Here is a 70,894-nt window from a genome sequence, read left to right as displayed (position 1 = left end):
GTTTTTAAAAATAACCCGCAAAAGGCAAAGTCCACGAAGTAGTCAGCTTTATTTTATTTTTTTTACAATTATTATATATGCTTTAAGGCTGTAAAACCCTTCACCACACACTTTATACACTTTTCTTAGACAGGCATTAACATTTTCTCATATTTCTCTCTTGTTTACACACTGTCAAAGTTCAAACTTTTGTATATTATATCCCCCTTCCTCAATGATCGCTTTAAATTTGTTGTTCTTGTGCCTCTGCTCCAGCGGTATCTGCAGAGGTGGCCTCTCCGTGCAGAGAAACACTTTTAAGTCCAAAGCGTTTCTGAAATTTGTCAGTGCAGAACGTTTCATCGACATTGTGGGTTTTGTCAGGAAGAAAACTTGCAAACATACTGCACTTCAGAGTCACTGCGGTCCAACATTTATGTAAATGTAAAACTAATATATTGTTTTCACCAGTCTCTTGAGGCTGTGGTTTGGTGGGTTATAGTTAGATTTAATATGATTTAATATGCATTTTCTCGCTGTCTTCCTTGCTTAAATAGACCAACACGCTATAGCTTTATTCAATAACTTAACTCATCTCATGTGCGCCCTGTGCACCTTCACTTTTGTGATATTTTTATCGGTGCGCTGTGCCACAACAATAAGTTGGAACAAATATTATGTTTTGTTTTTTTTTGTTTTTTTTTTGTGATCAAATTTTTATTAAAGTATCAGTCTCAGGTGCAAATATACAGATTAGAATCTGATTACCTTTTTCCCCCTTCTTTTTTCCCACCCACCACCCCGATGGGCATATAGACGAAAAAATAAAAAATAAAAATAATAATAAATAAAAAGATAAATTAGTTAATAAAATTAATAATAATAATAATAATGACAAATTAAATACAAAATAAACATCCATCCATCCATACATTTTCTTCCGCTTATCCGGGGCCGGGTCGCGGGGGCAGCAGTCTAAGCAGGGACTCCCAGACTTCCCTCACCCCGGACACGTCCTCCAGCTCCTCCGGTGGGACCCCAAGGCGTTCCCAGGCCAGCCGAGAGACATAGTCCCTCCAGCGTGTCCTGGGTCTTCCCCGGGGCCTCCTCCCGGTGGGACATGCCCAGAACACCTCCCTAGGGAGGCGTCCAGGAGGCATCCTGAGCAGATGCCCGAGCCACCTCAGCTGGTTCCTCTCAACGTGTAGGAGCAGCGGCTCTACTCCGAGCTCCTCCCGTGTGACCGAGCTCCTCACCCTATCTCTAAGGGTGCGCCCGGCCACTCTGCGGAGGAAGCCCATTTCAGCCGCTTGTATCCACGATCTTGTCCTTTCGGTCATTACCCAGAGCTCATGACCATAGGTGAGGGTAGGAACATAGATTGACCGGTAAATCGAGAGCTTCGCCTTCCGGCTCAGCTCCTTCTTTACCACAACGGACCGATACAGCGACCGCATCACTGCAGACGCTGCACCGATCCGCCTGTCAATCTCCCGCTCCATCCTTCCCTCACTCGTGAACAAGACCCCGAGATACTTGAACTCCTCCACTTGGGGCAGAGACTCACCACCCACCCGGAGAGAGCAAACCACCTTTTTCCAGTCGAGAACCATGGCCTCGGATTTGGAGGAGCTGATTCTCATCCCAGCCGCTTCACACTCGGCTGCAAACCGCCCCAGTGCCTGCTGCAGGTCCTGGCTCGATGAAGCCATCAGGACAACATCATCTGCAAACAGCAGAGATGAAATCCTGTGGTTCCCAAACCAGACCCCCTCCGGCCCCTGGCTGCGCCTAGAAATTTTGTCCATAAATATAATGAACAGAACCGGTGACAAAGGGCAGCCCTGGCGGAGTCCAACATGCACTGGGAACAGGTCTGACTTACTGCCGGCAATGCGAACACAGCTCCTGCTCCGGTCATACAGGGACCGGACAGCCCTTAGCAAAGAGCCCCGGACCCCATACTCCCAGAGCACCCCCCAAAGGACACCACGAGGGACACGGTCGAATGCCTTCTCCAGATCCACAAAACACATGTGGACTGGTTGGGCATACTCCCATGAGCCCTCGAGGACCCGATGGAGAGTATAGAGCTGGTCCAGTGTTCCACGACCAGGACGAAAACCACACTGCTCCTCCTGAATCCGAGGTTCGACTATCGGTCGGATTCTCCTCTGCAGTACCCTGGAATAGACCTTACCGGGAAGGCTGAGGAGTGTGATTCCCCTGTAATTGGAACACACCCTCCGGTCCCCCTTCTTATACAGAGGGACCACCACCCCGGTCTGCCATTCCACAGGTACTGTCCCCGACCGCCACGCGATGTTGCAGAGACGTGTCAGCCAAGACAGCCCCACAACATCCAGAGACTTGAGGTACTCAGGACGGATCTCGTCCACCCCCGGAGCCTTGCCACCGAGGAGCTTGCCAACCACCTCAGTGACTTCAGCCAGGGTGATGGACGAGTCCGCCTCTGGGTCCCCAGTTTCTGCTTCCTCCTCGGAAGACGTGACAGTGGGATTGAGGAGATCCTCAAAGTATTCCTTCCACCGCCCGATAACATCCCCAGTCGAAGTCAGCAGCTCTCCACCCGCACTGTAAACAGTGTTGGTGAAGCACTGCTTCCCCCTCCTGAGGCGTCGGACGGTTTGCCAGAATCTCTTTGAGGCCGTCCGATAGTCCTCCTCCATGGCCTCCCCGAACTCCTCCCAACCCTGAGTTTTTGCCTCTGTGACTGCCCGAGCCGCGGCACGCTTGGCCCGCCGGTACTCATCAGCTGCCTCAGGAGTCCCACGAGCCAACAAGGCTCGATAGGACTCCTTCTTCAGCTTGACGGCATCCCTTACTTCCGGTGTCCACCACCGGGTTCGGGGATTGCCGCCGCGACAAGCACCACAGACCTTACGACCACAGCTACGAGCAGCCGCATCGACAATAGAGGTGGAGAACATGGCCCACTCGGAGTCCATGTCTCCAACCTCCCCCGGGATCAGGGAGAAGCTCTCCCGGAGGTGGGAGTTGAAGACCCCCCTGACGGAGGGCTCCGCCAGACGTTCCCAGCAGACCCTCACAATGCGCTTGGGCCTGCCAGGTCTGTCCGGCTTCCTCCTCCGCCAGCGGATCCAACTCACCACCAGGTGGTGATCAGTTGACAGCTCAGCCCCTCTCTTCACCCGAGTGTCCAAGACACGCGGTCGGAGGTCAGATGACACGACAACAAAGTCGATCATCGACCTCCGACCTAGAGTGTCCTGGTGCCATGTGCACCGATGGACACCCTTGTGCTCGAACATGGTGTTTGTTATGGACAAGCTGTGACTAGCACAGAAGTCCAATAACAAAACACCGCTCGGGTTCAGATCGGGGAGGCCGTTCCTCCCGATCACGCCCCTCCAAGTGTCACTGTCGTTACCCACATGGGCGTTGAAGTCCCCCGGGAGAACAACGGAGTCCCCGGTTGGTGCACTGTCTAGTACCCCTCCCAGGGACTCCAAGAAGGCCGGGTCCTCTGCACTGCTGTTTGGCCCGTAGGTCGACACAACAGTGAGAGACCTGTCCCCGACCCGAAGGCGCAGGGACGCGACCCTCTCGTTCACCGGAGTGAACCCTAACACGCAGCGGCTGAGCTGTGGGGCAATGAGCAAGCCCACACCAGCTCGCCGCCGCTCCCCGTGGGCAATGCCAGAGAAATGGAGAGTCCAACCCCTCTCAAGAAGTTGGGTTCCAGAGCCCAAGCTGTGCGTGGAGGTGAGGCCGACTATATCTAGCTAGTAACGCTCAACCTCCCGCACAAGCTCAGGCTCCTTCCCCCCCCAGCGAGGTGACATTCCACGTCCCCAGAGCTAGTCTCCATGTCCGGAGATCTGGTCGTCGAGGTCCCCGCCTTCGACTGCCGCCCGGATCTCTCCGCACCCGCCCCTCATGGCTCCTCCCGCAGGTGGTGGGTCCACGGGAGGACGTCCCCACGTCGTTCCCGACCGGGCCCCGTGGGGAAAGGCCCGGCCACCAGGCGCTCGCTGCCGAGCACCCACCCCAGGCCTGGCTCCAGGGTGGGGCCCCGGTAACGCCAGTCTGGGCGACGTAACTGGCCTCGTTGTTTCTCTGTTCATGGGGGCTTCTGAACCGCTCTTAGTCAGACCCGTCTCCGAGGACCTGTTTGCCATGGGTGACCCTACCAGGGGCATGAAGCCCCCGATAACATAGCTCCCAGGATCATTCGGGTGCTCAAACCCCTCCACCACGTTAAGGTGGCGGTTCGGGGAGGGGCAAAATAAACATATAAAAACCAATACAATGTAGTAGTAGTAATAATAATAATAATAATAATAATAATAATAATAATAATAATGACAAATTAAATACAAAATAAACATATAAAAAACAATACAATGTAGTAATAATAATAATAATAATAATAATAGTAATAAAAATAAAAAGTTTAATAATAAAAATAAGAACAATCCCGTCCAGGTTTGAATTCTTTCCATACAGTAACAGTAGATTTCCTCCATCAAAAGACATCGGCAGAAATTGGATTATACATATTCATTATGTACTATATATATAAAAAAGACTTAAGTATACAGAAATTGAGTATCTTTCATGAATATACAGTTAGAGCAGTACAGTTTGACATAAACATCCACATAGTGCAGAAAAAAAAACAAAAAAAAAAAACACGATATATTCAGATTTTGATTTTGGCTAGTAAGTTGGACCAGCAAAAATGTTTTTGGCCTTTGCTCTGTGCATTCGAGCAGCAGAACACTCCAGCTGAATTATTTCTCGGTAAGACAACAGCCACCCTTTTACAGTCAGAGGTTGAAGTGACTTCCAGCGACATGTTTTTTTTTTTTTGGCAGCTGTGAGGCCTGCTAGTAATGCACACCGGTCGTTGATTGTCAAGTTAAGTTTGGAAGAATCATTTAGCAAAATAAGCCTTTGAGTGCAAGGGATAGTTACGCCTTTTATTTTAGACCGTGTTCTTGAGACATTTTCCCAGAAGTGTTTCACTTCCGGGCACTTCCAGACCATGTGAAGGAAAGTGCCAATAGTTTTGCCAGCGCAGAAATCACATTAGGGTCTGTCTTTTATTTTCATTTGGTGTAATCTTCTGGGGTATAAGTAAGCTCGATGAATTATTTTATAATGAATCATCTGGTGATTGGGATTCCTCGATGAAAGAGAGATATTGGACTAGATGTGATTCCAATCCCACTCTGAGTGATCCCTCAGTTCAGTTTTCCAAAGCTGCTCGATCGGTAAATTTTTCTGGAAGCTCTTGACAAGTCATTTATACAGGTCAGAAATCATACCAGAGCTTTGTGTTTTAGCCAAAATAGTGTGGAGGGGATGATTTTCCAGCATGCACCCCCAAGGAACCTCATGACAATTTTTTTGTGGTTGATTCATGTTTTAAAAGTAAAAAGTAAATTGGGTCCTGAACCCTGGGGCAGATCACAGAAATTTCAATTAGCCTAAACCAATGGAGACTGAAATTATAGATTTACAGATACATGGTATAAAATCGTATGCATAAATTATGACAAAAGTGCAATGTTAAAAATCAAGACAACAAAAGAGAGACAAGCCCAGTCAGGTCCCATCTCGTGTGCTTGATGGGTTTTTCTAGAGAGAATTTGGCAAAATTTGTTGTTCTGTGATGCCTCAGTCCACCAGCAGATGGCCCCATCAGTCTACAGAATGAAGTCATGCTGGAGGAGGATTTATCAGAGATAAATAAAAGATCATAGACCGAAGTTTCCGCAGACACACAACCCGACACTTTGTATTTGGTATCTGTAGAAAAGGTTTCTTTCACTGTGCTGAGCGAAAGTACAGATCTACAACTTCGAAAAAAACATATTATGTTATTTTCTTATCTATGTTCTAATGTTGTTTCCTCCTCAAAAACAGAGCTGGAGTTGTGTATTTTTTCACATGTTTAACACACAAACCCTGAAAACCTGTTTCACCTTGTGATGTCATGTGGTAATACAGGAAGTGCTCCACTGTGTTTTTAAACTCATACACCTTCACTAGAATTATTTGGATGATTTCAGCCCTCAAATTTCCAATCTCTACTGAACAAGTAGTATATACACAAGTTTGGGGTCTTTGTAAAGGTAACACCTTATAGTTTTACCCACAGGTGTCAGAATCACGGAAAGTATGTCTGCTGAGCATTTGTACACTTTGGAACGCGCATAAAAAATATTTTTTCTCATCCTTGCCTAATTTTTTTTGTTAAAATGAAGGTGCAATAGGTAGCTAGGGATAAAAATGCACTATATTTTAACTGAAAATATTGTTGACGTCTCACATTTCAAATTTGAGGACATTATCTATAAAAAAATAAATAAATAAATAAAAAATAAAAAGATTTTTACATTCCTTTTATTATTAGTAAATCCAGGCATTTTATGGCGGATCTTCAAATCTATCCAAATGGAGACATTTGGAGAATGTTTGGGAAAAAATGCAATAACGTTTGAATGCATCAGCCCCCAGACATCAATGAGAGCTCTACTGAAAGCTTACACTTAGCTGCTGTATTACTATGTACACTTATATAGCATATGAAAACACAATATTAAATGTATATTTGTATATAAAATATGGTAAAAAAAAAAAAAAAAAAAAAGTGGTATGTGTCAAAATAAATATATATTTACAAAATCCACACACTGGAAAATAATAAACAAACATACACACTTCAAAATGTAAACAAACACACACTGCAAACTGAAAACACACTGTATATGATTATGGCTGGTCTTTTGTGTGCCAGTCATTGTTGCTGGAAGCACGGGGGTATATTGCAGGTTAAACATTTCACTGGAGTTTTGGCATGTCACTTCTTGCACTTCAACCTGCTCTGTGTGTCTTGTCACTGCCCGGGTTGATGTACACGAGACTGTTAGGTTTGGGCACTTTTGTCCTGTGGCCCTCCATTATCTAGTTTTGTGTTTAATTCCTAAGAAGTGTTCCTAAGTTTTTCCTGTATATTTTTGTTGGTTTATGTTAATGAGAATCTTTAATCAGATTATTTTGAGATATTATTTTTGGTATAGATTTTTGTGTTTTCCAGGTTTGGGCGTCATTTTTCCCGTCCCACAGGCTTTAAATAGCGTGAGCCCGGCGTGCTCACTCTCTGCTCTCCACTCCGCTCGCCGCCGGTCTCCGCTCCCCTGCGCCAGAGCGCCCACGCACTCCCCGCGCTCTGGGTTCGGCTGCTCCCTGCTGACGCCTTCATGCCTGATTGTATAGCTTTTGGTTAGCTTTGCTTTTTTTGGCCTGGTGGGTCCGGACATTCTGTTTTCGTTGTTTATTTTCCGTAGGGAAAGTTTAGGGGGTTGTGTTTTGATAGGGTAGGGACAGCGGTGCGCTGGCAGCTCCTACGGCTCTGTATAGAGTTGGCCTGTCCAGCGCACCGTCCTTATTTTACGTTGGCCGGCTCACCATGGTCCCTTTCTTTTGTTACTTTGGTTCCTTTTGGGTTGGGCACGGGGTTTTGGGCAAGGGTTTTTATCAGTTTTTCAACTTTGACACCGAATTGAAACAATCTAACAATAAATATATGTTTGAACCCTTAACCTTGCTTCCTGTGTCCTTCCACAAATATGTTTGATCCTTTGGGGTCGTAACAGAGATAATGATACTTCTCCCTGCTTCCTTCTTCCTGCTGTGGCTCTGGTGGCTCCTGCCTCTGCCAGCTCCAAGACAAGAGTTTCTCTAAAGGCCTTTTGGTGATGATTTATTGTCTGGGACTCCTGTAACCCACAACCCCCACCTTATTAGCCAACATGGGTGTCAATCACAAGCTAACACATTTGTTTAGCACTGAGGAACAAGGTTGGTGCTGTGTGAAGTCCAAATCCACATTTTTGACATTTCTGTAAAAACGGCTTTCCTGTCAGCACTGTGATGATGGCAGGTGAAAACACTGCATATTCAGAAAGAGGAGAGCCGTAGCTTTTGTTTGTGTGGGTGACGCAGAAATATAAGTGGGGCGGGCCTTTGCCTTTACTTTACAACTCTACATGATCTATACTATAATATTGTTTCCTCCAAAAACAGACTCAGTGTTGTTTTTTTTGTTTCATTCACACGTTTGAGTCATGTAGTGCTAGTTGTTGTCCAGGGCTGAAATCATATAAATGATTCTAGTGAAAGTTTAAAAACAAAATGGAGCACTTCTGGTATTACTGCATGACATCACAAGGTGGAACAGAGTGTTTTCTGTTTGAGAGCAGAACTCTAAATATGCAGAATGTGTGTTTTGTTTCATGAGTGAATGAAACAAAACACAACTCCAGGCATGTTTTTGAAAGAAACATTATAGCATGGATCAGAAAATAGCAATAATATAGACCCTTTAAGGTATAATTCTATCCTGCTCTGACATGGGTCAAATTGTCACTATCGATTTAATTGTCTTTCATGGTTAATAAATGTATAAATTATAATAATAAATCATAAATTTAATAACCCCGAACCGCCACCTTAACGTGGTGGAGGGGTTTGAGCACCCGAATGATCCTGGGAGCTATGTTGTCGGGGGCTTCATGCCCCTGGTAGGGTCACCCATGGCAAACAGGTCCTGGGAGACGGGTCTGACTAAGAGCGGTTCAGAAGCCCATCATGAAGAGAAATCCAACGAGGCCGTTTACGTCGCCCGGACTGGCGTTACCGGGGCCCCACCCTGGAGCCAGGCCTGGGGTGGGTGCTCGGCAGCGAGCGCCTGGTGGCCGGGCCTTTCCCCATGGGGCCCGGTCGGGCCCAGCCCGAAGAAACGACGTGGGGCCGTCCTCCCGTGGACCCACCACCTGCGGGAGGAGCCATGAGGGGCGGGTGCGGAGAGATCCGGGTAGCAGTCGAAGGCGGGGACCTCGACGACCGGATCTCCGGACATGGAGACTAGCTCTGGGGACATGGAATGTCACCTCGCTGGGGGGGAAGGAGCCTGAGCTTGTGCGGGAGGTTGAGCGTTACCGGCTAGATATAGTCGGCCTCACCTCCACGCACAGCTTGGGCTCTGGAACCCATCTTCTTGAGAGGGGTTGGACTCTCCATTTCTCTGGCGTTGCCCGCGGGGAGCGGCGGCGAGCTGGTGTGGGCTTGCTCATTGCCCCACAGCTCAGCCGTTGCGTGTTGGGGTTCACTCCGGTGAACGAGAGGGTCGCGTCCCTGCGCCTTCGGGTCGGGGACAGGTCTCTCACTGTTGTGTCGGCCTACGGGCCAAACAGCAGTGCAGAGTACCCGGCCTTCTTGGAGTCCCTGGGAGGGGTACTAGACAGTGCACCAACCGGGGACTCCGTTGTTCTCCTGGGGGACTTCAACGCCCATGTGGGTAACGACAGTGACACTTGGAGGGGCGTGATTGGGAGGAACGGCCTCCCCGATCTGAACCCGAGCGGTGTTTTGTTATTGGACTTCTGTGCTAGCCACAGCTTGTCCATAACAAACACCATGTTCGAGCACAAGGGTGTCCATCGGTGCACGTGGCACCAGGACACTCTAGGTCGGAGGTCGATGATCGACTTTGTTGTCGTGTCATCTGACCTCCGACCGCGTGTCTTGGACACTCGGGTGAAGAGAGGGGCTGAGCTGTCAACTGATCACCACCTGGTGGTGAGTTGGATCCGCTGGCGGAGGAGGAAGCCGGACAGACCTGGCAGGCCCAAGCGTATTGTGAGGGTCTGCTGGGAACGTCTGGCGGAGCCCTCCGTCAGGGGGGTCTTCAACTCCCACCTCCGGGAGAGCTTCTCCCTGATCCCGGGGGAGGTTGGAGACATGGACTCCGAGTGGGCCATGTTCTCCACCTCTATTGTTGATGCGGCTGCTCGTAGCTGTGGTCGTAAGGTCTGTGGTGCTTGTCGCGGCGGCAATCCCCGAACCCGGTGGTGGACACCGGAAGTAAGGGATGCCGTCAAGCTGAAGAAGGAGTCCTATCGAGCCTTGTTGGCTCGTGGGACTCCTGAGGCAGCTGATGAGTACCGGCGGGCCAAGCGTGCCGCGGCTCGGGCAGTCACAGAGGCAAAAACTCGGGGTTGGGAGGAGTTCGGGGAGGCCATGGAGGATGACTATCGGACGGCCTCAAAGAGATTCTGGCAAACCGTCCGACGCCTCAGGAGGGGAAAGCAGTGCTTCACCAACACTGTTTACAATGCGGGTGGAGAGCTGCTGACCTCGACTGGGGATGTTGTCGGGCGGTGGAAGGAATACTTTGAGGATCTCCTCAATCCCACTGTCACGTCTTCCGAGGAGGAAGCAGAAACTGGGGACCCAGAGGCGGACTCGTCCATCACCCTGGCTGAAGTCACTGAGGTGGTTGGCAAGCTCCTCGGTGGCAAGGCTCCGGGGGTGGATGAGATCCGTCCTGAGTACCTCAAGTCTCTGGATGTTGTGGGACTGTCTTGGCTGACACGTCTCTGCAACATCGCGTGGCGGTCGGGGACAGTACCTGTGGAATGGCAGACCGGGGTGGTGGTCCCTCTGTATAAGAAGGGGGACCGGAGGGTGTGTTCCAATTACAGGGGAATCACACTCCTCAGCCTTCCCGGTAAGGTCTATTCCAGGGTACTGGAGAGGAGAATCCGACCGATAGTCGAACCTCGGATTCAGGAGGAGCAGTGTGGTTTTCGTCCTGGTCGTGGAACACTGGACCAGCTCTATACTCTCCATCGGGTCCTCGAGGGCTCATGGGAGTATGCCCAACCAGTCCACATGTGTTTTGTGGATCTGGAGAAGGCATTCGACCGTGTCCCTCGTGGTGTCCTTTGGGGGTGCTCTGGGAGTATGGGGTCCGGCGCTCTTTGCTAAGGGCTGTCCGGTCCCTGTATGACCGGAGCAGGAGCTGTGTTCGCATTGCCGGCAGTAAGTCAGACCTGTTCCCAGTGCATGTTGGACTCCGCCAGGGCTGCCCTTTGTCACCGGTTCTGTTCATTATATTTATGGACAGAATTTCTAGGCGCAGCCAGGGGCCGGAGGGGGCCTGGTTTGGGAACCACAGGATTTCATCTCTGCTGTTTGCAGATGATGTTGTCCTGATGGCTTCTTCAAGCCAGGACCTGCAGCAGGCACTGGGGCGGTTTGCAGCCGAGTGTGAAGCGGCTGGGATGAGAATCAGCTCCTCCAAATCCGAGGCCATGGTTCTCGACCGGAAAAAGGTGGTTTGCTCTCTCCGGGTGGGTGGTGAGTCTCTGCCCCAAGTGGAGGAGTTCAAGTATCTCGGGGTCTTGTTCACGAGTGAGGGAAGGATGGAGCGTGAGATTGACAGGCGGATCGGTGCAGCGTCTGCAGTGATGCGGTCGCTGTATCGGTCCGTTGTGGTAAAAAAGGAGCTGAGCCGGAAGGCGAAGCTCTCGATTTACCGGTCAATCTACGTTCCTACCCTCACCTATGGTCATGAGCTTTGGGTAATGACCGAAAGGACAAGATCGCGGATACAAGCGGCTGAAATGGGCTTCCTCCGCAGAGTGGCCGGGCGCACCCTTAGGGATAGGGTGAGGAGCTCGGTCACACGGGAGGAGCTCGGAGTAGAGCCGCTGCTCCTACACGTTGAGAGGAACCAGCTGAGGTGGCTCGGGCATCTGCTCAGGATGCCTCCTGGACGCCTCCCTAGGGAGGTGTTCTGGGCATGTCCCACCGGGAGGAGGCCCCGGGGAAGACCCAGGACACGCTGGAGGGACTATGTCTCTCGGCTGGCCTGGGAACGCCTTGGGGTCCCACCGGAGGAGCTGGAGGACGTGTCCGGGGTGAGGGAAGTCTGGGAGTCCCTGCTTAGACTGCTGCCCCCGCGACCCGGCCCCGGATAAGCGGAAGAAAATGGATGGATGGATGGATGGAAATTTAATAACTTTATAAATAATAAATTTGGCATGTCACCTGCATGATTCCATGGAAATATAAAGGTAAAATCATATACTCTGGAATACTCTCCATTTATATGGATATATTTTATGCCTTACTGTGAAGATTATTGCCAAAGGAAGATTTCCATGGAAACAGGCAGGAGAAGCCCCTCCAGGCCAAATATGAGTCATGTTTGTAGAGATACAAGCCTGGTCAGAGTAAGGGGTGTATGTTTAAGTATTTCAGTGCTAAAAAGTTACACACTGTTGCTTTAACTATTGACTCTGCTCTTATTACTTGGCTCTGAATGTCCTTATAATCCTTTTTTGTACATATTGAGGTCCTGACTGAACATTTCTAATGCTTCTTCCAGTTACACCGATTACACTTTGCTACTCCAACATTTCCCTGCTTTTCCTTTTGAAGAGTGCCCGTGTTATTTCCCAAAGCCCTGCAGGGGCCCTGGCTTGGGAACCATCATAAAATGAAATTTAAAGAACACTGGGCCTTCTGTTATCTACGTCTGCACAAGTGGCATACAAATCAGGCCAGCGTCACTCACCACCACTCTCTGCAAAGGGCTAATTGCTAATTGGGTACAGTGTTGTGCAAAATGGTTGAGAAATGCTGAGGAGAATGAAATTGTGGAGGTGTTCTATATTTGAGCGATATTCCGGTGATGTGCCAAGAGCAGGGGGCTGTTGAAAAGACAGGAGACAGTTTACATTAAGATTAGGCAGCTTTGGTTTAATTTAGTGTGGCTTCAAAACAATGTCACGGTGTAAGAAGGTGCACCAGATAAGACCAGTAGCCCGAGGTAAAAACAAGCAGAAAAACATATCAACCCTATGAAAAGAGATGACTACATTAGGCATAGAATTTAGTAGGCTACTGCAACATGGAGACTCAAAATAGGAATATCTTTGGAGTTTGGCCAGAGCAAGCCAACTAGCAGTGTGTAATTTACAGAGGTGGGTAGTACTCTACTACTTTTTATATTTCCTTGAGTAACTCTTAAAGAAATTGTACTTTACAGAGTATTTTTCTAGCCAAATTCTACTTTACTTGAGTAAAACTTTTGGTTACACTTCCCACTATGATTAAGTCTACAAGTGACAAAAGCTTTATGTTGACAATATGAAATGATTTGAACATTTGTTTCTTGCACCTTTCCTTCAGATATGATGTTGTTTTTCCCAGGTTTTGTGTCCATCCTTTTGAAAATACCAGATTTTGTGCATTATTTGATGTCTTCTCCTTCAAATTACATAAACTAACATATGTTACGTCCCAACAGTTACTCTGTAACAAGCCCATATTATGTTATTTTCTGATCTGTTATTATGTTGTTTCCTCATCACAAACAGACCTGAAGTTGCGTTTTGATTCATTCTTATCTAACACACAAACCCTGCATATTTAGGCTGAGTTCTTCTCTCAAACAAAACATTCTCTTTCACCTTGTGATGTCATGTGGTAAAAGTGGAATGTGCTCCTCTGTGTTTTTAAACTCTATACACCTTCAGTAGAGATGGGCAAATCATTCAAATGATTCTAATGAATGGTAGGTAAAAGGTAGCTGTTAATTTGAAAACTACCACTTCATAATATCACAAGGTGGAACAGAGCATTTTAAGTTTTTTGAGATGTAGACAGACTAATAATCCAGGATTACTCAAACATGTGTGAATGAAACAAACAGGTATGTTTTTGATGAGGTAAGAACATTCTAACATAGCTAAATGCTCACAAGAGTCAGTTTAGCATAATATAAGAAGTAGTTTTCCCAAATACATTTTTACTGTTACTTGAGTAATTTCTTGGATCACTACTTTGAACTTCTACTAGAGCAATATTATTTTGAAGTAACGTTAACCTTAAGTAATTTATTTTTGCTACTCTACCCACCTCTGTATTTTGCATATTAAAAATGATAAAATGTGATACATTCAAATGTCTTTAATGTTGCTTTGTTAATAAATATGTTTAGGCTCAAACATATGTGAGATCAGAATGAGATAATGAGAGTGCATTAAACCAGCAGCAGAGAGCAGGTTGAGCTCTATAACCAGGTCATGTGGGCCCAGAGGACCACCTCTGCTCTCACTGTGATGGAAAGTATAATAGAAATCCAAAAATAACTATTTTATCTGTGCCTTTATCAGGGAAGAGACAAAGACTAGTTAGTAATCCTAAAATCTAGGTAAGAGGATCATGGTGCCAATATGCAAATGAACCTAAATAAGTTATGAAAACAGCTGGGTAACTGCGTTGAGTCTCTCTCTACTTTAGTAATGTAATTGTTGGCAAAAATAAAGCACAAGTATCACACTAGTGTAGATGCTTTTTTCTGACAAATGAATAGTTTATGCAAGAGCTGCATAGTTAAACTGCTGCCCTCATCTGACCTCCAGAATGTGTCTGTACTCTGTGTGCAAACAGGGCTCCAGGACGGGGTTCATTGAGCCATAAGCTAATGCTAATGAGGCTAATAACTGCACAGACACAGACTGAGCGGACTTCTCCATCACTACGGGCTGACACAGGGCTCTGAAAAGAAAGGTGAGTTTGCTGCAGTCCTGATCGTGCACGCGCAGATGCACCGGTCCAATACGCAGTCCATACTGCAGTCACAGTCTGGGAGCGCGTTCCAAATCATCCGCCCCATTTGTGCGCGCTCCCTACAACTTCAAAACGCATGAAAGTGAAGGTCACTATACACAAAAGCGCTCGCGCTGCGGTCCAATATAGCGCATGCGCAGTGCCGGAGGACTGCTTCACAGACCGCAGTGTGTAATGCCTGGCAGCGGACACATACGGGACATGAGCTACTCTTCAAGCCGCGAGTACGAGATGGGGGATGAAATCCTGGACGGGGAAGTCCAGCAGAGTCACCTCGGCTGCAGGTCCGAAGACGTGCACCTGGGGCACCTGCGGAGCGAGGAAGAGGAGGAGGACGAAGAGGAGCCACTGCGTCTGAGCCGGTTGAGTGAAAACACACGACTGGCCACGCGGTACGCGGTGCGCATCTTCAGAGAGTTCTTGAGCGACAAGGCGCACAGCCCGGACTTTGAGACTTTGGACAAAGAGGCTCTGTGCGCGCTGCTGCGCTCCTTTTACGCAGAGGCGCGCTCCAAAAGCGGACAGTTGTACAGTAAATCCTCTTTGATCAGTATCCGCAGCTCTCTGAACCGGTACCTGAACGAACCACCTTATTGTCGCACTCTGGACCTTACCAAGGACCCGGAGCTGCGCAGCGCCAATTTGGCCCTGGCGGCGGTGCTAAGACGGCTGGAGGAGCAGGGCGCGGGTCCTGTGGTCCAGAAACAAGCCATCACCAGAGCTGATCTACGCAAGCTCTACGAGTCTCCGGTGTTCCACGCCGACACACCGTTTGGACTACTTAACAAAGTGTGGTTCGAGACGTGTATGTACTTCTGCACGCGCGGGCGCGAGAACCAGCGCGAGTTGGAAGAGGACTCGTTCGGTCTTGCTGTTGACGATGACGGCAGGAGGTTCGTGTACTTGAAGGCTCTGGGGCAGTACCACAAGTCTCGCAGCGGCGCATGGGGCAAGCGGAAGGATATGGAGGAGGATACCCGCCCGCGTATGTACGAGACGGGCACAGCACTCTGTCCGTACGCCAGCTTTGTCCAATATGTGTCGAAGCGGAACCCGCTGTGTAACGCGTTCTTCCAGCGCCCACGGGACCACTGCTGCTCCAGCGATGCCACATGGTTCGAGAACAAGGCCATCGGCAAAAACCTGCTGGGCACGCGCATGCAGATGCTGTCACGCGCCGCAAAACTCTCCAAAACCTACACCAACCACTGCATCGGCGCCGTCTCTATAGCAACGCTCAACAGCATCGTGGGCGCAAGGACGCTTTGTGTTACCAAGGCAACAGTGAACGGCCACGTGCAGCCTCAGCTGCAGCTTGTGGTGCCATCCCTGCAGTCCGACATGTCTCCAGTGCGAAAAAGGCTGTGCGTGAGACCATGTAGTGAGACGCTCAGTGAAATCAAGGAGTCCACGAGAGTCACGGAGGCGCATGAGCAGCTCACGGTCCACTTCACAAGTCCAACTGACTATAAGACCCCACAGGTAGGATACAGCCTAGGCCTTCCTCAGTGGAAGGGTAGTGCCTCCAGACTACCATCAAACCTTAAATTGGTTGACTCATGGCTCTGTAAGCCTCTGGCTTATGAGAACACAGTCATGTTCATTGAGGCAGCAGATTCTTGACAATAACCCACTGCCTGTCCGTTACACTGCTGTGTGCTGCCTCAGGATTGTGTGTCCTCATTCAAACTGCCTCTGTTGCCATTGGTAACAGCCTGACCTGTTGAGACTGTAGTATTTTGCTGCTGATGAAAACAGCTGATCACAGCTGATGCAACCCATTCCTGTGTGTAGATCATGTTTCATAAAAGTCTTATGTTTGCAGTACTCTGCACTGGGTTATGGTCTTCTGTCACTGTAATCGTACTCCCAAAAATGCTTTTGAATACAGTGATGTGGAGCAGGGGAGCAGAGCTGACAAGAGCCCCGTGCTGGTGTGAGTGTGTGTGTGTACCATCATCACTCAAAGGGCCTTTTTAAGATTTCAGCAAGAAAGTATCTAAGAATCCTGCTATACTTTTAGAATCACAAAACATGCAAATCAACAATAATTAACGTTAATAATCAATCAAGCAACATTATTGTTTTACCTGTTCAATAGATCTCATTGCAGTTTCTGTTCTAGGACAACCTGAACAGTAGTGGCCCTCCACTGCCCCCTGCCTCTCCTGTCTCCTATCTGGGACCAGCTGGGATCCCTACAGAAGCCAAACTTTCCAAAACCACTGCCCCAGTGCACATAGATGTAGGGGGGCACATGTACACTAGCAGCTTGGCCACACTCACCAAGTACCCAGACTCAAGGTAATACTTTGCTAGAATGTTCCATGGTATGGCATTAAACCAATTAATCTCCATAATAAGCAAGTCATAGCAAGTTACATTTAGGCCCATATGGAGTAAGAATGTATGTTTCTCAAATATTTGTAACAATTTAAACTGTATTTGAATACATGTAAGATGGATCAATTAAATCCCATCCTGTGGAGCATTTTGTAGGCAGACCGTTCCACAAGAAAAGTTAAACGACTTTAAAAAGTCGTTATTGAGTGGTTGGTCTGCAAGTGCAAATGTGTATTTCGAATACTGACTTATACCACAATAAACATGCACACAACTACAGTGTTCAAGTATTTGAACACCCTGTGATTTTGCAAGTTCTCCCACTTAGAAATCATGGAGGGGTCTGAAATTTTCATCTTAGGTGCATGTCCCCTGTGAGAGACATAATGTAAAAAAAAAATCTGGAAATCACATTGTATGATTTTTTTAAATAATTTATTTTTATGTTACTGCTGCAAATAAGTATCTGAGCACCTGTCTATCAGCTAGAATTCTGACCCTCAAAGACCTGTCAGTCCACCTTTAAAAAGTCCACCTCCACAAGACAAGACAAGAAGCATATCAAGGTTCTGGAGTGGCCTAGCCAGTCTCCAGACCTAAACCCAATAGAAAATCTTTGGAGGGAGCTCAAACTTTTTTTTTCTTTGTGTTTCTCAATGAAACCTGACTGATCTAGAGAAGATCTGTGTGGAGGAGTGGGCCAAAATCCCTCCTGCGGTGTGTGCAAACCTGGTGAAAAACTACAGGAAACGTTTCACCTTTGTAATTGCAAACAAAGGCTACTGTACCAAATATTAACACTGGTTTTCTCAGGTGCTCAAATACTTATTTGCAGCAGTAACATACAAATAAATTATTTTAAAAATCATACAATGTGATTTCCAGATTTTTTTTTAGATTATGTCTCTCACAGTGGACATTAACCTAAGATGAAAATTTCAGACCCCTCCATGATTTCTAAGTGGGAGAACTTGCAAAATCACAGGGTGTTCAAATACTTATTTGCCTCACTGTATGTAGCATGTCCGATTAATTCAATTTGTGTTTGTGTTACCTTTAGACCAGCATATAACAAATTCAACAGTCATTTTTAAAATGTGTAATGAAACCTTTTTGTTCTCCATATTTGGTGTTAGGATCGGGCGCCTCTTCGATGGGACAGAGCCCATTGTCTTGGACAGTTTAAAACAGCATTACTTCATAGATCGAGATGGTCCCATGTTTCGTTACATCCTAAACTTTCTGCGCACCTCCAAACTACTACTCCCTGAGGACTTCAAAGTGAGTTTCAGTCTATCAGCAGGTACTTCCATTCAACAATGTTAATCTTGTCCAGTTATTTTGATCCCAGTTACCTTAAATACCTGACCTGCCTTTTGCCTTTAACTTTAGATATTAGTGGATTGGACAGATATTTCATAAATGAAAAAAGTTGCCCCACGCCAAACATGCACTTAAATTACTTGAGCTTATTCCACTTCCACTATTTAACTGGCACTGCTGCATTGCCCACAAGAGTCGCAGTCCTGTGCCCTGCTCATGAATGCACCTTTGAGAGTCGCATCTTCATCTGCACACCCAAGCCTCAACTCCTATTACACTCAAACTGGATTGTTTAGTAGGGGTGGGTGATTTATTCTACCAAGAATTTCTCTCATAGATTTCTCTCATAGATTACAGCCCTAGCAATACAGCTTTAAATGTATTAATGTCTGAGCTTATCATCTGTCCATGTCCTCAGGAGTTCTCCGTGCTGTATGAGGAAGCGTGCTTCTTCGAGCTGGCTCCTCTGCAGGCCGAGTTAGAGGTGTGGAGGGCTCAGAGACAGGACGCACCACTGTGGGTGGACTGTGCTTTAGTCCATATGAGTCCTGGTCTGGGGGAGAGGGTCAGTGTGAGTGCTCAGAGGGACGTTCTACATGAGGTGTTCCCAGAGGTGCAGGATGTTCTGAAAAGGGCACTCAACGACACCTCGAACCACAGTGCAACACATGTTGCAAGGTTTCCACTCAGTACCTATTGTCAACTCACCTCTGTGCAGGTACAGTGAAAAGTATGTTTTCGTCAACACCAAACCATGTCATTATCTGAGTTATCAGGTTATTGAAATGTCTTGCAAACAGTTGCATCTGATGTGAGCAATCTGATTTCTCTGATTGTTCAAACCTGTGTAGGATTTGATAAGGAATGAAAAACAAATATAGAGAGTAGAGAATGTTAAATATATTGAGTTATTTTAATATTCACTCTACTTTGTCTTCCAGAGGTTTTAGTGCACGTAAACACACCAAAATCTGAAAATCTAGTTATTGGGTTATATAGTGATAGCCTTTCAAGGAAGTTACAGAATATTGAATACCTGCATTAAGATGTATTTTTCTGCTCTGTTACATAGGACTATCAGAGTACTGTTTTTTTTTTTGCATCATTTACAGAGATGGATTGATTTTAGGAAAGCAACAGTATTCTGAATATAACCAAAGAGTAACTGTACCAAAATAGTTAATCAACATAGGAATTCTGTATTCAGTTTCTTACCAACACTGTCTGGTTGTGACATGTACTCCTATAGTATAAAAACACCAAAAATATTTACAGCCAAACGTGGATCTCATTAGCTGTCATACACAACTTCTATACCATATAAACTGTTTAAGGAAATGTTACACTATGTATAAATACAAATAATGTGTTTTGTAATAAAAGGTAAAAAGATGCACTGCTTTTGGTCCTGTTTTTGATAACATTAAAGACAATCATTGTATTTTATCAGAAGCCTGTAATAGTTACCTTAACATGGCTTACTGTGAGCTTAACATTATTTGCCAACTACTCTCAAGGGAAATTAGAGTGAAGGGGACACAGCAGTCCTTCAGGCATGGGCCAAACTAATGCAATTTACAGATAAATGAGTGAGAGACCACAGGGACCTAAACTTAAATGCACTGGTGCCTGCCTTAGCTTGATAAATGTACTGGCGTCAACTCTTCAGTGGTCAGTGATGCCTGAACAAAATATGAGTGAGTTTAGCCAATTGTTTGCTTTGATCCTTGTTATGCACTTATACTGTTCATTTAATTGATTTACAAGTGGCAAAACGATCACAATAACAGAATTTGCACATATCTAAAACATTTAAAAAGACACAATTGCATAAGACAGGTTTTCATGTTTTTCTACTTATTATTTTAGTGGGATAGAACCTGTGATAAACATAAAATCATAGTTTTAGACCAGTTAAGTGGCAGTTGGTGGAAAAATACAAAAAAATAGTTGTGAGTTCTAAAACATTAAAAACTATTCAAAATGCAGGGACATTTTATGAGAAAAGAACACATTTTTACAATTTAAACATATCCATTTTTATTAGCCTAATCAGAACTATTGTGTAATTTAGACATGTTTTTACCCTTGTTAGCGATATAGTTGCTTGGTAACAGAATTGGAGGAATTGCCTCTGGATTACCTCTGGAAGTAAAAAGATAAACTTCACCAGAATAAAAAATAATAATAAAATAAAATAGAAGATTTTACTTAAAAAATGCCTAGATTTGTCTAATAACTGTTTTTAGTGAAAAAGTATTCTAACTTGTCTCATGCACTTTAAGTTCACTGTGGAGAGGCTTCCTCTGCTAAAGCCCTGTATGGCTCAAACAAAAACACCTAAAGGGAAAGAGCAAAAAATCATGGTTAGTCTCAAAATTCCAATAGCTAACCTGTCCCAAATCCATAACCCTATCCAAAACACCTGTTCTTAAACTTAATTTTAACCTCAACCATAACCCGTTTGCTAACTTAAATTCTAGCCCTCTTCCTAAACTTCATCACTTCAGATAACAAATCATCGCAGACCATCCCTCCCAAGCTTACTATCTAGCAATAACCAACATCTGTGTTATGTTGACATGGGGTGCCACAAGGCACAATGGACCACTATAATTTGTGTTTCATGCATCTTGTTACAGGTTCTGGAAAGCTTTCAGCAGAGAGGTTTCAGGATCTGCGGTTCGTGTGGTGGAGGAGTCGATTCGTCCCAGTTCAGTGAATACGTCCTGCGCAGAGATGGTCATGAGAGTGTCCACATCATCACAGTCAAACAGGAGCCTGACTGACAATACCACAAAGGCAGAGAGGGATTTGGACAGAGGACCAAGGCTTTTACAGGGATCCAAACAAAAAGTCATGCTTCCTACTTCCATAATATACCCAGTGTATATTATTCATCACATTGATGCAATTTCTCACAAGCCACATTGGGAAAAGGGCACATAAATCTTTTGTATTTTATGGATTAATCAATGTCAGCACTAGACAATCTCAAGCACGTAATTTAGCAAGTCCTACATTTGTTTGTTGTCCTACAGTTGTGCAATGGCAATACACTCTGTGTGTTCCATGAAACAGGTTAGTTCATGCTCAGTTTGTTAATCCAGAAAAGAGAAATCACCATGGTAACTCACTCTGTGAACCTAATCTGGTTCAGAGCAGTTTTTATTCTTCTAACCCTGAGTGCTCCTGAAGGAGAGCTCTGATTGGACAGTCACAAATGGACCAGGTGCACTTAATTACGCTTAACATGTATTTCATGATAATTTCCACTTTCCACTTATTTTACTCAAATACTTCATGTACTAGTTTGTTGGGAAGTGTGTTGTAAATCATTAGATTCATGCATCACTATATGCAATTTAATTGTACACTTTTAAAATTTGATTTATGTGTGGTACATTTAAAAACCCAATGAACTACACTGCTCTCAACAGCTCAGATTAGTTAAAATGGTAATTAGCTAATTTAATTTTAAATCTGAAATGAAATATTAAAATAGTATTTTTTATGCAAGTAGGCTGCAACTAAATTATCTGGGCCTTGAATAATCGTATTTGTATTTTCATACTGAAGAAATAGTATAAATTGATTAAACGATGTGCTCCTCATTTTTTGATATTTAAACCTGACTGATCTGTCCAAAGCAGTGGCCACAGTCACATGACTTCCTCTAAGATTGTTTACCATTGCCATGGTGAATCCTCATGCGTCAACTTGGAGTTTACCATCTCTGGGTTTTAAAACTGCTCCAAACCTCTTTAGTGAAACAAAACTGAGTTGTCTATTTCAGGGGAGATTAACCCTGAGTTAGTTCTTAAATCCAAGGAACCTTGTTATAGTTTTGTTGTTTCAAGGTGAAATATTAACAATACCATAAAGGTGTAAAAAGATTGTTAGGACAGAATTGTACAAACTCAGTATTGCATGTACATTTTTATATGGTCAGCAATGTTTTTAACTCTTCACAGCATTTTCTTTGAAAAAGTAGAAAAAAAAATGCAGTTTGTCTAGTAAACAGAAAGGCAACTCACTTGTACATTTTGCACATGAGTTGGATCACAATTAATAAAACATAGTATAAAGTACAGTTGTGGGTTTTGAGTTAAACTATGCTTTTTAATGGGAAAACAAGATAACTCAAAGAGAACACAGCACACCTCCATTTCTGAAGTGACTTACAATAACTAAATGATTTTTTCTACATTATAGTGACAGTAATAACAAATAATAATTTAATATAATTCAAATGATATACATTGAAACAGACTGAAAGAACAATTGAATATATTGATAGTTTGTAACAAGCCTTAAAGCTACCCCACATCGGGGTAGTTTGGGTGTTCACTGGATGGCTCTGTAGAGAGTGAGAGAGTGCCTGAGGAAGCGGTCTTGCTCCATACACTGCAGCAGATCTCTCAGGATGATCCGGGTCACTCTTGGATTGCCGGAACGGGGGAGAACACAAACCTGGCACATACAAAGAATAGACTGGGCTAAATCTCTTGCAAAGGTTCCATATGCTTTATATAGGATAGAATGCATCAGACATGACGTTGAGTGGAGGGAAAGACATTCAGCAACGGCTGGAAAAGGGAGAAGGCATACGTTATGTCTAACTTGTCGAAAAATATTTAAGGATGAGGATGCAAGGTCCTTAAAATGTTGCCGATAACGGAGTTGAAACCCATGAATGGTTGGCTGGGTCTTTCAGGGGTTTATAACCAAGATGCCCTTGCTCTTGCACTCTCCCACATGCTGTGACTTGTACAAGCAATTGTCCTGACCAAATACACAAGGATACAGTAGAGAAGGTGTACTGTTGTTTTATCATGTTAAAATTTGAGAGACATAGTGAGGAGGAGGATGCCTTGTGGTCCAAAAGACCTCTGGGTAACATTCTAAATTCAGAGGAAAAGTTGATTTTCTGTTTAAATCTATAGCCTGGTACAATTAGACTAAATTGCAGACAAAATCAACCAGGCCAACAGTATATTTGTTGAAGTGAGACTGGTATCAACAGTTAGGTGTTAATACTACAACCCCAGTTCCAATGAAGTTGGGACGCTTATCAGATTGAACATTAAATATCATGTGTTTGTAGTTTATTCAGTTCAATATAGGTTGTAAAGGATTTGCAAATCATTATATTCTGTGTTTTTGTTTTTTTAAGTTTTACACAGCATTCCAACTTCATTGGAATTGGGGTGTAGATTCAGTACAGTGGGCAAGCGTCTTAAATGATCCAAAAGAAGCAAAGACAGTGAGAATGTTTATTAAGGGGTTTAATAATGGCTATGTTGGATTTGTATAGATTGAGGACCAACCAAACAAAAATCATATCAAAATACACTAGTTGTGTTTAGATCAGTTTTCTTATATGATATGGACTGTCTGTTTTCATGGACCTCAATACAGACCTGTCCATCCAGCTCCAATGGCCTTTTCTTCCGGGGCCCAATAGCAGCCAGAGCCGCGAGGTTGGCTTCCCTGTGCTGCAGCGCTGCCTGCTCCAAATGCTGCAACTGAGAACACCAAAAAAACATTTAATTTACATTCAATATTAACTTAATTCCACTGTAAGAAGTGGCTACAGCAGATCCCAGGAAAAACCATCAGACACCTCAATCAAGAAAAGCTCTGTACTAGGAACAGCAAAGATACTGAGCAGAACCTTCAAGCTGGCAGAGGACCCGAGCTGGCAGAGAACCCGTGCTTAGAATAAAAAAGGATGAGACCACCCGCTGAGGATGAGGTTGTTTTTTTTTTTTGCTTTGAATGAGTGGAGTACAGTGTACATTTGAGAAGGCGCCTGTGAACCATGCTTCTATAAATAGAACAAAGTCTGTGCTTTCATCTGTTTCACACCTCTGTCTCACCTCAGGCTCCACAAACACACTTACACACACAGGTTTACAAGCAATTAACATTGGTAAAAATAGATTCTGAACTGCAAGCCAAAAACACATATGTGACAATTTCAATTTGCACTAGACTAATCAAGTACATCTACTGTTTCTCTAGAAAAATGCGTTAAAAAAGCTGTTACTTCTTTGGCTCTTTGCTTTAGCAGCAGCATCTCTGGGTCTGCCATATGTGCACGGCTCTGTAGAGAAACACATGTTGAGCACTGTTAAAACATTTTTTTTGTTTTTTATCGGCACAAATTATTTATGCATTTAATTAGTTTGAGTTCATAAAAGAAACATCCGTTTACTTTTTAATTGGAAAACAATGTCGACACTAGAAATTCAAGGAACAATCAGAAGGAAAAGGTATTTCTTTGTGATATTTGTGATAAAACTGTATCATGTGAGAGGTATATTGTTATATCCTTAATGTATTTATATACATAAGCTCTGAAATGCTCACTCGGGCCAACCGCAGCAGCCTCTCTCTCTCCTCATCATCTTTCCTTTTCTTTCTCAAAGTCTCCATGTCCTCCAGAAATTTCAGCTGTGAGCGAACGTCATTTACTTCGGAATGTAACGAGTTGTCCTGTTAAGACATTCAAACAGAAAAAAAGAAAATAAATCTGTCCTTAGTCTAAAAAAAACATCTTTTTTGAAATATGTCTGGTAGTAACAGTACCTTGATGAGGTTCTTGCGGTGTTGGGCCATCACAGAGAGTTTCTCCAGCAAAGTGCGTAGAAACTCTTGAGCAGCGTGAGACACCAGCGCTACTACCTCTGAACTTACCTCTGTGACTTCCAAAGGCTGACCTGGGATAAGACACATAATTAGAATGATTAATGAGAATAAAAAGTAATGCATAAGCCAAGCCTATCCTATGTGAATAAGTTCTGTCATGTTGTGTGTCGTTTTGGCTCCTCAAACTAGGGTCACCCTTTTTTTTTTTTTTGGAAACTGATGCCTAGTGTGAGTTTAGGCTAACAAGGGAGCTAATTCAGGTCTAAGTTGAACCAGGATGAAAAACAAGAAAAATCCATTATTACTTACCCAGATTAATATAATAAGATAATTACAATAACAAAATTTAAACTTTATTCATTATAAACTAGGATAAGACAAAACCAGGACTTCCATTTACCACTAATAAAAATCATTCATTGATTGCAATGCAATATGGTAATGGTAAGTAATGGGAGTAGATAGGCTCTGGACTGTTACCCATTTGTAAGACTCTGCCAAGCAGAGCATTTGGGGCGAGAAAGGGCTGGTCTTGGCAGGACTGCACCACAGCTCCGACTTGAGTAGTGAGGATCTGAGCATTTTCCTCTCTGAGATTCACTCCAGCCATAGAGGCCACGTCGTTTATGTCATCATCTTCTCTGGAAAAATAAATTATTATTAATTACCACGCCATTCAAACTTAGATAATATTGCTTACTTATAGGATCCTGAGGTGCCCTTGGACATTTGACAAGGCTGCTCATATGACTGTCTCATTGAAAGGGTACCTGAGGGGTAAAGCATCCGGGAAATGTATTAAACCCCTTTTCCATTTTTAATAATTAAAGCTCTTTTGTTCGACTTTATGCAACACTTAAATTTTGCCCGTTAGGACGTTTTAAAACACACATCTCTCTTTAAACCAGCACATCATCTATGAATGTGGTTTCTTACTTACTAAGGTTAAATTTAAGCTAAAGTTTATTGTCCCCATAGGGAAATTTCTCCTCTGCATTTGACCCATGCTTTTTATACCATGAATTCTTAAAGCTCAAAGTAGCTACTCATTTTAAACCAGTTAATAAATAGTACTGATTGTGTTTGGTTTGGATTAAAAAAAAGGTCCATCTTGTCTATGATCATGAACCATCTTTGTAAAAGTCACAGTGCTCTGTTATAAATAAGCTAAAAATGCATGAAATAAATCTTAGCAAAAGTTGAAATTGAGCAATATGATTTTTTTTTTGCATTTTACCCAGTCTAAATAAGAAATTTCCAGCTACAAATGTGCCACCTGTGAAGTTCCTTGCAGACTGTAGCCCTGCCGGTTTGGGTGGAATTTTGTTTCTGGATTGAGAAAACCATCCAGACGTCAAAGGACCAGGCCTGGGAGGAGGCATCAACTAAGTGTCCAAACAGACGGGTGATGAAAATGTATTATTCTGTTCTCTTTAATCACTATTCCTCATTTAATCTCACTTCTGTAATGTGCACCTGCTTTGCTGGGTCAATGGTAGGTTTGGGGGAACTGGAGGTTTTTGTTGCGGCTTGTTGAATAAAAAGCTCTGGGTCAGGAGTCAGGATTCTTACAGCAGGGAGACTTTTCTGGCAAGAAGAAAAAAAATAATATGTTACAATACAGTGTATATGTTAGTAAATGAGTGAAATAATAATGATAATATAAAGAATAATTATCAAGCGGGTCAACTCACCCTGTTGGATAGAAATTAACAGTAAATGGCTGATAACATTTTGCATCTCTGCCATTCATTTTCTCAATATTACAGACTAACTGATATTTGGATTAAGAGCTTGGAGAACATTTTAAACAAGGCATGGCACTAGATAATAGTATACAAATTGTACATTGAAACTCTGGTTACCTTCAGAAAAGGCACAAGGCAGGGCTGTGGCGTGGACTTCAACTCATGATACAGCTGTTCCGTGAACTGATCTGCTTCCAACTTTCCTTTCTAGAAAAAGAGACATTTTTTGTAGTGTGATAGCGTAAGTAAAATATTTGAGATAATTACATTTGTATTATATTTAGGGAAAAATACCAGCAGACTTTTGACCAGTCCTCTGATGTTTTCTGCCATGTTTGCTGATCTGGAGTCACTAGAAGCCAGTTTGATGAGAGTCACTAGAAAGTTCTTACACTTCTTTACGCTTTCCAGTGTTTCCTGAAAAAAATAAAACAATACTAAAAACGATAAATAAAACATACAAGCTATAAATTTATCACCTGACTAAAAGTAGGTGTAGCCTCCTTCTTTGGTTCTGGGATTGAAGTCAGGATTCGAGGCTGGTTCAGGGACTGGATCTTAGCGGGTTTGGGAGGTACACTGACAATCTGGTACAATTAAATGTTTGATTTATCTGGCCGTTTGGACTAAGACACGTTTATTTATGTAAATTGATAATAGTGTGGTTGTACCTTTACGGTCTTCTGCACAGGAGGTGTCTGGAAGTTGGGTGGAGCAGTCATTTGAATCACAGTCACCTTGTCATTCACCTTGTCATTCATCTTGCCCATTGGAGGAGTTGGCTGCATGCAAAGAAAATGTTGTTTTGTACTCTAAAAAAAAGCCCCTGGTGTCGATTGTGAATTTAATTCCCAAAAAATTTATGGCCAACTAATTATTTTATTGGCAATGTATGGATTTATATGCACAACAGCAGAAAGGAGAATGCATGGAGTGAGTTAGCTGCAGCTTTGGAGTGCCTGTACAGTTTAATCTGCCTTTTGTTAGCCGCCCCTTTTTGTTGACTAATGGGCATGACATTAGTAGACCAGAGATATTCAGATAAAATACTAATACCTTTCAGCTCATGTCATGCATGTTGTGTGATATCAATTATTGAAATTATCAATACTTTTGTGATATATTCTGCAGCCCTCCTTGATTGATACACTAAATTAAAGCTGGGGCTCCCAGTGCATCTTGTGGTAAGTTTGGTAGTTTGAGAGCCCAGTGAAGGCCCTTGCTATATATAGAAGAGGTGCTGGAGCCTTGCTGATGACCTACCGAAGGAGTGAGGAGCCTGGGTGTGGAGGCTCCAGTGCTGGGACGTGTAGCCTGCTGTGCCTGAGCCAGAGCCTGCTGCGACACCAATATCAACTGCCCACTTTCACTTCGTATCAGCATCATACCTGCATACACAATTAAACATCAAACCACAAAATTCAACATCATGTTTAAAGAGCATATGACAGGCTTTCATGTTTTTCTAATTATTACTTGGTTTGGCAGGATAGTGCCTGTGAAAACTATTTATCATAATTTTACATGATTTAAGTGGCAGTTGTTGGAAAAAATGTTAAGAAAAGTACAATAATACAAGAAGTAGCAGAAGAAGTAGAATACCTCTACCTATGTCATCAACACTGAAAATTTCAGTCAAAATAAAGACAAACTATGAGCAAGACATAATTTTCTGACAGATTAAAGATTGATTTAGCAAAATTAAAGGTGTTGTCATCCATTTGTATTAGTCTAATTATAACTATTGTGGAATTTCTGGCAAGTGGTGAACCTTGTTAACATTATGGTTGTTAGGTGACAGAAATGGAATTGCCAAATTGTCAAATCTGCTTCCCCTGTCCAACCAGGAAATAAAATAAACTTCATCAGAATGTAAAAACTAGACATAAATAGGCAATATTTTTCTAAAATTATAAATATAATTGTATTAGCTATGCTTTAGTGAAAAAGTACTCTAACCTGTCATGTGTACTTATAAGGGTTATTGTTTTATTTATGGGATTCGCTATTCATAGATAAAGATAAAACAAGAAGAAGAAATGTTCCATTTATCAAGTCTAAAACAGATTGGCCAACTATGGAAGTCCCTGTTAAGATAATATAAAACCAATGGAAATAACAAAAAAATAACTTCGTGTTCATCCAAAAGAATGCTGAAACTACACTGTGAAAAAATTATTTGCCAGTATTTACCCAGCAGTTAATGGAGTTGTTTACAATTTCAGTTGTATTGGTTCATGCATGTTTGTTGATGTTTTGCCTGTTTACAGCAAACATTATTTATCCAAAATATTTGAAGTAAGAGAAATAATCCTGGCCACTATCACATATCACAGGAGGTCATCATTTGCCTGACCTGGAGGGATTTGGAAGTTGGCCGGGAGCTGTGTGGTGGTGGTTTGGGCCATTCGAGGAGCCATAGTCACAGAGGCAGTAGCAGTTCTGGGGACAGTTATCACCAGTGTCCGTCCTGGAGCAGGGGAAGGACTGATCTGGACTCCTGAGGTTAGACTCTTAGTCACTTGCTGTTAAGAACGTCAGAATTAAGACTAATTACAAATGAATCATGATTATAGATGTCAAAGTAGCAACCAGATTATCTGATGTAGTCTCAGAAAAGGGAAATATTTTATCTAATAAAGCTTGTCATCAAATGGTAGGTAGTCTCTAAGTTCCATTATAGAAAAAAATATTTAAAAACTCACATTTTGAGTAAATATATAGTAGTAGTACCATCAAAAAACTATGGGAAATTCAACATAAAAACAACTTTACTAAAATGGGTGGTAAAATCTATATCAGGATTGAGATGTTATCAATATTTATGTACATATATCTTTATACTGGCTTAAACGAAAGCCTTATGATGCTTTTAAAGTTCTCATTTCACTTTGATTGGTTAGAAGTGGTTGGTTTAGAGTGTGGCCTTTCTACCTCTTGTGTGACAGTGTTACTCACTGCTCCGGGGGTATCCATCTTTGCCACCACCATGACAGGAGCGGTGGTGGGACTGGGCTGTATGGGTACAGAGGAGGGGGGCTTCAGGGCAAGGCTAGGCACAGGAACCACTTTGACTGGGACAGGAGCAGCACATAGAGTCGGGACAATCTTCACAGCAGAGTCTGTTTCTGCAGAGCCCAGTTTTGAACCCACTGGTTTATTTGTGGCCATTGTTGTTTCTGAACATATAAAATACTTTGAGATTTAAAACTAAAATCTAAATCTAAAGACAATGAAAGTAATATTAGGTAATTGTATGTGTAGTGCAAACTCAAGTGGAAGTTGGTGTTGGACCTCTACCAGAAATCATACTGGTAGTGGAACAAGACAGATGCACATTTTCATTAAAAACTTTCTTTAATAAAATCTTATAATTAAAACTCTATAGAATTCCAAAAAGGCAAAATCATTTGATTAATTAATAATAGCTGATAAGGAATACCATATAATATACTGTCTGACTCAAGACCAGTCAAATGTGACTCTACTAGTTAAAAGTAGATGAGGGAAAGGTTTCTGAAATAATCAGACCTTAAACGCATTTAAAACCTTCTTCCTCATTACAAGCTTGGCTTGTTTGCTCTGACTGCAGGTTTGTCTGCTCTCTGACGGCAGGTTTGTCTGCTCTCTGACGGCAGGTTTGTCTGCATGCCATGTGCCATGTGTTTGATTGAACTGCGCTGTCCCTTTTCAAATAAACTTATCCAATATAATGCGCGTGCCCCAACTATGGGATCTTCATGTTGCTTTATTTCTATAATTATTATTTCTTTGTCACTCGCTGAAATGCTGAATTATTTTTTTAAGAAAAGTGTGTATCAGTGCATTAGCCTGATAATTAGTCCCAGTCTGGGAGTAGTTGTGATATTTAGCTAGCAAATACTCGCGGCTAGCTCATTTTTCACGTTTAGCCTACTGTACTCATGCTGTTTACAGAGGTTCTATGAAAAGTCTCGTACTCAGTAGTAACATTATATTAAGACAACACTAAAACACTAAATAAAAGACCTTTTAAAAATACCTGTTCCAAGCTAAAGTTCTCCCAGCTCCAGGGATTCATTGTCGAGCGATCGCTGCCATCTGCTGGAGAGAGGAACATTTCATAAAGTTTGTTGCAACAAACTCAACTAGATATTGAAGATAATAATATTTCGATATAGAATGATAATGTAACTAATTTCATAACTATAAAGTGCAAATGACAGTTAGGCTACTCATTTCACAAAATTAACATAGTTCACAATTATATTTAAACTTTTACTAACATTCTTGCCTAATTGTTTTAAAGTTTTTGAATTGGACATAGGCAGATGACATACGTAGAGGTAATTCCAAACAAAAGCCAAATCCTGTCAAAATTACACAATAGTAATGATTAAATTAATAAAACCTATATTATTTTGTTAAACTGATGTTTTAAATGTCAGAAAATGCCTTCCATGCACATAAAATATTCCCTGTGTTTTGGATGAAATTTCCCATTTTGATGAAATAGGTAGGTTATTCTGTTTCACCTATATAGTTTATGAACTCACCACTGCACTACTTGCTGTATTTTAAAATTTTTCTTTTATACTTTTTTCCCCAGAAATTGCAACTCTACTCATGTAAAACCATGAGTAATATTTGGCACAGGCTCCGCTCTACCCCACCAAACCAAGTCATGATTTGAAAAACAGGACAATCTGTCACAGGCACCTTAAGAAGCTAAGAAAAAGTTAAATTAAAGAAACAAACGACAAAATGCTGTACATAAATGAGTTTTATTACATAGGCTATTACTGCCCAGTCTGTTTGGGATTACACTCTTTTTATTTAAACAGAGCATGAACTATAACAGGTTAACACAACAATAGACGAAGCAAATCACAACACATCTTGGAATTAATTAAGTTAGTAGAGCAAAAAATAGCTATACTTTTCTTTACAAATCTGCTCTGTCCCTAGGCCTGTCACGATAACACATTTTGAAGTACAATATATTGCTGAATAAAATATAGATAAGAAACGATAATATTCAAACTAACCAAAAAACTATTCTAAATGTACAAACAGGTGCAATAGATAAATAGCACAAAATCTATAGATCTATAATGAGTGAAAGAACTTATTTATTCAACCCTCTACAGCTAAAATCTTATCAAAGTGCAGAAATAAATGACAAAATATTGCCTGAAATGCAAAGAAAGTGTGCACACGATAAATATTGAGCCCCAAAAAATATTATTACGGCTAACATATTGAGTGATAATGTAATTATTGTGACAGGCCTATCTGTCCCACACCTCACTGTGAATGTTATTCTTTGATTGACAGGCTTGATTTAACCAGACCATGACTTTGTGTGTGTGTGTGTGTGGGGGGGGGGGGGGGGGGGGGATTAAGTACTAAAACAAAATCAGGATATAACAAACTTTTGATTTTATATCATATTAATATACTCAAAAATAAATTCATTTATTTTACAAATACATCTATCTTCTCCCAGACAACAACTGCAAGACCAACTCCTCATCCTCAGCCAGTGAAAGCCCAGTGTCCAGAACTGTGTCCTCCTCTTCGGCTTGTTGCTTCACTTTAAGCCTCTTTGTTGACACGGACTTCTCCTCTTCCTCACTTTCACTTTCACTATTTAGATGCCTTTTTTCTGCTTTAGTCATGTCCTCTTCCTCCTCATCCTCCCCTTCTCCACTTTCAGAATTATCCAACTTATCTGGATCTGGTAGTGTACTAGGATCAAACTCATTGTCGCTCTCATTAGCCAAATACGCTACCACCTCATCCTCTTCCTCATCTTCTAGCTCGCTTTTCTTGCTAGCTTTTCCCCTAGCTGCTTTAGCTTTTAGCCTTCTTTCCCTATGCTTCTCCTTCACCTTCCTCCTGTACTCTTCTTTGTCAAACTCCTGATCTTCCATTTTCAGTCTCTCTTTGGCCTTTTCCACGTTAATTCCAGATGCGTCATCGTCGTCGTCATCATTTCCTGCCACAGCTCTCAGTACTGGAGGCCATAACTGCACAGCCTCTCCTTCCTCGCTGAACGTAACTTTAGTATTAACCTGAAAATTTCTCTTGAGTACCTTTTTGGCCTCTTTATACTTGGTTTCTTTGCTTTGTTTCTTCTTTTCTTTCACTTCCTTATGGTATTCTTCCTCTTGCCTTTCTTTTAAATTAAAAACATCTTTGCATTTTAATGTTAGCAAGTCCAAGTCTCTCAAATCATCATCACCGTCAACTTCCCCTAAAGCAATTTTGTTATTAGCCAAGTCTGCGTCGCTTTCTTCATTGTCTGTGGAACTTTCGGACTCAGATTTGGCATTTTCTTCAACATCTCCTTTGAGTTGCTGCTTAAACCTCCTCAGTTCCTCATCCTCTTCCTCATCCGATCGCTGGACTTGGGTTTCTTTGCTTTGTCCCAGAGTTTTGTTGAGGAACCGGACCCTTGGAGCCACAGCGAGGCCGAGGGACAGGGCATACTCATGGAGCTGGAGTTTACTGACATCAAACACTTGCTTATTTTTCATGAGGTAGACGGAGCGCAAGTACGACACAAAGCACCTCTGAGCGCGCTCCTTCATCTCCTTCTCCTGGGCCAAGAAGGACTCCAGCTTCTGCTCCACGCTCTGGAGCTTTTCTGGGTTCACCTAAAGATGGAAAAATATGTAATAAACTACAGACTTGGCTATAGATTGCAACTTGGCTGAAAATGGCTAGAAGTTTAGTATCATTACATTATCTTGAAACTCTTCTGTTATATAAGCAGCATAGAAACACTTTTCTGTCATATTAGATATAGACTTATGCAAACTGTGTTTATTTTCCATGTGAAATACAGATTATGTATTTTTACTTCCTGCAGTATCAATTCACTCTCAGAACTTTTTTTTAAAGAATTTACCTTGTGACCTAACCTTGTTAACCAATTTGGATTCTTGCAATATTTGTGAGTTCACAAAGTCACAAGAATCCATCTTGACATCTCCCACTAAGCAGTTCAAATTCATCCAGCAGCCTTCAGACCATTCACAGAGCAGCACTGAGGTTTGTGTGGAAGCCTAAGGCAATGTGCCCAAGTGAACCAAAACAAACATGGTGATGCGGACAGACACACTTAAGCCTATTTTGGCAAAAATATAGACTATTTTGTTTGTAAAAATGTGCAGAAGCTAAGCACTTGCATTTGTGGACAAGGAAAATGTCTCTGTTTTTCTCTCAACTGGATATAACAAAAGTCAGTCAATCAGATTCAGCATCGTTCCAGATTGATATATGTGCAGGACTTAATTCAGAGATACACATATCAATCTGCCATGTGTCAGGCTAGCTACTTTTTGAAACATTTGTGACCATGGAAACGTCTGACACTGTTACCAATATAAAAATGAACATGAGAGTTGAATTTGCCTTCTTTCACAAATAGTCAAGAATATAAGTGTGAAAATACACTTAGTATCTTGTGTCACCAGAATCAGGTTTACTCACCTGGATCTTGTTGATGGGAACCTTCTTGTCCTGCAGCAGCTGGACCATGCTCTTTTCCTCTGAGGGCAGAAGCAGGAGCAGAGCCTCTCCTCCGTCCTTGTATCTGGCAGTTCGTCCCACCCTGTGTATGTAAGTGTCTGCATCTTCTGGACAGTTAAACTGAAGGACCCAGTTCACAGCAGGGAAATCCAGACCTCGAGCCGCAATGTCAGTGGCAAACAGCACTGCATGTTGTTTTTTCACAAAGTCGTTATACACCTCCACCCGTTTCATCTGCTGCTGTTTGCCATGAAGAGCCAGGACAGGAATACCAGGTCTGAGGCGACAAAACGCTCTGAAACAAGACAGCATTATGGTTAGTAAATTAGGGTAATTTAAAAATGTATTTTATGCATATATATTAAATGTCCCGTAGTGTAACTTAAATTAATGTTTGCATCTTGGAAAGAACACAAAGATACTATGTACAACTATAACGGAATGACTAGAGTAAAAAAATGTATATCATGGCATTTTGGATAATCCAAATATCAGATAGTAATTCTTCAATCTACCAGAATTGTGCCTGTAAATGTCTTGATTGAAGTTAAAGTATTACACAAATTACCCACATAAGTACACACGTCACTTTGTACGTGTTGTCTCTATACTAAAATGTTAAACTCAATGTCAAAATAAATAACTCAGTACTAATTTTTTCTTTTTATTTGTAGTTTCTTTAATCACGTGGTATGTAAAACAAAGCAAGAATAAAGTATTTAAAAAATGTCCAATTTAGTTCCATTTATGTCATTTTTTCAGTATTGATACTTGTGTAGGGCTGTAGTCTACTAAAAACTAAAAAATATTTTAGTCGACTAAAAAAATGTCCTGTCAATCGATTAGTAGACTAAAAAGAGGGTGTGGCAAAAAATCCAGATTAATCATGATTCACTTCCAACTCACTCACTACATCCTTAAAATCGGTATTAATATTTTGTTCGACTATGACAGCATCGACCAATTAATTGACTTAACATCAAAAGAACTACAGCCCCACAAATGTGTAGTCTTAGTGTATGTGTAGTAGTAATCTAGTTTTGATATAGATTAGTTACCTGATTAGTTATGTCATCTATTTGCAGCTTTTTTAAAGTTTTCTTATTATAAACTCAATATTCAATTTGGCCTATCTTGAAAATAACCATCTCTATTATTTGGTGCATCTATTGCCTTACCTGAAGAAATACTGCACTTCTTTACAGCAGGCAAAGAACACAATGATTTTTTTCTTGAGGTGACTCCTTATGAACGAGAAGAGCATGTTGACTTTTTGATGCAGCTCACACACCACGTAGCTCTGCTCCAGTGTGGCCGGTGTGCTAAACTTGGCCTTCTCATGTACCCAAACGTACTCGGGATCTTTGAGGCTGAGGCGGGCCAAATCTTTCACTGATTTGGTTTGAGTGGCTGAGAATAGTAGAGTCTGTCTAGTTTTGGGGAGGTTTTCCACAATGGCGTTGAGTGTGTCAGCAAACCCCATGTCTAGAATACGGTCAGCTTCATCTAGGACTAGCATGTGCAGGTCTGAGGCATGAAAAGTGGCTGTTTCGTCCATGTGCTGCAGTAGTCGCCCTGGGGTGCAGATCACAATGTTGGTTTGATGAATACGCTCAGATTCACTTTTCAGGTCCTTCCCTCCAATGATGAGCCCAGCAGAGAACTCGTGATTTTTGCCGACTTTACGCAACACCTGGATGGAAAAAAGGCATGTAGGTCAAATAATATAAACAGCTTAAAAAGGTGTAGTATGTTACTTTTTAAAATGGAATGTTCACCAATTACTAGTCTCTATGAAGATGTTACTGCTTTGCCAAACAATAAAATTATCTATCACCAGACGTCAGACCAAGTTACAGGCCAGATCTGTGGAGCACCGACACTGCCCACAATAAGGACTTTTCCAAGCCATTTTTGAGCAATAAAAGCATGTATTCTAAAAGGAACAATTTGCTGCATTACCTCAAACGTCTGGTAGGCAAGCTCTCTGGTGGGGGATATGATCAGAGCGCCTAGTCCGTCCATGGAGGTCCACTGCTGGCGGAACAGACACTCCAGCACCGGAATGAGGAAGGCGAGGGTCTTCCCTGAGCCTGTTTTGGCCGCCCCGAGCACGTCTCTACCCCGGAGAGCGAAGCCTATGGTCTGTCGCTGGATCTCCGTGGGCTGTCGGTACTGCGCCTCCTGAAGTCCCAACAGTGTCTTCTTTGACAGGGGAAAGTCGGAAAATTTAACCGCGTCTTTAATGTTTATCTCCTCGTATCTGCTCATGAGTCTCTCAATATATTCCTTTTCAACCTGCCATTCGGGTTTCTTTTTCTTCGCCCGTTCAATCTTCACTCGGGTTTTAGTTTTGTTGTATTTTTTCTTCCATTTCTCAAAGTTTTTCACCGGATCAGTACCGTCTTTCATTTTTGCAAGTTTGGGTTTCTTCCCGAGCGAATTTGAGCCTTTCTTCTCCATTATTTGCTCAGAAAAACGACAATTTTGGAAGTGAACTGCGTGTGTACAAACCACACATGGGAGAATGTAGAGGTCGCTTAGAAATGACGTCATCAACCAGTGACAGTGTGCAGTCTGCTGGTTGGCTATTTCTATCGGTTGGTTACGTTATCGTTTAACTTCATTCATCCATGATTTCACAAAAAAATACACATTACAATACATGCGTGGATATACACCCATTAATGAATTAAGAGATTTTGATGTTTGTGTAGTTATAATATGACATGGATTTCCTATTACCATTTCGTGGGTCTGAGCATAAATTGATAAAGACTGACAATGAGATATGGAAATCTTAAAAAGTGTCCCTTTAGACGCTGATAAAAAAGCTGCTTTGCACAAAAACATCTTTTATTACTGTCAGAAGAAAATAGAATGAGTACAATTATGATTTATCTTTAATGTTTCATGACGTTTTTTACCAAACATATCAGTGATACAGCAACAATATTCACTGTAAGTACATTATATAAATATGAGTTGAAATATTAATTGGCTCATCGGTTGTAGGGATGCATTGAGCCTGATGCTGATTTGATGTTTGTCTTGATACTGCTGGGCATTTTTCCTGTAAAAAAAATAAATAGAAAAGACATAAGTTACTTTTTTCTTCATCCAGCATTCCCTAAAAAGCTGCACAAGTTAGTCTAGTCATACTGAATCCCTTTCCTCTCACCTGGCTGTCCCTGTTGTTGAGATACAGGACCTCCCATAGAGGGCTGTTGTCCAGAACCCCCTCCGATAGTGACCTGCTGCAGAGTGGGGCCCCCGCTCATCAAGGGCCCCTGTCCTGGAAGCCCAGGCGCCACTGGTCCCGGGGGTCTGCACTTAGACAGACCTTTACCAAAGGCCACTGCTCCAACCAGGGCATTTGTGTCTGCGGGGTTGAATGATGGTTTGTTCTGTCTTAAGGCTTTAAGGGGGAAAAAAAAAACACATGATGTTGGTTTGTGTGCAGTCCTTTTAATGTTCTATGTATGTAACTTGTGATGTAGTTAATTAATCTCAAGTTTTTACTATTGAGTAACGGGCAGATAGTGAAAACATGTACATGCAATAAAAAAAATTTAAATAAAGTTTGCGCCATTTATAAGCAATAATGCTTCACCAAAAAAGCTAAAAAGTCTATTATTTCACATGTTATTGAATGAAATGTGTCAACATTATCCTTTACTTGTTTTGGAGGAGCTGAAAGCTTGAACACCACATTTTAATGCATACACTTAATATGCTCTTTTCAGGAACACACCTGAACTTTCAGCCTCTCGTTCGTCTCTGGGGTTGTTGAGTTTCTCCAAAAGCCCGGAACAAAGCTTATTCAATGTCTGGATCTGCTTCTGTCAGCACAAACCACAACAGGCAGTCAGGTTAACGTACCAGTTTGTTGTCTGTCAGTCTTGTGTGACTGATTGGTGGTGGATATATTTGGTACAGATTGGAGGCTCAGGGCAGTTGTGGTTTCAAAGGAGAAAGGAGATTAAGAAGTGTATCAGATCTATAGCGGTCAACAATTCTTAGGGGATAGAATCCTTTAATGTCTTTGTCATTTTTGTCATGGAATAATTCTACCATTTGTGTATATAGATTGCATTGTTTGATGCGGTTTTATGCTGTTTGTGTATTGTGTATGTCTCAGGGACTGCAAATGGAAACTAGCTCAAAAGCCTATAGTCTGGTAGAAAGCATCTCTTCAATGTTTCTTTGATTAATCCTTCTGTACATGATCGCTAAGCATCTCTTCAATGTTTCTTTGATTAATCCTTCTGTACATGATCGCTGTAAAATAAACTAAATTACTAAATTAAGTTCATAGATGTCCCAAAGAGCACACATTCTGTACATCGTTTTCAGGTTTTATGTTGACTATGGCTGGATAATCTATGGTGGTAATGTTAACTTTTCATAGCAGTCCATTGATAACAGACCTGTGCCACCTCAGGACCTATGCGAGCCGCCTCTGCACTCAGCTGCTTCTCCTGCTCCTCCACTTCAGGGTCAGGCTTTGTACGCAAATAATCTGGGACTATCTCATGGCTGAACACTGGTACTCGCTGCTCTGTTAATTTCTGAAGGAAAAAAAGTACAAAATATGAACAAAGACTCATAGATAGAAGCCCTAAAAAGGCACAGATAGAAGCCCTAAAAAGGCACATGTTTGTGTTTTGAAGACTTTCTGAACACAAGATTTAAAGACATTTCTGTTGTGATTTAGGTTTTACCCAGTGTAATCTTATTTCTTAAGCGTATTTGAGAGAACTGGAAAAAAGTATGCTATAAACTTCCAAATAAGTAATTTCATTTCATAATTTTTCTTATATTAAAACTTAAACAAAACACATTTAAAGGCAAAGTTTACTTAAAAATATATATCCTGGAGTCAATCTGTGTGACTAAAAAGATCCAAATCCTACAATGCAATCAATAAGCCATTTTGTTTTCCAAAGCAATAGCCTACATATGTTCTGTCTGGAAATGAGAGAAAACAAAGCCATTTCATTTTTGATATATTGGTCTAACATTAGATGATACTCACAGCCAAATCATCATCTCGATCTGGAGAAAGCAGCAGAGGGATAATGACCTGACTGCGATAGGATGGGGTCTTTTCATTCTTTAGGAGTTTGTTGATGGTGTTGAGCTGACCAGACAGGAGGGCAAAGTTGTCCAATACTGATGGCCTGTGGAAAGGGAAAAAGTCATATATAAAATAATATAACAGCTTCTTGTATAAATACACCACAAATATATATATACCACAAAATTTAACAAAATTACATTTAGTACTAGATTGTGTCAGTCTAGAGTGGCATTTCCAGAGAAGCAGAAAAGTGACATAGTGCACCTTTCACTGTTCAATTTAAAATCACAATTAAATGTAAGATAGAACGGGTTAAAATCATATTGTGGAATATTTCAGGACAGTATTTCTCAAACTGTTGTACTAGTACCACTGGTGGTACGCAAGTCTTGTTTTTTTTGTCCTGCTTTGGAGAATTTCTTGTTTTGGGTTATACTGAAAATGGCCTGTCCTGGTTTAGCGCTAGATTAGACCTGGAATAGTCCTGTTACACACTTTATTTAGATCTGTTGGTACCGAAAAAAACTAATATTTTCCTTAGTGGTACTTTGTTTGAGAGACACTGAACGACAAGGAAAAGCAGTATTACCATGAAGCCAGTGGCAGACACCCCATCAGAATAGTGTACCTTTAAGCCTAACTATTACCCATCAAGTTGCAAAGTCAGTAAAGAGTTGTTATAGTACTTTATCATCGCTTACCATGTTAATCTGTCGTATTCATTCTCTAACTTATAAATAAAGCTGTGCAAAGCGTTTTTAACGTAGGCTACTCGAGAAATGAGCGACTCCACAGACGCCTCCAGCTGTTTCTCTTCACGCTGCTGCAAACATAAACGGACAGAATTCAGATGAGCGCAAATGTGTGTGAAAAGATCCGTTTTAAAATATAACATCAACCGGGCTTACTTGCATGGTTTCGTTAGCCTCGCGATTGCAGGAAGTAAAATTGTATTGTCGTATCTTGTGTCTTGCACGTCGCCATCTGGTGTGTAGGAGGATGTCTTTGTAAACAGTTCTTCTTCTTCTAGTAGTGTTTTATGGCGGTTGGCACGCAACTGAGAATGGTGCATTACCGCCACTATCCGGTATGGAGTGTGGGCCGGGACGACCCCAATAGTCTTTCTGTACCCTCTTTAACACGACTTGATGATTTTTTAAATTATTATTATTGTTATTATTATTTATTTATGTATATATGTAACCGGTTCATATATATGTATAATTAATGTATAATTACACAAAATGCTGCTTTTGTTTGTCACAGTTTTGTCCATACCTGGTGTTTTGATTTTATGTGCAGCCTTGGTCCTCCAGCCGCTTCTTCTTTGGTTTTCTTTCTTCTTCGTGTGTCCCTCGCCTTGCTCCTGGTATAAATTCGGGGTTTGACTCCCGCCTCTTCCCTTTGCAAACCCGTATTGGGAAGAGGTCAGTCATTCATTGTAATCCCAAGTGTCCTCTTTTAATTGTCTTTATCTTTGTATACATCTGTGGTTATATTTTATTTGTATTTAAGTTAATATTGATCTCCTGTGTCGTTTCGTTGTTTTTGTTTGTTCATGTGAGCAAGTGCGGGAAGATGTTGATATTCTCTATTGTCTTTTGTTGTATAGTGTGGGCTGGACCGATGTGTAGCGGCACGTGTTCATAAAGTTTTATACTTTTTGTTGAACAGGTATGTTGTTGTTGCCCTTTGCAAACCCGTATTGGGAAGAGTGTGGGCTGGACCGATGTGTAGCGGCACGTGTTCATAAAGTTTTATACTTTTTGTTGAACAGATTAAAGGTTCAAAAGTCCCCGCGGTGTCTTGTGGCTCCATAGCACCCTTACAACACAACGCAGAAGTCCACCGGTCACACTTGGTGCCGTTCGACCCGTGACATCGCCATTCAGCGGTCTCCTGGCCTCCGTGCCGCTGTCGGTGTCCCTTGGCTCCTCTGCTCTGCTGCCGCTCCCTCCCCGCAGCTTTGGCGCGCTGCGTGCTGGACCCTGTGACGTCACCTTGCCGCCAAGTGCTTCCCTGAGCGCTGTCTGCCAGGTTTTGGAGTGTATTGACTGTTTCATTCGGGCATAACGCTGTTAAACGTGACTTTGCTTTTGTTTTGAGAACAAAAAAAAAAAGGGGGTTCTTGTTTGTGTTTTGACCAACATGTTTAACTCGAATCCGCCTTGTATTGGGAGGGGCATGGCTTTAAATGCTGATAGTAATACCATGAACTCTGTCATTAATAAGACTATGTTAAGCCCACCCGTTGCCACTTCTACTCCTCTTGCTAATGTACACTCAGACCCCACTCGTGTTGTGACACATGATGCACTTAGTGGTATAATAACTGATCTGGCAAAACAAATAGGGGATAGTATTGCTAACAATCTGAACACCATGCACCAGTATCAGCCCTACCAGACCCAGCTGCCTGCTGTCGGTGTGCCCCCCTCTCACCTGGACCCTTCCCAGCTGAAAGTTGTGGTGCAGTCTGAAGCCAAAGCCCCACCGTTCTTCAGAGGTGACCGGAGTGACACATTTTCCGTGCAGGAATGGGAGGGGATGATGAAGTGCTACCTGTCTAGGGCTAACTGTGAAACGCCTGAAGAAAAATATGAACTGATAATGTCTAGACTGGCAGGAAAAGCTCGTGATGTGGTGAAGGTGTCACTCCGCTGTCGCCCTGACCTGGGTGGGAGCGATTTGATTTCTGCTGTTTTTGACATTCTAAAACGCCACTTTAGTGAACTCACATGCTCCAACATGCCAATGAGTGACTTTTACAGTACTGTGCCAAGGCCAGGTGAGGATGCAATGGACTATTGGATTCGTCTGAATAAATCTATTGATGCTGTGGATGAGTGCCTCAGGAGGCGTGGTAAATCCGTGGAGGACCCCAGCTCTGAGGTTGTGATGATGTTCATAAGTCACTGTCCTGACCCTGCTCTTTCTCTGTCCTTTCAAATGAAGGCCCCTGAGGAGAGCTGTTGAGGTCCAGCGCCGCTTGGACAGTCGTGTGAGACGAGTGGGGGGAGTTGTATCTGCTAATACCCACATAATGGCTGGTGCTTTAGCTGAACCATCTATCGCACCAGACTCTGCAGAGCCTTCTTGCACCTTCTTGTCTAGGCGCCCTGTCACCCAATACTGCCTATGGGTCCCAACAGCCACTGTTTGGAGCTGTAACCCAGCCTCAGCCTTTGACTATTTCCACGCCTCTGCCTACTGTGTCTGCAGCCTCCAGTGTCACCACATCTGAACCTGTCGCCCAGCAAATGGTGGCCATGTTTGACAAGGTGCTTTCTCTGTGCACTGCCTCTGTGGCGAACAACCAGAAGTGGGCAGGTCACAATCGAGCCCCCCAGCGTCCGCAGCGACGGGCTTGTCAAGTTTGTGGTTCCTGTGAGCACACAACACATTCACATTGTAGATTGTACCGGCTGTGTCTGAACTGTTTTGGACCTGGACATATGAAGAATGAATGTACACAAAAGGCCAGGCCTCTGCCCACCACTCCTCCCCCTAATGTTGATTTAAACTAGTCAGCCCGTGCGATGAGAGGGGCAACACGGGCGATGTCACTGATACCCTCACCGATCTGCCTGATGCTCACTCGGTGTATGTCAACTGTTGTAAAAGCTACCCTGAAGACAAGACCATAATTCTGGTTGGGTCTCAAAAGATTGAAGGAGCCAGTGAGCTGTTTTATACTCCTGTGTCTGTCAGCGATAAGATGTCTTTGAGAGGGATGCTGGACTCTGGCAGTATGTCATGTACACTCAGTGAGTTGGCAGAGGCCAAGTTGAGAGATGCCGGTCTGGTCTTAAATCCGCATCCTGTCCCTGAGCGGGTGGTTTTCATCGGTTGTGGTGGTCTCGTTACTCAGCCTCAATGTATCTATGAGTTGGACATTGAGATCTATGGCTTCAAGTTTAGAGTGCCAACATTTCTGGTTCCTGGGCAGAAGGATGAGTTTGTTATTGGCACAAATGTGATCCGTCCCATTGTCCAGAAGATGAAATCCGACGAGAAATATTGGGAAATGATATCCTCTCGTACCTTTGATTCTGACTGTGAGCAGTTCCTCCAGTTGTTGTGTTGCACCTCCCGGTGGTTGGGTTCAGAAATTCCGAACAAGGTTGGTACACTGAGATTACAACAGGCTGTTACGTTGCTGCCGCAGATGGAGTACATTGTCTGGGGCAGGTTGCCGCCCTCTGCTCCTGTGTCACCTGGCAGCACTGTCATTGTAGAGCCCACATCTGCACGTTCCACGCCCAAGAACATCATGGTTGGCCGAGTCGTTACTCCAATGTGGGGAGATCGCTGGGTCCCCATGAAGGTCCTCAATCCCACACAGACTGCTGTCACCCTGCGACGAAATGCCAAGCTGGCTGATGTGTTCCCCTGTATGGCCTTAGAAGACTTTCCTGTCACCCAGGGTCTCTGCAAAGTTGAGGAGGGTCTGTTCACAGCTTCATCTGTCCTTCGAGGTACCCCTCCTGACCCTGTGCAGTTGTTGAAAGACTGTGGCCTCGGTGACATTGACATAGAGGGCTGTCAAGTGTCTGAGTGGAAGAACAAGCTGGCTGACCTGCTGTTGAGCTTCCAGGACGTGTTCTCCAGGAATGGGCTGGATTGTGGAGAAGCGAAGGAATTTGTCCATCGGATTCATCTTACCGATGACCGTCCCTTCAGGCTCCCTTTCCGAAGGGTGCCACCTGCTCACTATCAGAAATTGAGAGAAGTTCTGTCTGAGATGGAGATGAGAGGCATAATCAGTAAGTCCATCAGCGAATATGCCTCTCCTCTGGTGTTGGTGTGGAAGAAGTCTGGAGACCTGCGGATATGTACGGACTTTCGCTGGCTTAATGCTAGGACTGTTAAGGACGCCCACCCACTGCCCCACCAGTCGGACTGCCTTGCTGCCCTTGGAGGGAATACCTTATTCAGCACTATGGATCTGACCTCAGGGTTTTACAACATCCCTCTCCATGTATCTGACAGACGTTACACAGCCTTTACTACACCCCTTGGCCTGTATGAGTACAACCGCTTGCCCCAAGGCCTCTGCAACAGTCCTGCCTCCTTTATGCGAATGATGCTGAGCATATTTGGTGACCTGAACTTCTCCAGTCTCCTATGCTACTTGGATGATTTGTTGGTGTTTGCTCCTTCTGAGGAGGAGTCTTTGAGTCGCCTCAGTGTTGTCTTCTCCCGGTTGAGGTCTAGTAACTTGAAGCTCTCACAGAAAAAGTGTCATTTCCTCAGGAGATCAGTGAAATTCCTTGGACATGTTGTAAGCTCCAGCGGTGTTTCTGTAGACCAGGAGAAGGTGTGCGCCATCTCTAGGTTTAAAAAGGAAGACCTGATGGAACCTGATAGCTGCACTCCGTCCCAGCAAAAGGTCAGATCTTTCCTTGGAATGGTTTTGTTTTATCAACACTTCATCCCAGCATGCTCCCGTATTGCCAAGCCACTGTATGCTTTAACTGCAGGGCAGAAGCGGAGATTTAAGGCCAACCAAGGTAGAGGAAGACCTGGAACGTACAGGCAGTTGACTCCACAGGATTGGACCCCTGAGTGTGAGACAGCCTTTGAACAACTGAAGACAGCGCTTCTGGACTGTGTGGTTTTGGCTCACCCAGATTTTGAGAAACCTTTTATTCTCTCCACTGACGCCTCCACCGATGGTCTTGGAGCCGTCTTTTCTCAGGTACCTGCGGGTGAGAAGAGGGCGAGACCAGTTGCTTTCGCCAGTAAGTCCCTGAGCCACAGCCAGGCTAAATACCCTGCTCACAGACTTGAGTTTCTGGCCCTTAAGTGGGCAGTTTGTGATAAGTTCAGTCATTGGCTCAAAGGTCATCAATTTACAGTCTGGACAGATAATAATCCACTCACGTACATCTTGACCAAGCCGAAGCTGGATGCCTGTGAACAACGCTGGGTCTCCAAACTGGCTCCGTATAACTTTGACATCAAATATGTTCCTGGCAGGTTGAATGTTATAGCGGATGCCCTGAGCAGAAAACCTTTTGTCAGACCTTTGGCTGAGCGCCTCCTTTCTGAGCCTTATGTTGATCTGTTGAAGCAGGCCTGTGAAGTAAAGGAAGAGTCTGTGCAGGGCGCTTTCCATCTGACCTGTCAGCCCCAGTCATTGAACCGCCCACTCTCCACTGCAGTCGAGGTCTCTATGTCAGAGGATGAGGTCTCTGCTGTTTTATCAGCATCTGATGATTGGGAGATTGGATCCAGACACCGTGTCACTTCTCTGGCTGGCCATCTTAATGCAGTTGTTGGTCCGGAACCTAGTCTGTTTTCCGCATTGTCCAAACCTGAGCTCCAGTCTCACCAAGAAAATGATGCTATGGTGTCCAGAGTGGTCTTCTATGTGAGAAGGAAACAAAGGCCTTCTAGGCGTGAGCGTGCCCATGAAAGTCAGCAGACCCTGAGGATTTTGAAGCAGTGGGATAGGCTGACAGTCCTGGATGGGATTCTGTACCGCGTCACTAAAGATCCTCTGACCAAGCACAAACGCATCCAGTTTGTTGTCCCAGAGTCCCTCAAGTCATCTGTGCTCTCTGGCATCCATGACAATGCTGGTCACCAAGGGCAGCCACGCACTCTATCACTGGCTCGTCAGCGTTTCTTTTGGTATGACATGGAAAAGGATGTACGCAACTATGTAAAACAGTGCCCACGATGTGTCCTCAGTAAGACCCCTGAACCATCTGCTAGAGCTCCACTCGAGAACATAAAGACCAGCTTACCAATGGAACTGGTGTGCATTGACTTCTGGTCTGCCGAGGACAGTAACAACAAGTCAGTGGATGTCCTTGTGGTCATGGACCATTTTACTAAGTTGGCCCATGCTTTTCCTTGCCGTGATCAGTCCGTAAAGAGTGTGGCTAAGAAGCTTTGGGAGGGGTTCTTTTGTATCTATGGCTTTCCCCAGCGCATCCACTCCGACCAAGGTCTGAGCTTTCGAGAGTGAATTGGTGGCAGAGTTGCTGGAAATGGGTGGCGTCATCAAGTCTCATACCACACCATACCACCCTATGGGCAATGGAGTCACAGAGAGGTTCAACAGGACATTGGGGAGTATGTTAAGATCTTTACCCCCACGGGCTAAGCAGAAGTGGCCACAGATGATTCAGGCTTTGACATTTGCATATAATTGCACAGCTCATGAAACGACAGGATTTACGCCCTTCTACCTGATGTTCGGGAGAATTCCCCGGTTACCTGTTGATCTCCTCTTCAAGAATGTTCTTCATGATGACTCTGTTGGCGACTACAATGCCTATGTCAAGTCACTCATGGATGATCTTCATTCTGCCATGATCCTAGCCCATGGAAACAGCATTGTTGAGCAGAAACACCAATCAGAACAGTACAATAAGCGTGTCAAGGGCTTACCTCTGTCAGTTGGGGACCGGGTGCTGTTGGCAAATAAGGGTGTCAAAGGAAAGAGGAAGCTGTCGGACAAGTGGGAGGCGGTAGTCTATGATGTTGTCGCTGCTAAGCCAGACCTTCACATCTACAAGATCAGAGATCAAGCGGGTAATGAAAAGACTGTGCACCGCAACTTGCTCCTTCAGGTCAATTTCCTTCCACTGGATGTTTCACTGGATGTAACAGAGGCTGCTGGTGTCGCTTTTCCCCTAGAGGAGCATGAGGCATCCATGGTAAATGGAGAAGCCGAATCCTACCCTCCCAGTGCCCCTCTGAGTCTGTGTGAGTCCAGTTTTGACCGCACCACATCCTGGGTCCAGCATCAGTCGCCCAATGAAAGACCGGAAACTGATGTGATGTCTTATAGTTCCTCTCCCGCAGTTGCTGGTGTTGCTTGTGATGTGTCTGACAATCCTCCTGATGAATCTCAAGTCACTAATTTGGGTAACAACCTTACTACACGATTTGGTAGGATTGTGAAGCCAGTGTGTAGATTGATTGAATCTATGACTCAGATAGAATCGCTGTTTGGCCCAGAGAAAGTTCCTTCTCCTGTTATATCTATTTGACTTATGGGGTTCCGTTTCCTATTAACTGTCACCTGGGGCGAATTGTGATTATTGGGTCACTTACTACCCTATGTCTATGTTCCTCCTATTTTATGCACATTGTGAATGGTTGTTTCTATGTGGTGTAAAGGGCACCACTTTTTGTCTCTTGATCTTTGGATAGATGGTTTTCTTGCCTACTGGGCCTATGATTTCTGTGACTGGTCTTCTTTTTTTTTGGCAACCCGTGTTATGTGCTGTTAGTATTTTGTGTAATTCTAGGGGGGTGAATGTAACCGGTTCATATATATGTATAATTAATGTATAATTACACAAAATGCTGCTTTTGTTTGTCACAGTTTTGTCCATACCTGGTGTTTTGATTTTATGTGCAGCCTTGGTCCTCCAGCCGCTTCTTCTTTGGTTTTCTTTCTTCTTCGTGTGTCCCTCGCCTTGCTCCTGGTATAAATTCGGGGTTTGACTCCCGCCTCTTCCCTTTGCAAACCCGTATTGGGAAGAGGTCAGTCATTCATTGTAATCCCAAGTGTCCTCTTTTAATTGTCTTTATCTTTGTATACATCTGTGGTTATATTTTATTTGTATTTAAGTTAATATTGATCTCCTGTGTCGTTTCGTTGTTTTTGTTTGTTCATGTGAGCAAGTGCGGGAAGATGTTGATATTCTCTATTGTCTTTTGTTGTATAGTGTGGGCTGGACCGATGTGTAGCGGCACGTGTTCATAAAGTTTTATACTTTTTGTTGAACAGGTATGTTGTTGTTGCCCTTTGCAAACCCATATTGGGAAGAGTGTGGGCTGGACCGATGTGTAGCGGCACGTGTTCATAAAGTTTTATACTTTTTGTTGAACAGATTAAAGGTTCAAAAGTCCCCGCGGTGTCTTGTGGCTCCATAGCACCCTTACAACACAACGCAGAAGTCCACCGGTCACATATATGTACGTACGTATTTATTCATTTATTTCTACATTAGGAGACGTCATGCGTGAGCCTCTGGCGGTCACGTGACGTTTACGTTTGAATTTTTTTTTTTTTTTTTTTTTAATTGAACGTTAATATTACAAATCACGTTGAGGTAATAACAACTAAACAATCAACAAGCAATCAAATATGGGGAACACAGCTTCTGTAAGGCACAAAAAGGAGCACACCATATCTAGACCACAGAGCCAAAATCAAAACAAAAGGACCTGAGACATCGAACACAATTTTTTTTTAGCGCAGACAGATTTAAGCAATTTCAAGGAGGAGTAAAGTTGTTTAAATTCATTCATACAATGTTGGAAGCAGGGGGCAGAGTCTCTCCATTTACAACAAAGAATATGGTATTCAGCCAATAGGAAAACAACATTCACAGTGTCAATTACATTTCTATTCACATCGTCCACACCATATAAAATATGATTAACATTTAAGTTTGGAAAGCTTCAGATTTTAAGGGATAGCCACTCTCTAATGTCACGCCAGAATTTCTTGGACAAAGGACAGGTGAAAAAGAGATGTTCTATGGTTTCTTCAGGGAAATCACAAAAGGTACAGCCTGACTTCTCAAATTTGAACCGCTTATTAAGAAAATTTGACACTGGGTAAATTCTATGACAAATTTTGAATTGTGTTTCTTTTACTTTAGGTGGAATTGGCAATTTAATGCAATATGACAATGCCTCTTTTGGCAGATTGTTTTTCTCATAATCATGGAAAAATCTGGACTTGAATGCATTTGTAATAAATTTGTTGTTACATGCTTTCTCTAACAATTTGAGATGGTCGGTTTTTAAGCTTGGTAGAGATGATTTAACATTGGAATGAATAATGGTATTTTGGATCAGGTGTATTAATGCTGTTGGAATAGCTTTACAAATTTGGAGATAATCTCTGTACAAGTGAAATGGAATCGGTTAATAAAACACGTATAGTCCAGCAACATCCCATTACAGTCCATTAAATCAGTTACAAACAGAATTCCATTTTTAACCCATTCAGGTTTGAATATTGATTTCCTGTTAACCAATATTGATCTGTTGTTCCATAGGACCGACCCATGTGGAGTGAAATTATGTGTGAATATCATTTTCCAATAGCGCAAAATTTGACTGTGATAATTTGACAGAGCAAATGGAATCTTGGTTATTTCAAAGTCACACTTCAATAAGAAATCTAGACCACCAAATTTATCGAAAATGGCCCTTGGAATGTGAAACCACATTTGGATGAAGCAAAAAAGGCCTTTAACCAATAGACCCTGAATGATCCAATCAAGGCTTCAAAATCCAATGCTTTTACGCCACCATTTATATATTCTTTAACTAATTGGGATCTCTTTAAGTAGTGTGTCTTATTTCTCCATATAAATTGAAAAATCACTGAATTGGCCTTTTTAATGTTGTTACTTGAAATAAAAAGAGAATGACAAGGGTATATTAACTTTGACACACCTTCAGCTTTGGATAAAAGAACTCTTCCAAAAATTGTGAGATCTCTTCTGAGCCACTGATCAAAAGCCCTCTTCATATCACCAACACACTTTTCTATGTTGGCTTCCTCCATTTTTATAGGATCTTTAGAAATTGTTAAGCCTAAATATTTGACCTCAGATTTAACATTAATGGAGTCTATAATGCTTTCCAGGCAGGAATGAATTGGTAGCAGTTCACACTTGTTACGATTAAGAGATAGACCTGAAGCCTCAGAGAAGGCAAGGATCAGTTTTAATGCAGTGCTAACCATAGATTTGTCTTTTAAAAACACAGCTGTATCATCTGCAAATTGACTAATCTTAAATTCTTTTCCAAAAACTCGAATGCCTTGCAAATTTGGATTACTCATAACTGACAACGTAAGCATCTGGGTAGCCAAAATAAATAATTTCGTCGAAATTGGACACCCTTGGCGAATACCTCTTGACATTTTGAAGCTGGGAGTCATACCCGATCCCAAAGAGACAGAACTATTTATATCTGTATAGAACATTTTAATTATATTACAAAACTTGTTACCAAAGCCCATACCTTTTTAAGGTTTGAAAAATAAAGCCATGCTCAAGTGAGTCAAATGCTTTATAAAAATCTAGAAATAATATTAAACTTTCATTTTCTATAAATTGTCTGTAATCTAGCATGTCAAGAATCAGCCTAGTGTGAAAATGTATATTCCTATCCTTCATAAAAGCAGATTGACACTCGCTAATAACATCTGCCAGCCCAGTGCTTAAACCATTGGCAAAAATAAGAGCCAATAATTTGTAGTCTGTACCTAAAAGGGTTATAGGTCGCCAATTTTCAATAGAAAGAGGATCTTTGTTGGTTTTAGGAATCAGGGTAATGAGACCACGCTTCATGGTGGGAGAGAGATTCTGGTTTGCAATAATTTCACCAAAAGCTTCAAATAACAGTTAGCGAATTTCATTCCAGAAAAATATATAAAATTCAACAGTTAGACCATCTAAACCAGGTGACTTGCCTTTAGCCATTTGATGAATTGCTTTATCCAACTCTTCAATGATTAGATCATCGTCCATGTTATTTTTAAAGTCATCATTGATTTTACTGACAAAAAAATTTAGTGATTCAAAAAAGGACTTACAATTTGCTTCTGAGTAGTTAGAACTATACAATTTACTGTAGAAATTGTGTATTGCCCTATTAATTTCATTTAGGTCATCCGTTATTACACCATTAATGTTTAATTTGGAAATTCTCTTTTTAGATTGCCTCTGTTTCTCAAGACTAAAAAAATATGAAGAATTCTTCTCACCGTCCTCAATCCATCGAGCTCGGGAACGAACAAAAGCACCCTGAGCTTTTTCCATGAAAAGACTGTCTAGTTGGTGTTTAAGGGCATCTAATTGGACTCTTTCTTCGTTAGATAACATTGCTTTGGAACATAAGCTGTTAATAGCAGTAACAATTTCATTTTGTTGAGCTCTTTTTTGTTGCACAGAGAGCTTCCCAATTGTAATTGCTTTTTCTCTAACTCTGAATTTGAACCATTCCCACTTGTTTAGAGGTGTGGAGTCTAGATAAGTTATTTCAGCAACAAGACTCTTAATTTCCAAACAAAAATTTTTGTTAAACAAAAGATTACTGTTAAATTTCCAAACTAGGGTTGGTGGAGATATGTTATTATTTAGAGTAAGAGTAAGGGTCACTGCACAGTGGTCTGTAAGAGGAGAGGCAGAGATCTGACATTGTGATATATTCTTAACCCAATTATAAGGAATAAGCCAGTAGTCTAGCCTAGAGCATTGACCGTTGTTGGCTGCATTAAACCAAGTGTATTGCTTTTTGCCATTGTTTTTTAACCTCCAGCAGTCAACTAGATTTGTGTTAGAAACCAAAGCAGCAAAGATGTCATCAAAGGAGTTATACTGCCCTCTAGAGGGAAGGCGATCCACTGCGTTGTCTGGAACCAAATTGAAGTCCCCACCTAAAATAACCTCATCAGAAGAATATATCAGCCTCCATTGATTAATCTTCCTACATAGATCTACATAGAATGTCTTATTGAGAGCTTTGTTATTGTAACCATAAACACATATTAAGATAAACTTAATCTTGTCAATTTCTACCACAACCATTAGCCAATGACCATTTGTGTCACTTTTATGATCTAATATTGAACCTTGAAACCTATAAAATAAAATCATGGCCCCAGCTGAATGAGACGTCCCGTGACTAAAAAAAACAGAGTCCCCCCACTGAAGTTTCCAAAACTGTGCGTCCTCTTTTTCAGAATGAGTCTCTTGCAAAAAAATACAATTTACCTTTTGCTCTTTACAAAAAAGAAAAATTGCCTTACGTTTTGTGTTGTTTTTCAGTCCCCTTGCATTTAACGACAATAAGGATAACATTAACAGAAAGTCAAAATGTTCAAGTGCGCAAATATAACAGGAATGATGCGCAGGAATGAGTAAGCATACTAGCCACTAACTTTGTGGTATATTGCAAAAGCCCCTATAGGTGAGAACATACCTTTCTATTCAAATTGAGATTAATAAAAGTTATTCAGGGTCCACTCTTTGGTTGTCGATCAGTGCATAGCCCTCCTTCAGGTACGCGCGCTTCCCTCTCCTCCGGGCTTCTTGAACCAGCGGCCACAGCTTAGCACACGCAGCGCGGTCCTCCTTGGAAAAATCTTCTTTGAAGCTGATGTGAAGATCCTTGCAAACCTTAGGCAAGGCAAGGCAAGGCAAGTTTATTTGTATAGCACAATTCGTACACAAGGTAATTCAAAGTGCTTTACAGAATAAGAAAGACATTAAAATCACACAAATCAAACATAAATAATCACAAATAATCATCATAAAATCAACATTAAAAGAGAAGAGTGCAGAATAAAAACCTGTCAGTCATATGCACAGCTAAACAGAACTGTTTTGAGTCTGGATTTAAACATTGTCAAAGGTAGAGGCCTGTCTCACATCTTCAGGAAGACTGTTCCAAGTTTTAGCTGCATAAAATTTAAACGCTGATTCCCCATGTTTAGTCCTGACTCTGGGCACCAGCAGGAGGCCGATCCCTGAAGTCCTCAAATTGCGAGATGGTTCATATGGCACTAACATGTCGGAGATATACTTTGGACCTAGGCCATGGAGAGACTTATACACAAGCAGAGCTGCTTTAAAGTCTATTCTTTGAGCTACAGGAAGCCAGTGCAGAGACCTGAGCACAGGACTTATGTGCTCATACTTCCTGGTTCTAGTCAGGACCCGAGCAGCAGCGTTCTGGATGTACTGCAGCTGTGTTAAGGCTCGTTTGGAGAGGCCAGTGAGCAGGCCGTTACAGTAGTCTAACCTACTGGAGACAAATGCATGGATAAGTCTCTCTAAGTCTGGCTTTGACAGTATACCTTTGATTTTTGCAATGTTTTTTAGGTGGTAAAAAGCTGCAGATGTTATTGATTTGATGTGGCTGTTAAAGTTCAAGTCTGAGTCCATTATTACCCCTAGATTTCTAGCCTGATTTGAAGGTTTTAGAGAGAGAGACTGGAGGTGACTGCTGACACTTTCTCTATGTTTCTGTGGGCCAAAGATGATAACTTCTGTCTTGTCTGAGTTTAGCAGTAGAAAGTTGTTTTGCATCCACACACTGATCTGTTGGATGCAGTGGCAGAGTGAATCCACTGGTCCATATTCACCTGCTGCTAGTGAGACATAGATCTGAGTGTCATCTTCATAGTTGTGGTAAGACACATTATTGCTGCGTATTAACTGGCCTAACGGCAGCATGTAGAGATTGAACAGCAGGGGTCCCAGGATTGAACCCTGGGGCACCCCACAGGTCAGGGACATTTTATCTGATATACATTTTCCAATTTCAACAAAGTACTCCCTGTTTTCTAAATAGGACTTGAACCAGTTTAGTGCCGTACCAGAGATGCCCACCCAGTCCTCCAGTCTCTGTAAGAGGATCCCATGATCAACAGTGTCAAAAGCAGCACTCAGATCTAACAGGATCAAGACTGAGACTTTGCCTGCATCAGTGTTCAGGCGGATGTCATTTGTCACCTTGATAAGAGCAGTCTCAGTGCTGTGGTGGGGTCTAAAACCTGATTGGAAAACATCAAAGGAGTTGTTCATTTCGAGGAAGTTAATAAGCTGTTGTTAAACAACTTTTTCAAGGACTTTGCCTAAAAATGGCAGATTTGAGATTGGTCGATAATTGTTCAATATTGTGGCATCAAGACTGCTCTTCTTTAGGAGAGGCTTGATAACCGCAGTTTTCAAAGCACTTGGGAATGTTCCAGATTGAAGTGACATATTAACTATGTGAGTGAGTGATGACAGCAAACTGTTGAGCACAGACTTTAAAAATTTAGTGGGTAGCACATCGAGGCAGCATGTAGATGAACTCAGACTGGTGACAATCTCTTGGACAGTTTTATCAGTTACAGGTGTAAAGTGAGTCTGCTCTAAGTGTCTAGGTGGGTGCTGGGTTGTTATTTGTGTTGTGTAATTTATGGCATTTTTAATACCCTGAACCTTGTCATTAAAGAATACTGCAAACTCATTGCACTTAGATGTGGAAATTAGTTCTAACGGCAGTGGAGCCGGGGGGTTTGTTAATCTGTTTACCGTTGCAAACAGGATACGAGAGTTTTTACTACAACTTCCAATAATGTCAGAAAAATACCTTTGCCTTGTTCTACATAAACTGTGGTTGTACATGTGCATCTTTTCTCTGTAAATTTCATAATGAACCTGGAGCTTTGACTTGCGCCATTCCCGCTCGGCCCTCCGGCACTCCCTTTTCTGTGCCCTGACCGAGTCATCATTCCTCCATGGCGCTTTCTGCTTATTTTTAACCATTTTAACCTTCATCGGGGCAATGGTGTCCAGAACATTCAAAACACTCGAAGTTACAGAGTTCAACAAATCATCAACATCAGAACATGAGGCATTTTCAAAGTGTATAATTTCCATGAACAGTGCACCTGTGTTATCATTTATGTGTCTCCTTCGAACAACTGCAGGACCAGCCGCTGGTTTGGGAATAACAGACAGGTCAAAGAAGACACAGAAATGATCAGACAGAGCAACATCCACCACATTGACATTTGAAATATTTACTCCTTTTGTAATGAGCAGGTCCAGAGTGTGTCCTCTGTTGTGGGTGGGCTCGCTGACATGCTGAGTCAGGCCAAAGGTTTCAAGGACAGAACTGAGCTCTTTAGCGTTCCTGTCAAACACATTATCCACATGTACATTAAAATCACCTGTAATGACTAAACCATCAAAGTCTGTGCATATGACTGAAAGCATCTCAGTAAAATCATCAATAAAACTCAGACAGTGCTGGGGAGGTTTGTATATGACTAAGTAGAGTATGGAGGGGGATTGTTTTAGCTCCATTTTGAATGAAACATACTCAAAAGATGAAAACACTCCAAATGACAATCTGTGAGTAACTAAACTATCTCTAAAAAATGCGCGCACACCTCCACCTTTTTTGTTTACTCGTGTTTCAGATTCAAATTTGAAGTTGGGTGGAGTTGATTCCACTAGAATTGCATTACCTGTGTTTTTGTCGAGCCATGTTTCAGTTAAAAACATAAAGTCAAGACTAAAAGAAGAAATAAAATCATTAATTAAAAAGGACTTGTTACATAAAGATCTGACATTGAGCACAGCAAGTTTCAGATTAGTTTCAGTAGGACTGGATGTTATCTTCTTACAGGGAATGTGAACTAAATGTCTCTGATTGGACAGTCTAACTGTCCTTCTGTTAATCAGTCTACGCGGTGTAACTGTAGATATAGCTCCATCACAGGGCCTCAGCATGATATTATCTTTATCATGACTGTATGTCCTGAGACAGCAGAGGCCCTGTGTGTCCTAGCTCTTGGTGATAACAGCTCTGGGGGAAGGCAGGGAAGGGCGAGGAGGGGGGAGTTTGGGTGAGGGACCAGGTGAGGGCCGAGGAGGCGGAGCAGGGGGGAGTTTGCGTGAAAGACGAGGGGGGATAGGTGGGTACGGGGAAGAGTTCAGCATAGTTGATGCCAGAACTCTTGATCGCTCTATATTAGGTGTGAGAGGAGCCATCTTAATTCCTGATCTGATGAGACTTTCTAGATGGTCGGGAAGGGCCATAGGTGAAGGTGGGGAGGAAAAGGAGAGTGAGGAGTCCCTAGAGGGAGTGGGTGTAGCAAAGGGGACCCAGGGTTGGTCTGTGGGCAGGGGAGGTGATGTGGGTGCTGTTGTGACTGAAACCTCTGCTGGGGCTGTCACAGACAGGTTCAAGGCCTGTGATGTGGGCCCTGAGGGAAGTGACGCTGGAGATGCATCCTTCACTTTTGAAGATGGTGGTGATGCTGATTTGTTCTCTTGGGGAGGTGGTGGTGCAGCTGAATCCTTCACTGGGGGAGATGCATCCTTTGATTTCTTCCAGACTTCGTCCCGAACAGTTCGCATTCCAAACTGAATGATAACAGCTCTGGGAGCGCCGTTAAAGGTAGCTGCCGTCTCCTTCCTTCCAAGCCGGTGCACGGTGTCTACAGTGTCACGCAGTCGATCCACAGACAGAGGGACGATCCGCGTCAGGATCCCTATCACCGTCTCCCGTACATTTTCGTCGTCCTTATCTGGTAAGCCAGTCAAACGCAGATTCCATCTTCTCTTGTATCGGGAATGTTCATCACAGGCACTCCGCAGGGTTGCGTTCTCTTTTTTAAGTAGCTTGACATCAGACTGAAGTTCCATAAGTTCCTTTTTATTCTTCTCGATAGCAATTGTGTTTTGTTCGATCCTCTTTTCAAATTTTATGAAACGCTGGGTTTGATCGTCCATTTTCTGAGTCAGCTCCTGCACCGCCCGGAGCACGGCATTGACCGTGCCTTCCTTTGCGGGGTTGTCATCTTGTACCTTGGTCCTTTTGGATTTTTTATTCTTGATCGGTGTGTGGTCCCAATTGACTTTATCCACCTTGGAAAGTGTGTCTTCATTGGACGTAGTTTCATCCACTTGAATCTCCTCAATAACATCTTCGTCACAGGCTTCGCGGAGAGCCGTGAGGTCGTAATCGTGGTCCATGCTAGCAGGAATTTTCCAAGAAAAAAAAGACAAAAACTGTTTCTAAAGTCAAAAAATAAGTTGCATAAAAGCACAAATATGTGTTGCAAATAAAAAAAAGGGGCTATTGCATTATATCTGGGTTGACAACTTGGCCAAATTATATGTTAGCTATCAGAGCCTGCTGAAGCACCGCCACTCACTCCGCCATCTTAGGACCTCTCTCATTTACATTTGAATTGTCATAGTTAAATACAATATCGAACCGCCCTGACCTTCGGGGCACGGTGGCCGAGCGGTCTAAGCACCCTTCACCATGCGGATGCAATATGGATTTCTAGCCGTACCTCGCCATAGATGAGGACGGGCTCCGCGTGTATGAAGAGACTGGTTTAGAGTACCGGTCTCCCACCAAACCCGCCTCCATTCACCTGACGTGATATGCCTCGGCATTCAGGGATGGTAGGCTTTTTGCTGCGAGCCGCAAGGTTGTGGGTTCAATTCCCGGATGGGTCCCACTCTTTGGGCACTGGATAGCAGGTGGTCAGGGTTCTTATTGCCCCAGTGGGACCTGGGTCAAAACACATGACCCAAAAACAATAAAACTCTATTAAAGGTGTAATGTGCCTATGATTGTTCATTTTTGCTCAATACGTATTTTTAAAAAAACAAACAGCATGCAATGTTAAAGTTACATAGTTTACCATAAAACTGTAGCAAACTAACCATGTTGATACTTTATTTGAAACTCCAAATGTGTGTCCTGGATGTAGGGATGGATGTAGGGATGGGCGAAATGAAATGAGATCTTGAGATCTGTACCGAACAAAAGTGGGCGTTCCCAATGGAGACTCAAACTGAAGCGATCATGTGATGAGATCTCATCCAGAGCAGGTGACATCAGAGGTTCACACTCATCCAGCGCTCATAAGCACTTTGAAATTGCAGCGCCACTCGTGGGTTGTTGTCCGCGTTTATAGGAGTTAGCGAGTTAGTAAATTTGTCATTTAGAGAGTTGGTGAGTTAGTTGGTCAGTGAGTTATTAGGTAGGTGTATTAGATAGTTGGTTGGACAGTTAGTGAGTTGGTGAGTTATAAGTAGGTGAGTAAGTTGGTCAAGTAGTGAGTTACTGTTACCGTCCTTGATTGCCTTGATATGTAAGCAAAAGGCTATATGTTTAAAATTTCAAAGTGCACTTGGTGTCTGGGTTTGACTAAATGTGGGTCTTTTTTCTTTTTTTTTTGTTACAACTCACACTGGAACTGTGGCACTTTTGAGATGAGCATCTGGCTAGTTTCAGTACTATTTAGTGTGTTGAGAAATCAAATCCATTTACAGATGCAGTCATCAAGAAGGAAATCCTCCACAATGTGGGAACACTTCGTAGTGTCTGGCCATAATAAGGTGTGAATGAATTAGATGACATTTGGCATAAGCTTGATGAAAATGTTAACAACAGTAGAAGAATAAAGAGCTTTGTAGCAGATGCAACCATTGAAGTAGACCGTTACCTTGCTGAAGTTCCAATACCGAGAAGCGAGGATCCATTAATGTACTGGACCAAATCAAAAGTGCTATACCCAACCCTGTATAATCTTTCCAAAAGTTTCCTCTGCTCCCCAGCATCCTCTGTTCTTTGTGAGAGAATATTCTCAAAAGCTGGAGACATTCTTTCCAAAAAAAGAAACCGTCTCAGTCCAAAAACCCTTGAAAAAATTGTATTTTTAAATAAAAATCAATGAAACAGAATTGTGTGACATGTTTTATTATTTTTATATACAGGTCTTTACAAATATCCAAAGTGTTAGTTGAAATAACTAAGGCTAATACACAGCTCACATGTTGTAATGTATGCAAAGTAACAGCAGATGGCAGTATTATGAGACCTCATTACTGTACCACATTTTGAATCATTTGGCTGTGAGATCTCATCACCTCATAAGATCTCATTTCTCCCATCACTAGCGAATGAGCGGAGCGCAGCCCTTTATATAGTGTGCTGGGTTACTATGGCACCGACGCACCGCCTGACCGTGCGTCAGTATTTGTTTTCATCCCAAATGTAAACCAACTTTACATTACATTACGCTTTCACTTAAGCTAGCTCTAAAAGTAGCTCACTATTTATAGTAAAAGCCAAAAGTAAAATCTGTCAACTGGACAAAAAAGTTGTAGGAGTGAAAACGTTTTGAGGCTCATCCAAGCCGCTTCTTCAGTTCTGGTCAGATTACCGGTGGATACTGCCTTATATCTATCTGAAGGGAGGAGCTAACTACACTGAGTGTCCACCAGTGGCTTGAATGAGCAACACATTTCTTGTAGCATGCATTCTTACAGTGAGCAGGCTCACTTCTTCATAGATTTGAGGTGTAACTTGGCCTGGTGCCACCAGCTGCTTGTCTTCATGGAGATAGCCAAGCTTATGGCGATATTGTGAAAGTCCGACCCATCGGGCTGCACCTAGAATTTCTGAAAAATGAACAGAACCAATGCCAAAGAATCAATGCACTGGGCTGATATTCTTAATTCCTTCATTCATTTAAAAATATTTTGTAGAAATCATTTCTCAATTTTTTGTCAGTGCAAAATGTGTTTCAGTTATGTAGAGAAGAGCGACCTCCAGAGGACCAATGGAGAAGTGCGGCTGGTGATGGAGAGTCAAATGGACCTGTGCATCTCAAAGGTGGACACTGTCCTCCTCATCCTTGATCAGTCTCAGCGCTGTGCTGGAATATAAAACCTCACTGGAAAATACCAAAGGCATTGTTTATTTGGAGATAAGTTAAAGCTGTTAATAAACAACTTTTTCAAGAACTAAAAAGAGATGGGTATTGTGGCATCAAGACTGCTCTTCTTTAGGAGAGGATTGATTACCACAGTTTTCAAAGCTCTCGGGAATGTTCCAGACTGAAGTGACATGTTAATTATGCAAAGTGTTGAGCACACTTTAAATATCTAGTGGGTAACACATCGAGGCAGCATGTAGGAGTGAAAATGATGGGATTTTTAATGCCCTGAACCTTGTCATTAAAGACTATTGCAAACTTACTGCACGTAGATGTATACATTTGTTCTAAGAGTAGTGCAGCTGGAGGATTTATTAATCTGTTTACTGTCGCAAACAGGACATGAGAGTTTTTACTGCAAGGTCAGTAAGGTCAGAAAATACCTCTCCCTTGTTCTAAACTGTGGTTATACTGTAACTGTGGTCTTTTTAATCTGTTATATGTTTTATATATATATATATATATATATATATATATATATATATATATATATATATATATATATATATATATATATATATATATATATATAAACAAAACCCAGATCAAGCTTACAGTGAGTTTATTCAAAGAAATGTGCGCCCTTCTGTGTTTGATTTCCTGAAATGAAAACGATTAGTCTGTGTGTACAGGCCAGAGGCTGTAGTGCTCAGTAGTCAAATACAGCAGATAATAATACTGTATTTACTTGAGTAATTATTTATGTATCTTTACAACAACTTGAGTAATTTAGTTTTAATGTAAAACGTACTTGGCCTACTCATAAGTTGAATTCATTTTTGGGCTAATCCATTCTCAGTGCAGTGGTTATAATGCACATGTACTGTTACCATGGCTACATATACTATTAGCTTGGTACATATACTATTAGCTTGGTACATACACTGTTAGCTTGGTACATACGCTGTTAGCTTGGTACATACGCTGTTAGCTTGGTACATATGCTGTTAGCTTGGTACATACGCTGTTAGCTTGGTACATACACTGTTAGCTTGGTACATACACTGTTAGCTTGGTACATACACTGTTAGCTATCAGCAGATGAACGCACTTGGTTAATTTTGGGAGAGGGCCCCGTGAGTCACAGCTCTAATCCTCTTATCTATTCACTGTATGGTACTATTACTCCTGATTTATGTTTATTTATTATCCTGAGCATATTTATTCCATTCTGGGGCATGTATCTGCGCCACTTTCACCTGGGCCTACTGGAGCAAAGAGCAGTAGTCTGGATGAAAGTGGACTAAAAGCAGTTGGTAGTGACAGTAATCCTGTGATAACTAAATGTAATCTTAGTTTGCTTAAAAAAACAAAAACTGCTAAATCGTTATAGATCATATTTTACAGGCTGTTATAGATGATGCAATAGCACAACTCACTAATGAGCTGCATCTAAAATTTAATTTTATTCTGTTGCTTTTTTTTAATCACCCTTGCGTTTATATAGATTTCAAAATGACAATGTCTTAAACATATGTTCATTATACGTGAAGTTTAGATAAGTTAAGGTGAACTTTGACCTACTCACTTCAAAGGTCAGTATTGTGCCGGTGACAAAACCAGTGTTCCGCTCGCGAGCGCTGTGAGGATGCGCTGAATGCGGTTTCTTTGCAGGTGCTGGGTACCTCTGTGCATAAAAGCACTGTAACATGTCTTCACTCTGCAAATATAGTTGGCTTAAAGCATGGCAAATTCACTATATTAGTTCAGGGTAATACATTAGAGTTAGATAAATAATCAAAATACTGTTGATCAAAATCACTGTTGATCTAGTACTGCAGACATGTTAGACACTGAGAGTCCAAAATAACTGGGTTAAGCCAACTACCAATGTATTATTTCAAAACATTCACATGCATTTGGGTTTATTAAAACATAACAAAACAGTATCTTCTAATTTAACATGTATGCAAAGAGCTCAACAATTGCTGTTTTGCCATGTGCGTTCAGCTTTTGGCATAAACTGAAATTTTAGAAACCAACGTGAGAAGTGTATTGGTCTCTACAGTTTTGTCATTTTGGCTCCTTCTGTTGGGTTTGCTGTATTGTTGTAGGTGAGCCCTGTTTGTAGCATCAGTGTCTGACACAAATGTTTCTCTCCACAGATCTGTGTGAGACAAAGCCCAGCTCTGCTCCGGACGTCCAGACCTCCTGCACACGTCCTCACATCAGGAGCTAAGTCCTCACACACTCTTGCACACACAGACATACACATTTACACAAATACACACACACGCCTCCGCCTTGCCTACCCCCGCCATGCCCCTTCCCACTGGTACGGCTACGCCCCTCCGTGCTGCTCGTGCTATGCGCCTCTCTACTCTTGCTAAGCTGCATCGTATACGTCTTGCTGAGGCCCGCGTTTCTCCTCCTGCTAAGGTCCTCCCTGCTCATCGTGCTAAGGTCCTCTCTGCTCATTGTGCTAATGGCCTCTCTGCTCATTGTGCTAAGGTCCTCCCTGCTCATCATGCTAAGGTCCTCTCTGCTCATTGTGCTAATGTCCTCTCTGCTCATTCTGCTAATGTCCTCTCTGCTCATCGTGCTAAGGTCTTCTCTGCTCATTGTGCTATGCCGCTCCCTGCTGCTCAGGTGATCCGTATTCGTGTTGCTAAACCCCGTGTTGCTCCCCCTCCTGAGGTCTTCCCTGTTAGTCCTGCTATGCTCCTTCCCGCCGCTCCCGCCATGCCCCTCCCCGATGCTCCCGCCATGCCCCTCCCCGCCATGCCCACCCCGTCCGCTCCCGCCATGCCCACCCCGTCCGCTCCCGCCATGCCCACCCCTGCTGCCCCCGCCATGCTCCTCCCCGCTGCCCCTGCCACCCCTGTTCCTGCCACCCCTGCCATGCCCACCCCTATTGCCCCTGCCATGCCCTTCCCTGCTGCCCCCTCCATTCCCCTCCCTGCTCCTCCTGCTAAGCCCCTCCGTATTTGTCTTGCTAAGGCCCGCCCTGTTCCTTATGCTAAACCTCGTGTTGCTCCTCCTGCTAAAGTCCTCCTTGCACCTCCCGCTATGCCCCTCCCCGCTACTCATGCTATGCCCCTCCCCACCACCACCGCCTTGCCCACCCCCTCCGCCCCCACCATGCCCCTCCCCGCTGCCCCCTCCATACCCCTCCGTCCTCCTCCCACTAAGTGACTCCGTATTCGTTTTGCTAAGGCAACTGTTCCTTATGCTAAACCCTGTGTTGCTCCTCCTGATAAGGCCCTCTCTGCTCCTCCTGCTAAGGCCCTCTCTGCTCCTCCTGCCAAGGCCCTCTCTGCTCCTCCTGCTAAGGCCCTCTCTGCTCCTCCTGCCAAGGCCCTCTCTGCTCCTCCTGCCAAGGCCCTCTCTGCTCCTCCTGCTAAGGCTCTCCTTGCTCCCTTTGCTACGCTTGCGGCTGCTATTACAGGGGCCCTCAGATCATCCATGTGGATCAGTGTGTGTGTGTGTGTATCAGTGCGTGTGTATCAGTGTGTGTGTATCAGTGCATGTGTGTGTCAGTGCGTGTGTTGATCAATGTGTGTGTATCGGTGCGTGTGTGTATCGGTGCGTGTGTGGATCAGTGCGTGTGTGGATCAGTGCGTGTGTGGATCAGTGCGTGTGTATCAGTGTGTGTGGATCAGTGCGTGTGTGGTTCAGTGCGTGTGTGTATCAGTGTGTGTGTATCAGTGTGTGTTTGGATCAGTGTGTGTGTATCAGTGCGTGTGTGTGTATCACTGCGTGTGTGTATCACTGCGTGTGTGGATCAGTGCGTCTGTGGATCAGTGTGTGTGGATCAGTGTGTGTGTGTGTGGATCAGTGTGTGTGTGTGTGGATCAGTGTGTGTGTGTGTATCAGTGCGTCTGTGTATCAGTGCGTGTGTGGTTCAGTGCGTGTGTGTATCAGTGTGTGTTTGGATCAGTGTGTGTGTGTATCAGTGTGTGTGTGTATCACTGTGTGTGTGCATCAGTGTGTGTGTGGATCAGTGTGTGTGTGGATCAGTGCGTCTGTGGATCAGTGCGTGTGTGTGTATCAGTGCGTTTGTGTATCAGTGTGTGTGTGGATCAGTGTGTGTGTGGATCAGTGCGTGTGTGGATCAGTGCGTGTGTATCTGTGTGTGTGTGTATCAGTTCGTGTGTATCAGTGTGTGTGTATCAGTGCTTGTGTGGATTAGTGCGTGTGTGCGTGTATCAGTGCATGTGTGGTTTAGTGCGTTTGTATCAGTGCATGTGTGTGTCAGTGCGTGTGTTGATCAGTGTGCGTGTGGATCAGTGCGTGTGTGGATAGGTGTGTGTGGATCATTGTGTGCGTGTGTGTGTGTGGATCAGTGCGTGTGTGGATCAGTGCGTGTGTGGATCATTGTGTGTGTGGATCATTGTGTGTGTGTGTGAATCAGTGCCTGTGTGGATCAGTGTGTGTGGATCAGTGCGTGTGGATCAGTGCGTGTGTGGATAGGTGTGTGTGGATCATTGTGTGCGTGTGTGTGTGTGGATCAGTATGTGTGTTGATCAGTGTGTGTTTGGATCTATGTGTGTGGGTGTGTGTGTGTGTGTGTGCGTGTGTGTATGTTTCAACTGTACGTGTGTGTGTATGTTTCACCTGTACGTGTGTATGTCTCACCTGTTCGTGTGTGTGTTTCACTTGTATGTGTGTGTGTACATTTCACCTGTACATGTGTGTACGTTTCACCTGCACGTATGTGTGTGTACGTTTCACCTGTGCGTGTGTGTGTGTGTTTCACCTGTACATGTGTGCACGTTTCACCTGTACATGTGTGTTTCAGGGTCAGACCCAAACGCCAGGTCGATGCATGAGGAGTCAGCGGAGGACTGTTTATGTGACAATATCAGAAACAGGTGAAGCCCATTGTACAATATTACATGATTATAAATTAGTATAGTGTGTAGGGATGCAACGATCTGATACTGGTTATCCAATATTGGCACTGATACTGAAAAATTTGCTAGATTTCAAATATTAGTTCAGTCGATACATGATTGGGCATGTACAGTTGAAACCAGAAGTTTACATACACTATTTAAAAAGATACATGTTTTTTTTCTCGCTGAGATGAAATCAGACTAAACTTTTCCTGTTTTAGGTCATTTAGGATGACCGAAATCATTTCTATTTGCTATATGCCAAAAATAATGAGAGAAGGATTTGGTACCATTGCCTTTAAATCTGACTTGGGTCAAATGTTTTGGATATCCTTCCACAAGTTTCTCACAATAGTTTGCAGAAATTTTGGCCTATTCCTCCTGACAGAACTGGTGTCACTGCATAAGTCTGTTGGCCGCCTTGCTCGCACATGCCTTTTCAGGTCTGACCATACATTTTCAATAGGATTAAGATCAGGGCTTTGTGATGGCCACTCCAAAATATTGACTTTGTTCTCCTTTAGGCAGGCAAGGCAAGTTTATTTGTATAGCACAATTCGTACACAAAGTAATTCAAAATGCTTTACAGAATAAGAAGGACATTAAAATCACACAAATCAAAACATAAATAATCACAATCATCATAAAATTAACATTAAAACAGAAGAGTGCATAATAAAAACCTTTCAGTGCACGGCTGAACAGAACCGTTTTGAGCCTGGATTTAAACATTGTCAACGTAGAGGCCTGTCTCACATCTTCAGGAAGACTGTTCCAAGTTTTAGCTGCATAAAACTGAGATGCCGATTCCCCATGTTTAGTCCTGACTGTCCCCGAAGTCTTCAAATTGCGAGATGGTTCATATGGCACTAACATTTCAGAGATGTACTTTGGTGCTAGGCCATGGAGAGACTTATACACAAGCAGAGCTGGTTTAAAGTATTCTTTGAGCTACAGTGCTCATACTTATGTGCTCGTACTTCCTGGTTCTAGTCAGGACCTGAGCAGCAGCGTTCTTTAGCCACTTTGTAACCAGTTTAGCAGTATGCTTCAGGTCATTTTCCATTTGGAAGACTTATTTGTGCCCAAGCTTTAACTTCCTGGTTGATGTCTTGAGATGTTACTTCAGTATTTCCACATAATGTTCTTTCCTCATGATGGGGTGAGTGGTTCCTTTGATGTAAAACAGTTTGAGTGCCTTGAAGGTGAAAAAACACTATATAAAAATGTGACCATACCTAGAGCGCTCTGATAACCCAGTAATGAGATCTGATTTGTGGTGTGTGTTTTCAGCACAAGAGAAATCAGATCATCAAAAACACCTGGTGACACGTGTCAGTGAATCAGTGGATTTTTAGAATAACTGTTTTATTTGAAAGACCAAGTACAATTAATTTAACATGTCTTAGCCACATGACTTTGACCTTTTTGCATCATTTCTTTGTCAAAACCTGCATAGATGGGAACAGTCTGAAAGAGATCAGATTACTCACATCAGACCAGACTGTTTACATGACATCTGAAAAATCTTCAGAAATCAGATATTGATCAGATTTTTCTGTGCATGTGAACAAAGCCAGTGTGAAATCTAGGGCTAATTGTGACTAGTTGACTATAAAAAAGTAATCTTAGTCGTATTTTTATCATTGTAATCATTATGTAGACTATACAGACTCTAAAACACATATGAAAAGACCTTAAAACAAATAAATTAAAATACAAAAGCAGACCTACCTTCTCCTCGCCATTTACTCTTTACTCTTAATCTTTGTTCGCTTATTTTCAAGACGCCATTTTGCCGTCACTGACACCGGTACATGCCCACTGCTCTGTATATTCTTCATTCTCCAATTTTATTTTCTTAATCTGTGATACATGTAGGATACAGCAGCATCATATAGTTATTTTCATACAAATGCAAAAAAAAAACCTTCCACTGTCACAACTGCCACTCGCTAGTAGTTCCATTTCATTTTTTGCAGGTATCAACACTAAAAAAGTCCCATTCACAGGACAGAAATAATCCTTTCCTGAATATCTTGAGCTGTATCAGAACAAGTATAAGACACATAGACTAGTATACACCCATGGACCACTATGGAACCTACCTGGACCACTGAATGTTGAAAATCACATTCTGTTGGCAGAAGAAAGTGTGTTTTTATTATAATTGTGGTAGTCGAATCAGTATTGAATATCAAGTCTATTCCTTAGTATTGAAATTTTAATATCATGACAACACTACAATAGCAATAATCGCTTGAGTAGTTGACTACTAAAATAAAGGTTAGTTGCAGCCCCAGTGGGATCCTTATTTGTTTTTTGTCTCAGGTTTGTGCTAACGGAGGAGGAAGAGGAGGAAGAGGAGGACTCTGAGGACGCTGGTTTCTTCTGGGATAAGCAGCGGCGTTTTGACCTTGTAGCATTTGTGGAGATGGTGTCTCTGTTACTGCGCTCGGGCCTGGTTTTGCGCTGCTGTGTGGAAAACACTGCTTCAGGCTCTCTGTTAAAGCTCTCCCTGGAACATTTCCCCTCTCTGCTGCCTCTGAGTGTTCTGCTCCTGGACAGTGGCGCCCCCTTCTGCCCCCAGGACCACGACTGCTGGTCCCGGTATGAGGAGGAGAGGAAGAGATAGCCAAAAATAGATCATATCTCCATTGTAACTAACTTTGTTAGATGAAGCGAATGCTAACTGAAATTAAAATGAATTACTGATGTTAAAATAGTGTTAATATCTGAATTATCTTGTGATTATATTTGTTTTATATGTTCTATTGTCCGATTTAGATTAGTTTAGCTTCAGTGGTGGATGAAGTACTCAATTTTGTTACTTAAATAAAGAGGTAAAAAGTTACTCAAGTAAAAGTAAAACAATCTACTTAAGTAAAAGTATTTAAGTACCTGTTTAAAAATGTGTTAAATGTAGTGATACTGATTAACAAAGTCAGGATGTTACCACAAACATAGTAAAAATAACCCCTCAAATCATATGAAAAGTACTTTTTATTTTTCAGTTCAGTTCAAAAATGTAGTGGAGTAGAAAGTATCCACTGTAAAATGTAGTAAAAGACAAAGTTTAAATCTGTCAACAGGAGTGAAGATGTTTTGCTGCTCATTTAAACTTTTGCTATGATCAGACCTGGACGACTGAGGGATTACACAGGCACTGTAAAATGTACTTACGTACAGTACAGATGCCTAAAAATTCTACAGTACTTTACTACTTTGTTACCTTCCACAAATATGTACTTTTATAAGTTATACGTTTCCTGTGGTGAAGTATTTACATTGTTGTAAGGCTCTACGCTGTCTGTGATCATCCATCTGTAACTTGCTGTCTGCGTTCTGGGATTTAAATAATGACTTATTTTAGCGGGAAGTGTGGACTCACTTTAGAGAGAATCAGAACTAGCCGACAGCATGAAAAGGACCTTACAGCACATTCTCTGAAGTCTGGCCAATCAGAGCAGGCCATGTGAGTTTGTCACTTTAGCAAGGAGCAGATACAGCCGTGGATTGGGACAATGTATAAAATATGATCTGAATATCATTTTTAAGATGGTTAAAACAATGTGAGGTTTTTTTGTGTCACTGTCGCCCCCTGTAGGTACGACGTGCTGTTCAAGGCGGTGAGGTCGTATGTGGAGAGGCGTTGGGAACCTTATGGTTCTTGTTTGGAGCAGGCCCCAGCACTGCTGGAGCTGGCTAAAGCAGACAAGCCGCTGATGCGTGTGACTGGTACAGATACATATCATATCAAACTTTAGTGTTACTAATACTGTGAAAAAAACACCACGATTTAAAGGATTCATATCAGGCTGCTTTCTGATCTATGTTCTAATGTTGTTTCCTGATCACAAACAGACCTGGAGTTGTGCTCTGTTTCATTCACACATGTTTAACACACAAACCCTGCATATTTAGACTTCTTTTTCATATTTAGAGTTCTTTTCTCAAACTGAGCATTTTGAGCTTTGGAAATGTAGACAGACTAATAATGCAAGGTTATTCAAATGTGGGAATGATACAAAAAATGGGTATGTTTTTGAGGAGGTAACAGCATTATGACATGGCTTAAAGATCAGAAGAGTCTTCTTTTTTTTTATATAGGGCCTTTAATGAAAAATTAAATCCTTAATGTTCTTTTGTGTTACCAGAAATGTTACAGTATGTGACCTGGTTTATGAAATAAAACTGTATGAGTGAAGTAAAGTAAAGACAATAGAATGTAATTTTCCTCATTAAATGGTAGTGTTTTCTTTTCTATTCCCATGTGGCCTTATATCCGTGTAATCCCTCAGCGGTCCAGGTAGGTACCATAGTGGTCCATGGGCGAATACTAGTCTGTGTGTCTTATACTTGTTCTGATACAGCTCAAGAAAAAAAAGCTATTCAGGAAAGATTATTTCTGTCCTGTGAATGTGATTTTTAGTATCGATTTCTGATCTGGTTTTTGAATTAATTTAATAATCTGGACATCCTCAGGGACTGGCCCCTCTCCTCCTCTGGACTACAGCGGGCGTCATGTCTCTGCTCTCTGGGACTTCCACAGCAGCTCCAGGGCCCAGGAGCTAAGTGCGGCCCCATTGCAGAGCCTCTGTCGGGGGGTGATCCGCAGAGCACTGAGACCCTCTCCTCTGGAGCCTAAGGTCTGGACACTGGACTTACCCCTCACCCTCAAGGACTACCTCCTGCTGAGCGAGCTGTGGCCCATCCTAACTGTGCACTAAGGCTGTATGTCACAAACAAGTCTAAACACTCAAGTAAATATAACGGAGTACTACCCTCCTCTGTTCTGGGATCTCTTACCTAACCTTCCTTATTACTTATTAATAGTAGTGTTGTCACGACACTAAAATTTTATACCAATACCAATTCCGATTCCAGTTTTTATTTAGACAATAGAATATCTACTTTCAATACTAGTTTTAGTATCGATCAGTATCTGTGACAGTAGGTGAACAGACTGAGAGGAGCGTGTCACCGGAGCTCACACCTCATCATGTGTGTTCACAAATATGTTCTGTCCTCTGCACTTTTACTCTTTGGATCAAAATGGTTGACTCTGCAGAAACCAGCGTCTGCAGCTGAAACTGAAACGGGCCAAATATGAAGTGCAGAGGTGACTGCTTTCACATCTACAGCTCAGAGTCATCCAGGTTTAATGCTGGGTTTCAGGAGACATCACAACATTCTATAGGCCAGACAAACAATTACTTCCCGATTTGAAGGACTTTGAAAAGTCCTCACCAGGTACTCACAAAGATATAATATTTTGATTTGAATTGCTTAATTGGTATGACCACAGAGGGCGGTTGCCATAGCTTGAAACCCATGATTTGGCTGTTTCTGCTTGGAAATACAAGAATAAGCAGGTCCAAGGAGCATAAATTGTGACGAGGGAGCCTACTTCTTATCACACACGGGATAAAACGCCAGGCACTAGATGGTGTACGCTTCAGACTTTCTTTGCAGTGCCTGACTTGCATTTATGGATATATGTATATAAAATCTATATATGTGTAAAAAACATATTTTATGTTTGTGATCTGAATTTGTGGATCACCTAATTTGCGCATTCTTCACCAACATTTGTGAAACAAACTTTACACATTCCATGAAAAATCTATGCATAGCATTGGACTCAAAATTGTGATTTATTTTCTGATGTGGAGTTACCACACGTGGCACATATATACATATACAAATTATTCATTGTGGAAAAATCTCAGATTTTGAATTAATTGTTTTTGCTGCATCAATAACGTAATATGACACATTTTCTCCCCCACAGGGTGGGTACCCTACTCCGCTGTTAAGTGCCTTATCCCATGTGTGTGATACGCTCCTTGAACCAGTTTGTTTTTTAATTTTCAAATAGAAACAGCCAACAGACAAACAAGACGCTGTGGGATGCAGTAGGGGGCGTATGCTTCCCCTACTGTCTGACAAAACCATGTAAGCTGCCTACAAAACAGGTCACTACACCGTCACGTCACCCTTCTGAAAATGTCCCTAAAATACATATATACATATATGTATTAGTTATTATTCTGGCGTTTTGTTGTAAATAGTGTAGTTCTTGTGTCTTACTGTGAAACAAAAAAAAAAAGAAAAAAAAGAAAGAAATCCGCAAAAATATGCCTGATGTTAAGTATAGTGCTGTATGTATTAGTTATCATTCTGTTATTTCTGTAGTAAATAGCACGAAAATAGTGTGGTTCTTGTGCTTTAGTGTTAAGCAAACAAACAAAAAAACATATAAATAAAATGTTAGGGATCAGATATTTATTTATTTAAAAAAGGGACAATGCACATTAATCAACATTACATAAAAAATGTAAATGTGCCCGAGTTAGCTGACTAGAGCTAGTTTTCATCGGTTGTCCCCAGGCCAGATGTAACAAGGCAACCTACAATTAAGCAAACATTCAAAGATAAGAATTAAACATATTGAATGACAATATAATGTGGACATAATTAAAAATATGTATGTAATATGTATATTGTTTTCTGCTCCCCCTCTTCTTGTGTCTTGTGTGTCCCCCCCCTCCCCCCATGAAAAAATAAACATCAAATGAATAAATTCAAATTAAATAAATACCAAAATAATACATTAAAATTAAATATAAAA

General features: G+C 42.5%; 4 protein-coding genes across 5 annotated transcripts; 1 reads left to right on the top strand and 3 right to left on the bottom strand.

The window, feature by feature from the left end:
• The first annotated feature begins 14,589 nt into the window (after positions 1-14,589).
• On the top strand, positions 14,590-20,912 carry LOC117394122 (uncharacterized). Its single transcript, XM_033992148.1, has 5 exons — positions 14,590-15,939; positions 16,583-16,761; positions 17,937-18,081; positions 18,542-18,841; positions 20,766-20,912. Exons 1-5 carry the CDS (start codon positions 14,590-14,592, stop codon positions 20,910-20,912), a joined length of 2,121 nt encoding a protein of 706 aa, XP_033848039.1.
• A 1,138-nt stretch (positions 20,913-22,050) lies between these two features.
• taf4b (TAF4B RNA polymerase II, TATA box binding protein (TBP)-associated factor) lies at positions 22,051-30,600 on the bottom strand. 2 transcript variants are annotated; one of them, XM_055221280.1, is made up of 17 exons: positions 30,547-30,600; positions 29,484-29,704; positions 28,882-29,050; positions 27,789-27,913; positions 27,197-27,307; positions 27,005-27,112; positions 26,820-26,942; positions 26,643-26,732; positions 26,254-26,364; positions 26,054-26,162; positions 25,478-25,547; positions 25,258-25,418; positions 24,718-24,848; positions 24,499-24,624; positions 24,176-24,232; positions 23,547-23,651; positions 22,051-22,596 (listed from the first exon to the last, which is right to left on the bottom strand). In XM_055221280.1, exons 2-17 carry the CDS (start codon positions 29,694-29,696, stop codon positions 22,471-22,473), a joined length of 1,935 nt encoding a protein of 644 aa, XP_055077255.1. In that variant the 5' UTR covers positions 29,697-29,704; positions 30,547-30,600; the 3' UTR covers positions 22,051-22,470. The 2 variants fall into 2 exon arrangements, with proteins under 2 accessions (XP_055077255.1, XP_055077257.1); XM_055221282.1 differs by having other exon boundaries at positions 29,484-29,653.
• A 673-nt stretch (positions 30,601-31,273) lies between these two features.
• ddx10 (DEAD (Asp-Glu-Ala-Asp) box polypeptide 10) lies at positions 31,274-36,604 on the bottom strand. Its single transcript, XM_033965426.2, has 4 exons — positions 36,006-36,604; positions 35,222-35,736; positions 34,005-34,338; positions 31,274-33,166 (listed from the first exon to the last, which is right to left on the bottom strand). The coding sequence occupies exons 1-4, from the start codon at positions 36,597-36,599 to the stop codon at positions 32,000-32,002; spliced, it is 2,610 nt and encodes an 869-aa protein (XP_033821317.2). The 5' UTR covers positions 36,600-36,604; the 3' UTR covers positions 31,274-31,999.
• A 275-nt stretch (positions 36,605-36,879) lies between these two features.
• On the bottom strand, positions 36,880-40,148 carry med8 (mediator complex subunit 8). The gene is made up of 7 exons (XM_033964988.2): positions 40,035-40,148; positions 39,828-39,949; positions 39,082-39,226; positions 38,474-38,614; positions 37,798-37,885; positions 37,225-37,461; positions 36,880-37,116 (listed from the first exon to the last, which is right to left on the bottom strand). The coding sequence occupies exons 1-7, from the start codon at positions 40,038-40,040 to the stop codon at positions 37,046-37,048; spliced, it is 810 nt and encodes a 269-aa protein (XP_033820879.1). The 5' UTR covers positions 40,041-40,148; the 3' UTR covers positions 36,880-37,045.
• Positions 40,149-70,894: the final 30,746 nt, after the last annotated feature.

Source organism: Periophthalmus magnuspinnatus, chromosome 4 (assembly GCF_009829125.3).
Source record: "Periophthalmus magnuspinnatus isolate fPerMag1 chromosome 4, fPerMag1.2.pri, whole genome shotgun sequence".
Taxonomy (NCBI): Eukaryota; Metazoa; Chordata; class Actinopteri; order Gobiiformes; family Gobiidae; genus Periophthalmus; species Periophthalmus magnuspinnatus.
This window is presented reverse-complemented; position numbering and strand designations above follow the sequence as displayed.

What these genes read in the sequence shown, in the direction of transcription:
- LOC117394122 (XM_033992148.1), top strand. Translation starts at nt 14,590, where the DNA reads ATGCGCAGTGCCGGAGGACTGCTTCACAGACCGCAGTGTGTAATGCCT. An exon ending in CTGACTATAAGACCCCACAG is followed by an intron (nt 15,940 to 16,582) that starts GTAGGATACAGC and finishes TTTCTGTTCTAG; the next exon opens with GACAACCTGAACAGTAGTGG. An exon ending in ACCAAGTACCCAGACTCAAG is followed by an intron (nt 16,762 to 17,936) that starts GTAATACTTTGC and finishes ATTTGGTGTTAG; the next exon opens with GATCGGGCGCCTCTTCGATG.
- taf4b (XM_055221280.1), bottom strand. Translation starts at nt 29,696, where the DNA reads ATGGCCACAAATAAACCAGTGGGTTCAAAACTGGGCTCTGCAGAAACA. An exon ending in GTCTGCAAGGAACTTCACAG is followed by an intron (nt 25,548 to 26,053) that starts GTGGCACATTTG and finishes TTTACCCCTCAG; the next exon opens with GTACCCTTTCAATGAGACAG. An exon ending in TAAAGCAAAGAGCCAAAGAA is followed by an intron (nt 23,652 to 24,175) that starts GTAACAGCTTTT and finishes TGGTGTTCTCAG; the next exon opens with TTGCAGCATTTGGAGCAGGC.
- ddx10 (XM_033965426.2), bottom strand. Translation starts at nt 36,599, where the DNA reads ATGACGTCATTTCTAAGCGACCTCTACATTCTCCCATGTGTGGTTTGT. An exon ending in TTGCCTACCAGACGTTTGAG is followed by an intron (nt 35,737 to 36,005) that starts GTAATGCAGCAA and finishes TTTTCCATCCAG; the next exon opens with GTGTTGCGTAAAGTCGGCAA. An exon ending in TTCCCATCAACAAGATCCAG is followed by an intron (nt 33,167 to 34,004) that starts GTGAGTAAACCT and finishes TTCCATCTTTAG; the next exon opens with GTGAACCCAGAAAAGCTCCA.
- med8 (XM_033964988.2), bottom strand. An exon ending in ACGAGAGGCTGAAAGTTCAG is followed by an intron (nt 37,462 to 37,797) that starts GTGTGTTCCTGA and finishes TCCCCCTTAAAG; the next exon opens with CCTTAAGACAGAACAAACCA. An exon ending in TCAACAACAGGGACAGCCAG is followed by an intron (nt 37,117 to 37,224) that starts GTGAGAGGAAAG and finishes TTTTTTTTACAG; the next exon opens with GAAAAATGCCCAGCAGTATC.